Below are 72,089 nucleotides of genomic sequence, written 5' to 3'. Positions count from 1 at the left end.
GTTACAGGACTGCAGGTTTACTGGAATTTTAAGAGTACTTTTGCTTTCTTTTTAATGGAAGAGAAATAAATTAATTTTATTGGGTTTTTTTTTTGCATATCAAAAGTACAGAGCAGGTCAGACCTTGTTCATTTGCAAGTAGGAGAAAAGGCCTTCTAAATACCATTATATTAACATAATAATTATTATGCCAATTTTAACTTCCTCTACTGGACAGAATAAAGTATTAAGAAAGACGTCTCTGAGGAAGAATTCCTTTTTCTGTCAGCAACTTCAAAGTGGCTTCCCCCCCCCAACTTTAATTGCCTCACAGTTATTACCTTGCATACATTGATCAAAAGGCCACTAGAAACAGTCCTCAACATTAAGCAACACAATGATGACAAACTACCGTTCATCCTTAATGCAGAGCAGAGGAAAGAGTTCATCCAAATGCAGTGAAACCACTGGGGGAAAAAGAACTTCACATCTTCGCCTTTTGATCGGAAGGAAATTTACATACAACCATGAGGTAACACACCGCATTTAAAGAGTGGCTCTGTAGCTGTCACACTGTGGCCATAGAGGCCCTTCCTGGAAGCATGTCGGAAGGCAAGATGTATACCTCACTATAAGTAAGACACTCCCTGGGTCAATGCTGAGGTCCCGAGTTTCTTCCAACACAGCCTTCAGAGTGGCAAAGCAGAGATGTGCTGTGGGAGAAGAATGAGCAGCAATTCCCATCTTCTTTGCTAATACCAGCTGAAGTCGCTTGCTTGATGTGACAAGCAATTAGCTGTTTAATTGCTTATTTCCTTCATGGCATTGAACTATTAATATTGCAAGCTTGCTGGCTTTGGTAAATGTACTGCAGTGTAATGCAGTGCAGAGTTTTGGTTTAGGCTTGTTTGGGTTTTTCCCCCCTCCCTTCCCTAGAGTGGATTCATGATTTCAGCACACATGAATCCCACCAAACTACTATTTCACAAGAACAGTTTAGGAAGAGTACATAAACCTATGGAAGCTGCCCCAGAATTAGTCTGCAACCTCTACTTGGCCAGAGGAGAAAACAAAAATAAAGAAGGAAGGACAAATATAAAGGATGAGGAGCTAGGCGAGTGACACTGAAATGGGTCACAGTACCACCAATCATTCCAAGGTCCTCACTACATCCTAATTAAAGAGGCACAATTTACAGCAGATTCACTGCTACTGAGCCGTGATTATTATTTTTAAAGTTTGACTGGAATGGGAGAGGAGGAGGTGAGACCACAAAGATTTTTCAACCATGCATGTGAGGGGGAACAGCCATAGCATCATTAATATTTCACTCTTCCACGAGGAAATACTACAATGACATTCTATTGGTAATTCACAAAACTGCTTGAGATCTTCAGGAGAAAAATACACCTATGAATAATTCTGCTAAAGTGAGGAAAGCATTATGGGAACATTTCTTTTGCCATTTTTATGTGCTAGCTAAAAATAGAGAATTCTATTTTGATGTCTGTACCATAATAAAAACCATTAAGATTTACAGAATGGAAGAAACAAAGGGTTGCCATTTCAGATTTATTGAACCCTCTGTAATTTCTACAAATAGGCCAGCAGCCTACCTCAAAAATTCTCTCCCAATTCCCTGAAAACATTCTCTTTCCTGAACTTCTTTAATCCTGCACTGTTACTTGAAAATAAATGATGTACCAAAATATTCAGGCTTAAGAAGCTTGGATTTTGCATAGTTTATTACAAAGGCATTAGCAGAATTTGAATTAAAAGTCACTGCTGCTTTGTCCCCAACAGAAAACTTGTTCAAGCCTGAAGACCTCTGAAACATTTCATAGCCACTATAAATCTTTCTCCTTTGGTCTGCAATAAAAGATGATACTGGTGAACATGGCAGACACAAGCAAAAGAGTATATATATGCTGCCAGTGATTAAGCAAAGTGTTTTCAAACTAGAATGCATGAGGGGGGCCTATTTCATATTGGGACTGCTTTCTGACAAACTTAATTTACACATCAAAAGAGAAATACACTCTTAAGATTTTGTCACCGTAATGGTTTTGCTACTACATTAACTAGCAATTACTACACAATGCAATGCAAGCTAACTAGGCTTTAAATGCCAACTCCCAATTTCCAAACCTGCTTAGGCTGTTATTTCACTGTCTTCACACTTTGAAGGGAGAAAATTATGAAAGTTACAATTGCATAGATTAATAATGGCTAAAAATGCCTACATTTTTATGTAGGCATTAAAAATGCCTCAGTGTTTTCTAGCTCCTGTGCAGAAAACAGAAAAATATCACAGAATGGTTAGGGCTGGAAAAGACCTTAAGATCATGTAGTTCCAACCCCCCTGCCATGGGGAGAGATGCCTCACCCTAGAACATGTCAGCTGTGGTTTGCCTTTTGATCTGTTCTACCCAGTAAGAGTCAAGCGCTAGAAGCCTGTAGACATGTTCTCTTCTCCTCCCAGGAAAGTGCTAGGCTACCCTGGGACAGCTATTTTTTGCATCTGAGCACCTTCACAATAGCACATTGCATTGGATGAGTGCCTTTGGTTGGGAGAAATATGGCCACATAACGTATCTTCTGTGCAACTGGCAAACCTGAGAAACAGCAATTCCTCCAAAGAGCCCCCATGATTCCAAATACCTCATCTACAAGGCAGGAAACAAAGGAGAAAATTAGGGAATACACAGGAGATTTCTGCGTGCTCCTCCTTATGTGGAATGTTGCTGATATTACTGCAGAGTCCAAGAATATTCAGTGTCCCTTCTTTAAAATGCAAAGTTTAGTATTTCCCTTAGTGATTTTGTTATAAGGCTCAAAGACCTTGCAATCTTCACTTCTGTAAGTAGCTAAGAATGTCTTCTTTCATGAGCTACTGCAACAGTTTTGTTTCAACTATAAATACAGGGTTTATTAGGAAGTGTGGAGAGCTACAAAAAAATGCTGCAATTCTCTGCTTCCTAGAAAATACAGTTGTTACTTCTCTTATGGGGGGGATATATCTACTTTCCTTTCTGGCTGCAGAGAAAAAGTCAGTGGTATCTTTCCTGAATTATTCCAAGTCAATTTGTATAATCCTACAACCAAAGTTGTAAAGGCCAAGAATTCTGCAATGAAAGCACTTTGTCTCCATTTGCATTTTCCACAGGACCTAAACCAAAGCAAAGCATGTTCTTACCTATCACATCCAGTGACTCCTGTACAGTGGAGTCCTCAGTGTCAGATCCTTTTACCTGTGCACCCACAGTAGCATGCAGAACTCTTGTGGAAAAAAATTACAAAAAGGAGTCTCAGGTGTTTACGCCTGACACTTAGGCTATTTTCCCTCCTCCCCATTCTTTTAACTCTGCAGTGTCTGTTGAGTCAGGCCTACGAATTCAGCAGGAACACAGATGTTACTCAAGACCCTGCACACTTGAGGATCCAAACTCAAAGTTAAAAGAGCAGAGGAAAGCCGCTGAAAAACAACAAAAAACGGAACAGTTAAAAAAAAACAACAAAAAACCACAACAAACATACCCCAAAGAAAAACAAACACACACACAAAAAAAAACATAAAAAAAACCGTAAAAAACCCCAAAACCTCAAACAAACCAACCCAAACAACCTCAAAAACATAAAACAAAACCCATAAAAACACACACACAAAAACCCCCTCAAAATTCCACAGAAACTACCTCATGACTTCTAGGCTTTCACTCACTTGTTTCAAGCTATTTCCAAATGTGAACCTTTTGTGGCAGGAGATCATGTATTTTCCCCATTTTTTATTTTAGTTTTGCTTTTCAGAGTTAAGAAACATTAAGAGGTATATATGCCCAAACCCAGTAACTATTTATCTGTTTTGCCTGCATTCCACAGAAGCCACAGTTATGAACCGGCCAAGTGCAAATATTCAGCTTTGATTTGCTGACTGTTTCATGCAAAGGTTCAACACAGTTCTGGCACAACTGGATTTTCCTTCATATACTTTGGTTTGTTCCTCTATATCCTGGCTCAGCTCTGCCACTGAATGACTCCAGAGCAATTAATACAATGCTATAAATAGACTCACCTGACACAAGTCAATACAAGTCAGAGTTTAACTGTAATTGGCTTTAATAGAATTATGTCTATTTATGGAAATAAACAGATAATTTCTCTGTTAAGGAATGCCTCTGTTAAGGCATTTGGGCATGGCTTTCACTCCAACAACATTCTTGCAAACATTGCATTTTCTCTTCTGTGGTTGTTGAAGTTTTTTAACATGAACCAGTGTCACCTGCTAATAGTTCAGTACAGAGACAAACATCCTAAAATTGAGAGAGGCACTTAGTTATGCAGGCTGGTCACACAGCTTCATTATTAATCCTTTAAACAGAATTTCAAAGGGTTGACACTGATCATCAGCGAACATATTTTCCAAGCTACTTGATGAAATAAAGCTGGCTTGTAATAAGTTGGAAACAGAAAAGAGTAAGGTGATCAGATAACACAGTCTCAAGGACTCTACACACTCCTTAGTCACTGCAGTAGTTGATTCCTAAACCAATATAACTTCACATTCAGTAGAAATTTTCATGTGTTCTCTATAATAACTGCTTATACAATGCAGTTCCCACTCAAAAAAAAAGAAATCACCCTTAGGTTCCCACCACTGCTATCGTTTACCATCATTAGCAAGATTTTCCTACTCATCTCATAGAAATAGGTCAATTTATCAAAGGCCAAATTTAGAGCCATTGGGAAGACTGACACTGGTAAACAGGCATTGGATCAAGACCCCTGAGATTTCAGTAGTTACCATTATGCAGGGATGTTAGCAGTTTGCACTCGCAAATGCCACTTCTCATTGCCACCTAGTATTCAAATTCAGTGTGCTGAAAATAGGACCTGTAAGTAGGTATAAATTTAAGCAAGCGAAATACATGTGATACGGTTTTCTGTCTAGTATAAGATTGTGGGAGAACAAAAATAGTAAAATATTTTCCTTCCCCATTAATCCTAGAAAAGGAATCTGTTTATCCTAATGAGGCTACTCAGCTGGGCTTCAATTTTCTTTAATTATTCAATTCCTGTAAACAAAAGTTCCATACTCAGCATCTATCCTGTCCACAAAGTATGGAGCAGATAAGAGTTCACTACTTCATTTTATACCAGCTGAAAGTTTCTTCTGCTCTTCTTCTAGTGTTTCCATGCCACCAGAATCTGATGTTCAAAGAGCAAACCAGCTGCCAAATTTAGTACAAAGAACAAAAACCCCAACACCTTACCAAAGTAAAGTTATATAAATGAGCAGCTCTCATTAAAGCTACTCAGAGGTACAAAGCACATGTGAGTTGTGGTCCTCCTCCTTGGAGTGCCTCAGGGTACCTCTGCATTGAGCCTGCTGTGCAGGCAGGCAATCATTTTATGCCCTGACTTGTTGACCAGGGCTGGAATCACAGCTGCAAAACACCAACCACTTATTAAATCTGATAGAGCTGGAGGTAGCAAGTACTTCATGAAATACAATGGTGTGGTATCTGCAAGCATGGATCATGAGCAGACCAGATTTAGAAATTCAGTTATCTGCATTTATTCACTTCATTAAAAAAAAAATCCCATATTTATCATTTCATTGTGCTTTAATTCAATTATGCTTTAATAAATGAAAAGAGATTTGGGGGCTGGGAGTAGGGGAATAGGTTGCAGTTATGGGTTTTAAATAATTTATTTTTCAGTTAAATCCAAGCTTTTTTCATGATTAAACATTCCACAGCAATTGTATTAAACAGAGTCCAGGAGAAATTAATGATTAGGTAGCAATAGTTGGAGATCCCATCACTGCTACTCAGCTAACTTGATTTTCTTAGAATAGCTAAATAAAAAATTAAAAGTTACATGGCAACTTGTGAAATTTCATCATTAAGCACACTACATCCTGCTACATCATAAAGGAAAAAACAAAGGAAAATATTTTCTAATTTAAAAAAAAAACACAGAACAAATCGCTTTGGTTTTATTAAACTCTTCTAGAAGAGATGGTTCTGCTTTTTAGGGTGATTTATTTTTTTGTATTTTTTTAAGAAAATCCCAAGTCTGTCTGATATAGTAACACTATTCAGTATTTATTAGTGTGGAACTTCCATGTTCATTGTCCTATCCCTAGGGCATCCCACTGCACCTACAGCTGAATATCTGAAAGTTTTTCCCCTCTCCAATAAACTCCACCTTACGGTACAGTCTTCTTAAGTTTCTTTCCCTGTGAGGACAAGTGACGTAACATCATTAGGACTTTAATAGGACTATCAAAAGCAGGATTGGTGCAAGTCTACAAGCGAGTGCTGAAGGCAGCTGAATCTAAGCAGTAGCAAAGCCTGGCACTGATGCTCCTGAGTTGAAATCGGCTGAGCAAGTTGGAACTATATCCAACTGCTCACTCAAGGCTCCTCCTAAAGTTGTTCTCCCTGAAGTGAGGGCAGAGAAGCAGAACAGATGCCTTAGCCATGCTACTTTGCAACTCTTTCTTTTAGTCTACCTCAGGACACTTCTGGCTTGCCCATCATCACTCCTTCTACTTTCCCCAACATATCGGGCAGCAGCTAGTAAAGGCTGCCCGCTCCTCTTAAATGCTTCTGACCCCTTTTCTAAAGGTGCCACTTCCCACTAACAACATACCAAGTTGGTTAAAAACACTGGTTTTGATCAAACAGTCATCTGACAACTGTATGTTGTACCAAGGGTCCTAAAACTGTGATGCTGTTTTCTAACTCTTTCCACCATGATAGTACAAGCGCAATCCAATCAACCTTAAAACAACTATTACTTCATCTATAGCCCACCAGCTCTGATGTCGTCACCTGTTTTTCTTGATATGTCTTTGGAGAAGTACCCCAATTCTAAAGTCTGACAAGTTAGCTTTGCTATAGCTGCTCCAAAAACAAACTAATCTGGGGAGTTACTTCTTTTAGAAAAGAACCTGAAAACCCCCAATTTAAGCTAAAAAATAATAAAATTAAATAATGTGTGTTCATTTACCAGTCTAGGCATCAAGTCAGAAGTTGTTCTCTGAATAATTACTGTCAAAAGAATGTCTTAACTCTCAATTTAAAAGAATCTGTCAGAAGGTATTACCCAGATGCAGAATAGTATGTAGAAAAAGAAAGATAAAACAAAAAGGACTGAAAAAACCCCCACCCCATCCATTATGCTTTCTTCACACAGAAGATGTGGCTATTAATAACTTCCCCAGTTCAACAGACTATGGAAATTACTTTTCTTATAAAAATTTCATTTCAGAAAACAAACTCCTCAAATTTATTATAGCCTCTTTATTATAGATATTCAAAACTTCAAAGTTCTGAAACCCCATCTGCATTAAATTAGCAGATAAGCAATTTGCTAAAACTTCACACAGCCGTTGCATCTTAGCATGGGTAGTGGCAATCAGGTGCATGTCTCAGATCCAGTAAGTGTCCACACAGACCTGATAAATAATAGACTAGTCCAATACCATAAAGCGCTTGAAATAGCTCACAAAGTAATAAATCATGTTACGAAAATAATTCTCAGAACAACTATGTCTAAGTGCAACCAACGTATGCCATCAGAAATGCCACACAAAATTTTAAGACTTATCTGAATTTTTAGCATAGTCTGATCAAATGCAGCACAGGTTGCTGTGCTGAACACTTTGACTGACACACTAGTGGAATATCTATTGTGTTTAACAATTCTGATTGGTCTTGCAGTCATTCAGAACATCTCCAAAGCAAACTACTGTGATAAAAATCCAATCATATTCTACTGGGAAGTTACCATTTTGCTATAGTCTGTAAAGTAATGAGCAACACTGACTGAAGGCCACTTTACCAAGGCAGACGATGCCATGTATTCTCAGAACATTCAGGGTTTGTTGTTTTGTGTTTTTTTGGTGTTTTTTTTTTGGTGGTTTTTTTTTTTGCCCTACAGCAATGCATTAAAAAACAAACAAACAAAAAAAAAAAAAAACCACTTTCTGGTTTCTGCCTGGAGACTTGTCGATTAAAAGTGCTTTTTTATCTGCAGAGATTTTATTACCACCATTCTGGCCAGACAAACAGTTCAAGTGCTAAGATAGCATGTGCAGGAAATAGATTTCTCTAGAAACTTTCTCAGTGCAACTATTCCACTGGAAGAGGCTATAAGAGTCTAAATTAGATTTCAGATGAAAACAGATGTGACTCAGGGCTATTAAACAGAGTAAACAACAACAGTGGATATATTTATTAGGGTTGCTGGAAAGGGATCCTACAGGATCCATTTAGAAATTACACCATGTGGTCCATTTTGACAAGTCTCATTTGCAACTCTTGAAACAGACACTCCATTAACATACCAATCTGGTATATTAACCAGATTCCTTGATGTTTTCCCCTATATACTGTTTTAATAACTAATATAATTTTCCCCTCTTTTGATAATGAGTCTAAGGACTACATCCTGGCAAAACCTACTTAATTTTATTACCAATCAATTTGCATTCAAGACAAAGTCAAAGTGTACACTCTTGAACTTATTTAATCTATTGAGTCAGCCTATTCAATGTCCAAAATCATTACTTGCCTCAGCATACCTGCTTATCCCTATATCTATGGGGATGGTGCTGAAGCCATTTAAGAAAGATGCTTGGAACAAGTTATACCTGTCATTAGCCACACACCGATATTTCATTATTAAATAAGTCGATGAACACATTCAGCAGTGGTGGCATCACAACAACCAAAAAAAAAGAAAAGATCACTCAAAGTACCTTAAAAGCTGTAATTCTGACAGAAAAGGAATACACCTCTGCCATTTTTACAGAGGTCAAAAAAATTACAGGTATCCCTACATTTTATGCAGCATAAAACAGACTGAGAATAGCTGAGGACCTAATACTTTTTGTATATAGCTCAAGTCTGTAGCCCTGAGTTTTATTTTTTTTTTGCTTTCATTACAGTAACTTCTCTATAATGACTTTATCTAAACTTTATAAGGAAGACCAGAATCAAGACTTAAACACTATTATTAAATAAGAAAAGCTATAACAGTCTGAAGAAACCTGGTCTGTGTTTTAGGTTGAATTCTGTAATAAAGTGTTCTAAATGTATTCACACATTGGACTGATTGTAATAATAAACCCTATCCTTCTTCAAATAAGTTATATCAATAATTCACTGTAATTCTCAAGGGAGTGATTTGATAGAAGTATTATACAATTTAAGAGTAATCCAAGCTATAAAATATCCCTTAATATTTATGTAATCCACGTTTAATGTTCATATTACATAGTATATTATCTCATACATAGCTTTAAACACCAAGAAATTTTCTTTGTCCTGTACACCAGAACCTGGGTAGCAATATTTTCCTCAGGACTTTAGTCTAGGCCATTCAACACCCTTGGCATTTTGAATCCTAGAAAAGTATTATGATGCACAAAGCAGCATTACTAGGGAAAAGAATCATAATGAGTAAAGCCCATATCTCAAGCATTCCTATTTGAATAAATTGCAGTTAAACATGGCCTGTTCTTGTAACTGCCTAGTTAAATGTATCCCATCTGTAGTGTTTTGTTTAGGAGATAGGAGGGTGGAAAAATCAATTTATAGTTGTGGACTTGGAAGGAAGAAGTAATTCAAACTCACTTGACTGATTTGCAGTCATTTATTTGCTTGGGGTTTTTTTTGTTTGGTTTGTTTTGCTTGTTATTAAGTTAAGTGGTTGCCTAGAGGAAGTATTATACTTTTATGTAAAAATGGTCTTAGGACAGACAAATATTTTAAGTCCCCTCCCTGAAAATATGTCTGTGACACAGTACAGATACCTCCCTGGAACAAATGCATACTTATAGCTGTAGATAATCCTTACCCTCCCTTACTACCTTTAAGCTATTCATCATATCAAGTAATGGAGTGTTGTCATAACTCAGATATACCTAACCTACAAAAATTGGTATCTTCTTTATATATACACTTTAGGCATTCAATAAAATCTGACTATTTTCAAGGTTAAATTAAACAATTTATATTGAGGATCTCTCCATAAACATTGTATTCAAACAGGGTTACCTAGACTGTATCAATAGCGGTAACTTTGACAGATTTATAAATCTTCCCTACTCTTTGGGGAAGTGTAGGGAGACCTCTTCAGTTATGGTATAATAGCTCTCTGACAAAGTTTTGTGAGGTTTTTTGTTGTTTTGTTCTGTTTTTTTTTATTTTATTTTTTTTTTAAGTGTGTGTGTGTGTCTTTCCCCCTCCTCTTCTCCAGCTGAAACCTAAACGAATAATATAACATTATTCATGTCTGCTTGGTATTTCCCACCTAGGCTGTATCTGTCTGCTGAGAACAAGAGCAAAATTCTGGAAAAAAATTAATTTTTCTGCTAAATATATCAGTAATTGTGCTCTAAAAAGGTCACACTGCAGTGCTGCAGGCTGCTTCCGTGAATAAGATTATTACACATGTATGATTAATTTACTATTTCACAGATTGTGGGTTTTTTTGAGCTGAAATATGAAAATGCCACACAACTTTGAGAAAACGAAATGGCTGTCACTTCACTGAACTATGAACAAATTTTAACAGAAAAAGTGACATAAGGATTATCAAAATAATTGCTAATAAATCTCTATGATCAGAAATGATTCCCATAGCTTCCTATCAAAGGAAAAACATATGACAGGCAAATTAACCAGTTCATCTAATATTAAAGAGATTTAAGGAGCAATAGTTGCAAAACTCACAGAATCATTAAAAGGGATTATATGGTCTTAATTTCAAGATGCATACATTCAGAACAATTTGGGTTTTAGGTAATATGTACACAAAGAAGTTTAAATTATTTTCTCTTTTTATTTCAAAAACTGCATTGCTGCATGAATCCAGAGCACCACATCATCACTATATAAACAACCCTGTAACCTATGCCACTTGATCTTGTGCTTCTCCAGGCAATATTAAAAAGCTTCAGTCTGGTACAAGACTTAAGCTAAATCCTGACCCAAGTGAGACAGAGAGCACATTGACACCTTTCCTAATAGTTTAACCTAGTTTTTTTAGTTTACTTTTATTTTCAGTTAGGACCCACCATAGGATTAGCTGGGAGAAGCAATAGGAAAATGGAACAAATGAACAGACATTAAATGCTACAGGTATAACCTTTAGGGAAGCCCGCTTCTGTCATCTTCTAGTACAAGAGAATCCACTCAGTCAACAGTAACAATCTTCAGATCAGATCCTAAGCCTATCCATGAAATTAAGACCTTAACAACTTTCCAGGAGGATGAGGAGGCGAGACACAGCTCATAGGTACAAAATATTTCATGAGCTCAAAAATATACACATCTCTGGAAGCTATATTACATACAACACACCTCCCCTTGCTGTCAGACTGTACCATACATTGTCTTGAAAATGTTCAATGTGCTGATGTTCACTGCACAAGGGCCACCTGAACAGGAAACTGATGCAAACCATTAATGCTTCACACTTTCATCTAGCTTTTTACTCACACTACCACCACCTCTTGACAAAAACCTTCTAGCTGATCAACCCTTCTAGTAAGGCCAAAACCCTTTACAATGCAGGTCTAACATGTCAGTGGCCCCCATTTATATGCAAAATAACAGGAGACTACTACAGGCATAATCTTAAATGCAGTCAATACAATGATCACCTGGTACTGGAAGTATGTTTAGAAAACTTTTGTTTCAGAAAACTCAATTTTCATTTCATAAACTAATAGGGATCCAGTTCATAAGCAGCCACGGCTTACTTTTGCATTTAAGACTATCATTGCATCTAAAACTTGCATTTTAAACTATGTTTTGTTTATGGCCTACCACTCTATCCAGATTTTGCATAGTAACTGACAGACATTGCTATACAATTACCTAGGCATTTTTCATTCATATCTTTCAGAAGCTGATACCGTAATGGAAATCTAACATCAAAGATAAAGCAGCTTTACACGGTAAATTTCTTGCAATTAAAAGAAAATTGGACACATCCATAATATTAGCTTTCGCTTAATTGCTAAGCATTCTTTTTTATCCATGGAAAAGAGGCTCATCTAGATGCAAAGGATCCTCCAGAGAACCTGAAAAATTATTTTTATGACTGGTTTCGTAATTAATGTATTACTAGTTGTGGAGTTTTTTCTTTGTTTTGTCTTTTGTTTTGTTTGTTATTTCTCAGAGATTAAGAGCAAAAGCAGCACTGCAATCTTAATTGCTCATGAAAAAGGAAGCATCTACAAAAGATCTTTTTCTCTGTGGACTATGGAGTTGTTTTTTTAAACCTGTGCTGATGACTGACAAATATATCTTCACCTCACTTAACTTTTCAGTTTGGTATCAGACTATGAAACATTCTAGTCAGCCTACCATTGCTTCCTGACATGTTACAGCTACAGTGTGTCAGATTTTGTTAAAACCCTGAAGTGACAGTGTTAATATAAGGTCATTCTTGGTAGGAACAAGGGTTGCTCTACACAGCTTTAACATGTTGACTGTGTAGTTTCTACATTAGCTTGATACAAACGTGCTGAGTGACCTACTTTACTTATTTAATGAGATTTTGAAGAGAATGCACTTCATTTCTGACAAAGATTTTTTTGTTGCCAAAGCAGAAAAAAAAATGACAATTCAAAATGCTAAGGTTTATTTTAATGAGAGTAACACAGCATGCATTATAATAAAGACCGACTACATGTGGCATGGTTGGGTGCTATAAAGCAGGCAGTATGTATAAAGGCAAATATTTGTGAAGATAAAAGATAAGCTTGAGTCTATCTGCTTTTACTTTCAAGAACTTATACTCTTCGAGCCATACAAACTCTATACATGTTACCTTCAACCTATATACAGCAAGGGTTACCAAAATAATTATTCCACTTCTTTCCTTTCAGAAAACTTAAATACTTCGTTTACTAAAAAAATGTTTCCAGGCAATATAATTTAAAAAAAAAAAAAAAATCAACTGGTATCAGTACTATTTGGTTCTTTGCCCTTCTCATTAGAGATTTACTTGGCAGTTAAGTACAACTTAACTTCATAAGAGAAGGGCAAAAGCTATTGAGAGGAAAAACAAAACCACAGACTTATGGTTGCTCTGGCTGTTGGAAGTACAACAATATAGGCCCTGTTGTACCTTTTTAAATGCAACAGAGATCAGATCTAAATCATCCCAGGAGATGCACTGTGGAATCCATTACTGCTTCATAGCAGGAGACGAACTACAGATGGTTTCAGAAACCACTTCCCTTAGGTGTGTATGAGGATATTTGCCTTCATTCTTCAGTCTCAGCATCAGAAGTTACCTAACTGCCATCAACTCTAACATCTGGGTTTGAGGACCAAGTTCATATAAAAAGCCAACAGAGCACTGCTTCAGGAATACTATATCCAGCAGTGGGGCAACACCGATGTCTTCAAGCTCTCCCAACCATTATCCCTCAAAGTGAAACAGGACTCACCAGCTGATTCACATTTCCAGAGATCCCTACATGTAAAACACAGGACTGAGTTGCAAAATATGTAAAGAACCACCCCAATATAACAAACAAATAATAGAAAAAAAAAACACCTAGATTTGTGACAATGAAAAGTCGTCTCTAGGATGAGAACTGTAATTAACTTTAGTATGAACCTATGAAGAGAGGAAGAACAACTGTTAGACCAGCTTCTATAATCACAACACTGTCATCTGTTCAACAAGTAGAAATTAATTCATCATATATGAATCTAGGAAGTTTTTTTGAAAACAAATTAGACTTTACCTATTAGAGTAAATTCTGCTATTTTCCTAAAATTTCATATTGAAATGGAATCATGAGTCCAGTGCCAGAATACTTCCTACTACCTTCAATTCAGATCAGAGGCTCAAACTGACATACTAAACTTAAAATAGTCCTATATTGCTGTTATTTGCATATTTTAATATTCCTGTATGACACCAAAACAGTTAAACTGACCATATTAGCATAACAAAAATTCCATATTAGTTATTAGACCTGGCTAATCAAATTTATGTACAACCTAATCTTTCCTTACTGAAGAGTTTAGAAGATACTATCATATTTGACACAGTTATTATGAAAGGGCTCTGAAAAGATCACAGATGATATACCTCAAGAACTGAGAAGACAGTCATAATTCAAGCATGATTTGTGACAGCATTCCCTAAGACTACTGCAAAAGCTCCGGGAGAGAGCTGCAAATAAAAAAAAAAAAAACAAACCACACGATCTCCAGCCATAATAGACCAGACAGTATTTAAGATTAGTAGAATTCCATAGCATCAGAAAGGCTGATGAGGTTACAAGTTGCAATATTACTCTGCAAACTAAAACCGCCACTAGTTGCCAATAGATCATTTGGACCCTTTGGAGAATTCTGGCACTCCTACATGTCATGTTGATATATCACAACATATCAACATAAAAATAGTATTGTTCACAAGCACAGTACAAATTGATATTACCAGGAACTGGAGATCATTCAGTGCTATAAATGAAAACATTCAAAATTGCCCACTAGGGTTCTCCACATAAGTTGCACTGTACACAGAGATAAACCACTATGTCAGTCATTTAGGCAATGCAAATTCTAGGCAAGATATGGTTTCTTTAACTATATAAAATATTTATTACTTACAGGACAAGCATATAAGCAGAATATTTATTTTAACACAAATGTAAAACAGCCACTGATCACTGTTTTAGACATAAGTGTGATACCTTTTATGGTATCACCTCAGCTTACATTTCTGAAACAGATGGTACAAATTGGTCCTTTCTTAGAAGTTCCTCCCACTCATTTCTTGTCATTGTCTGGTAGCAATCATATGAAAAATTCTGAATAAAGCCTTTATTGGTGCTTTATTGAAAGACTAAGACTACTCATCAGACCAAACACTACAAATAAATTGCTTGTAGCTTGCCTTTTTTTTTTGCATTTATAAGCAAGAAAATTACTGTAATTCACAGTAAGCTCTGTATCAGGTTGACATTTCATTGATGTCATTTTCAGTTTTTCTTATCTGAAAAAATACTGTATTTCAAAATTTCTCAACATACCTATATTGAAAATAAAACATTGCCTAAGAAAGTTCATAATTTTCATGGTATGCTGAAGAGACCTAAGTCAGAGCTCCAGTGAAAACTAGCTCACATGAAGGCTTCAGAACCAACTGGGTTTGCTGCCAGCTTGCCTACCTGCCCAGCAGCCAGCTTCAGTGGCTTCTGCAGAGCCTGAGCTGTCCTAGCTCTGCTCTTAGGCAGTCCTTCTGCAGCATGAAGAGCTTGCCAATAAAACATATTCCAAGGCCTGAGCTGTGCTGCAGACCAAAGACTTTTTGGCTCCAACTTTGTGCCATCCTGAAGATGCTAGCACATGAGTTTCATCACTTCCTGTCCTGCTGTTTTTCAGAGAGACCATCTCAAGCCAAAAATATTTCAAAGTGCTCAATTCCCATTCCGGACCAGAAAGAATGAATGAACTGGAGAATGAAATGGAGAATTCCAATGAAATGGAATTATATTTCTCCACCCATCTATAACAGAATGGCACACATTTTTTTTCTATCTTTATGGAAGTAAATAACAATGAATTGAAATTCCCCACTCTGTCTCAAGCAGGGATTCAGGGCTACAGAACAATAGCACCTTACTGGTGTTTTGTACATTTTGATTAATATCAGGCACCCTTAAGAGTCACAGAGATTAAGACAAAAAGGAATTAAGTTTTCTTGAATTTCTTGTAGTCTAGCAAATCACCAAAAGCTAGACGGAGCAGCAACCCCATCAAATGATAAAAAGTTCCTTTCTCCCAATCCCCTCGAGTTCATTCCCTGCTGGTTCCCTAGATCTTATGGAGAAGTTGATGCAGGACATTTACATTGTCAGATTCAAAGCTGATGTAAATCTTTATCTGGAAGTACGAGTAGGGTACAGATTACACAAACATTGCATGTAAAAAAAAAAAACCCACCTACGTACCTGGTGCCACCAGTTCACACATTCAAATGTAGTCACACAGCATAATAAATGCATTTGAGTCTGGAAAGATCCATCTTTCCCCTTTTAAATAGGAATGAATAAGTTAACACAAAAACCCCATCTTGAATTACAGGCATTAGTTGCAATAGCAATTAGCTGAATGAATACAGCATTGTTCCAATCCATTTATCTAACTTGACCAAGGTATCATTAACTAATTAAGTATCAGTGTTATAACGTACAACTTATTAAACCACAAGGTAATACAAAGGCCACTCTACCAGTTTCCTTGAAACAGAAAACATGGACACGGAAGGCTATCTTTAGAAGGGTTTAAATAAAAGTCAAGAAAGTGCGCATTTACTGAATGCTTTTAGAATCGACCAGTCTGATAAAAAGATGCCAATCCTTATTTAGAGGCATGAAACTGCATAACAACGCTATTATATCCTCTAACTAGCTTTTCTCATAAAATGCTTCTTTTCAATGCAGCACCGGTGATTTGGCACCTTTATTCCTATATTTCAAACATAGCACCCGAGGAGAAGGAAGGCTATATAACTTGCCTATAAGCTAAAAGCAACACAGAGACAAGAGCTGACGGAAGTTAATTCAGAATATTTCCACAGACCTCTACACCAGGAAAGGTGAGGGAGGCTGGGGCATTACAAGTATTTTCATTTCAGACAAGATGGCTGTGAAAAGCTACACCTTTATGTAGTTATTACTCAAATGAACAATTGCCTGAAACACCTGATAATTGTATTACCGAATATTACAATAGGCTTTTCACAGAGTAACCTACTAAACAGAAATTCAGTTGTACAAACAGCACAGATTACAATGATTTGCCACAAAACACAAATCTGGAAACACTCCCTCCAACTTCCGGGCTGTTATTTAGCCAGCAAGTGGACTCCACATTCACCCCACTAGAATTCCTCTCTGCCCCAGCCCATCACAGACAGCAGATGGAATTGACTCAAGATCAAGAAGGATTTCAAAAGTGCTGTTTTTCACTAGTGTGAACTAACACACCACTAATGTGTAAGGTAAACCACAAACGCAGGTAAATGATGTCCAGATGCAACTGGCTTAAGAGATCCAAGTTCCATTGTGAACACAGTCAAAACAATTTCACACACACCCCTTAAAAAAAAGTTAAAGTACACAGGAAAACCTTACTATTTCATAAGAGATTACTGATGCAGTATCCCAACTTCTCAACACTGATTTATCTTCTCATCTTCCTATTTTTCATTATTTTGGGATTTTGGTTTTGGGGTGTTTTGTTGTTTTTTTTTTTTTTGAGGAAGACATGTTTGTGGGTTTTCTTTCTGGTGTCTTTTTTTTTGTTTGCTCGAGTTTTTTGTTCGTTTGTATAGGGCTTTTTGTTTGATTTTTTGTTCTGCTTTTTTTGGGGGTGTTGCTTGTTTTTTGGGTTTTTTGTTTGTTTTTAAGTGCTATGTTGAAAAGTAGGTCTCAGTGAATGACACAGTTCCTGTAAAACATACATTCTAAAAGCAACTCCAGGAAATCTAAGCTTAAAGAATGAAAGTAGTATAGGCCTATGACAAGTAAATTGCATGACTGTGGGATATAGTTCAATTTCACATCAAGAAAACTCCCGTTATACAGCTGAAAAATTAATTTCATTCCCCCTTGCCTGCAAATGCTTTTTTTGATGTTTGAGAGAATTGTAACTGCAAAAGTATAAAACCATATCTCTTTTGTCATTTACTTGGTTCTGGTGCGTGCAGGATTTCATCATGTAAAGCCCTGCTATACCCTGAATAGCTTCCTGGGAGATCCAGGATTTTCACATTCCTGGTGCTATGATAGTTTTCTGTCATACATTTTTCAGTGAGGCTATTTGAGAAAGAAGATCCTTCTCTTTGTTTATGTAAGTGGCAAACAACATCTTATGCGTTTGTTATTCATACCCCTTTTTACATACAGGTAATTAACCTATGAGAGCTTTAAAGCTAGAGAGACCATCACTGAGTACAGGCCAACTTTGTTGAGAAGTGAGATAATCTGCTGGACTAGGCGAGATGATTACCTTCCTCCATTCTGTTCCCAGATCTATAGCAACATTCTTAGGAGCCTCCCATTATGCCTAGAAGAATACAAACTGAAGATAGATAAAAAGAGGATGTTGGAGAATCAACAGTCAAATCTATACTCAACTCCATGCAAAATGGAGTTAAGCAATTTATCACAGTATCACTACTTCCCTTAGCCTTGCAGTTAGCTTTTTTTTGTTGTTGCCGTTATAAAATGAAAAAAGTAAGAAATGATGAACCATCTCAGGGGTCAGGGGAAGAAGTGAGTAGAAAATCCAGATCCAAAGATAAATTTTAACAGAATCTTAGTCGAAAACCAGCCACTGCAACTAGTAAATAAAAAGCTGTATAAATGGCATGTCAGATAAGAGAAACCATAGTGAAGTTACAGCAACTACTTTTTATATAAAGCAGTGGATATGGAATGAAAACAGGAATTGCCTCATTTTAGAGGCAGATATAAATGCAGATGATTACTAGTAACAGTGAAACCTGGAGATAACAAGTAATTGCCCTGGTCCAGAAAAGCACCAACTACCTAGCAGACATTTCTTCACCTCTAGGCAAGTAGTTATATTTTAAAATGTTATTGCAATCATTAAACCAAAAAAATAGAGAAATCCAGGAACTCTGAAAGATTTAATATTCAAATCAAAACATTTTTTTCTTCCATTATCAGTAACTAAAGCCATGAAAGCAGTTATTTGGTGTTTCTGCTCTTAATACAAAGTATTTCCAGCCCAACAAAATTAGTGTTCTGTCTTTCTGAGTCACCACAAACACAAAGTAAAATAAATGATCCAAATTTCCCCAGAATAATTAAATAAGAGGAAAACAACCAACTTGGTACAACTTTAAACAATGATCTATTTCACCTCTGACTCTGCTCTTTATGTTAGCATCCCACCTTGAATACAAATCACTCAGATTTTAATTGTGAAATTAACTAGGAAGAAATGAGAAAATGAATGAAAGACAAAAAAACATCATATTGTGCATTAGGCTTCTTAAACCTGACAATTACACTTTACGATTTCATTTCCATGGCAATACAGAATTTCCACGGCAATACAGAATTTCCACTTAGCTGACTGAACCATTTGGCAGAAACGGATTTAATTCCTTAACAAAAATAACTCCAGTGCAGTGATGTATAAGATGTTTAACAAAGGGTTTTTATTTTTTATCTTCAGCCAGGTAAGGTTTTTTTGTTGTTGGGGGTTTTTTGGTTTTCGTTTTTAATGAAGACATGAACACTTGATTATATTTTCACATTTTATACCAGAAAACAAGCCGTGAGCTCATTTAGAATGTTGCTTCAGAATCTGTATAAATGCACATTCATTCCAATTGAAATAGCCACGTTTCTAGTCCCCACAAAAGCATTTCCCCCCCCTTCTTTTGCTCTTGTTTGGAGCAGGATTTATTTTTTTTTTTATTTTTTTTAGCAACTTGCTGAAAATTACTGCCTTATTTCCAGCTTTTCTTATTCTCACTTCGCAATCTTTTCAGTCAACTCACTTTTTAAAAAAAAAAATTCTTAGATTTTCATAAGGAAGTTCAATGAATAACAAATTACACGGATCACATTTTTCCCTGTCTTTCATGGGCAATCAGATCTTCCCCCCCAAGAGAGGGACTGGTGATACCACTACTGTGTCCCATGATACAGGTTTTTTTCAGTACATGATTTTGATCATGGGTCACTCTCAGCCCTACATTTACTGCCATAATCAGGAACAGAAATTAATCTTTAATTTACATTTTTACTTCTTGAAAATAAATTAAATTATCCTTCTATTCAAAGGGCCAGTTCATGGCTTGTGGCCCTCAGGAGGTAAAAAGCTTAAGCAAGAGGTCAATGAAGCATAACGTTTGTGCCTTTCCTTTGCATAAACATGATTTTCATTCCATTTATGAGCATTTAACTGTGTGACTGGATTTTGTTTGCACAATAATTCATGGATAGATTTTTCCCTACTGTGAATATTTGCTCAATGACAGATAAACACTTTCATGCTGAAGCATTCAGTTTAAGAGTAGAACTGATATCACAGAGATTACACAGGCTGCCACAAGGTTAAACAGAAAAGTTAAAAATATTCTGCCAGTATTCAAGTTAAGCGTCAAAAAGTAATTGAAAATTTTACAGTAATAAAATTTGACCTTCATGGATAATTTGAAAAGCCAGCTTGATGTTCATTGGAGTGGCAGCATTCTTCACCACAATGAAGAAGCCAAACCCCCTATATCAGTATCTTAGGTATAAAATGTGCCACAGTTTGCACAAAACAGAAAAGCTTTTTCTCTTCTAGTAGACAAACATGATAGCATTTAGGCTTTGGCAAGGCCTAAACAACTTAATTTCTGTAGACTGTATTCACATCTGAACTGGGAACACTGCCACTGATTGGTTACATTCAGCAAAACACTTATGAAGCTTACATTTTAATTAGTAAAGTTTCATAACAAGAATCAGTCATTTTTCTGGATGGCTTGGCTCAATTTTACCGAATTCTCTTTTTTATTAGTCTGCTCTTCTCATTCTTCATTAATAAAACAGTAAATAAATACCATAGATACTGAATAGAACAGCTGAAATGTAGATTTGTGATAATTCATCATTATTGCCTCCAATGGATAACATCGATATGATGTATCTATTGTTTTCAGTGTTTCTATGCCCATTTTCCTGAAGAAAAATCAAACTTGTTACTTGAAATAATGTATTTTTTCTTGCAGCTTTGTTCTTTAGAGCAATTTTTACAGAAAAATAGTATCAAATTGTGGAACTGAAGTTTGATTATTAAAAAAGTGGAAATTTTATTTCAAATTTGACTGAAACATTTGTCCCACAAAAGTACATAAACATCTAAAGCAGCCCCTTAAGATAAGTTGACAGGACTCAGTAAATGTACATTTGATTACTTAAGCATTTTTTATTAATCTTGACCAATTTCCCGCTTCCTACTTACATTTGGGACTCCAGATGATCCCAATTGTCCTCACACCAATGTCAAATACAGAAACTACTGCTGCTACTAAACAGTCCTTTTTTAAATCCAAGAATAGAATAAGGGCTTTAAGTGCAATTACACCCTGAAAGATCATAAGCAATAAACAATTAGCCATCATAATCATCCTTTTTTCAAAACTATTTCCCAGAACTCTGTTTGGGTCCTCAAATGCTTAACTTCTACTGAAGCATAACCGAGCTAAAAGCCTGCAAACAACAAATGTGTGTGGTTGACTGAACAAAGCTACCCAAATGATACAGAATGGCTAGGACCTGTGTTGGTTATTTAGAATTTCTGGAAAAATTAGAGAATAATCTGTAAATACAAGTAATGATTAAATATTATTTTTACTATTGCTCAAAAAATCTGATACCAGTATCTTCAGGTATCTAGAACTATTCAAGTACAGTCGTTTTCTACAGTTGTTTTCTACAGTCGTTCGAAATTCTACAGTCATTTACACTTCTAGATTATCATAAACTACTAATCTACATAATGCAAGCCTGGTTAATGTCGCATTATTTATTCTTCTTTTAAATTGTCTTACAGTCTGTGTTAAAAAATTCCTTATGTTGAGGCTCTTAATACTATTTTTTAATCACTTAGCCAAACTTGGAATCGAGTGAGAATATCTCATAAACACTACTGTCTGTCACAAAGTCATACTAATCATCTTGCATTTGTATCTTTCCTCTGTTCATCAAGGACCACATTAGATAGCTCATTATTTCCACAGCTGTATTGGCTGTTTCCAAGATTCAGGTAAATCATCCTGTTTACGCTTGTAAAGTATTAGAGGAACATCATTCTTCCAGAACTCTGAAGCTTTACTGCCTCAGGAGCTCTGGAGGAAAGAGATATACACACACAAATCCAAACCAAAAAGTGACCTATGCCACCATGAACATTCGGTTCCAGAAGACTCCTTTAGTGATTCACTAAATCCATTGGATACCTGCATCTGCTAATATGAGAAGATATTGGCTTTAGCTCCTACAGTTCAGTATCATGAAATCAGTAATTCACCCGACCTGAGTGAACTTTGTTACTGCCATATGCTAAGGATACATAATTACGTATCATGTGCTTCCCTCCTCCTTCAGATCAGTAATGCTTATGTTATAAACTGTCTCCTATACCGAGATAAACAGCTTCATCATATTTGACAGCAAAATAGCAATTAGGATTTCATTTTTCCCCCAATATACTTAGAAACTACATTTTACAGTAACTGCTCATTCCGGATTCTTCATAGTACATATTGCTTATTTAATTGCTATGAAAAATTGACAGAGGAACAAGAAAGCAAAATGTGAGTTTACAATAAGGTTAAAATAAAATCAGATGTATTACAGGTAGATGCGAGTGAATGGATCGGAATTATCAGTATGACATCCAGAACAAGAAAAACTGGGTACCATTTTTGCCTTAACAAGCCAGTAATTGGATCCCTGCTGTTAAGCTCAGAGGTCTTCAAAACATTGAAAAGGCTTCCAAAAGTCTAAATAATGTTAAAATGCATGTTAAAGGAAAAAAAAAAAAAAATAAAACCGCACCAACCCCCCCTACAAAAAAAAAAAAACACACACAAAAACCAAAACCAGAAAAAACAAAAAAACAAACCAGCCTTGTACCATCCTTGTTCTATTTTTTACTCACATATGCAAAAAAAAAAATTATGACTTAGCTAATAAAGATGGTTTTCAAACCAATAGCCTTTCACTTAAAATTTAAAGCTAACCTGGGTCTTCTTTCCCTGCCTTTCAAACACAATGAAATCCATTACACATACCATGCTTGGCACCTTTGAGCACAGCTAACAGTAGGGAAGAGCAGGGAAGAATCAGACTGCATTATAATCATCTATAGACAAACACCTTCATCCTCCTTTATAATTGATGAAGGCAGACCAGACAAGCACCTTCAGAGTGTGCTTCAGTTACAAGATCCGAATAGCCTCTCAAAGCCCCTACCATTCTCTACTCATTTAATAAATGCTCCTAATTTAGGTGCCACGGTTAGGTGCCAAAGTTTTGGTGGTTACTGACGTAAACAAGTTATTATAAGCCCTGGGCAGAAAGATTCTGATGCCTCTGTTAAATGCTCTAGTAGAGTGATTGCAATATATTTTTTTTCCCTGAATTGCACCAACATCTCTTGACCATGACTTCTGAAATATACTTTCCAGTTTCCTCAAATACAATGATTAAGGATATACATTAAATGGAAGTTCAGCTTCTAGTAATGAGAATATCAAATGCTGAAATGAACTCTTGTTTTCTGAACACAAGTCACTTTTTTGTTTTGGTTTTCTGTTTGGGGTTGTTGGGGTTTTTTAAGTCTTTTTGTTTCAGAAAAGTGAAAAGCAGGCACCCAAAGTAGCTCCTTTTTTCAATACACAACTGCAGATCTATGAAAGATCTTTGGCCACAAGACTGTTTGTATTAGATTAATGGTTCTGGGCTCAGAATCCAATCACTCTGAAGGCTGCATATCTGCACAGTCATATGTAAAATTCAGCTGTATCTGTGAAAATGGAAAGCATCCAGGACTGGCATTAGAAAATCTTCTGCCATGATCTGCCTTCCAAGCAGGAGGCAAATTTGGATGCATTTAGCAAGGAAATTACACTCTGAAATAATTAAACTTACCCCTCCCTCTCCTAGCAGCTTGAAGACAGTACAGAGATTACAGAAACCCATATTTTATAAATTTCATTACAGCATTTATGAAAAATGTTGTAGTCTGACATTAACAACTGTTTTTAGGTGATTAGCCTCAAAGCATAAAATAAACTCTCCTGCACCCACCCCCAACTTATACTACACTCAATCTGTTCTGCTCATGCCTTAAATGACACTTTCTGACTCAGTTGTGGAACAAAGACCAGCTGATGCCAATGCAGGTAGGATGAACATTACTGTGTAACTCCTGATTTATAGACAAAGCCTGTTGAGCTGAAAGGGACCTGTGTTCTAGCACATGCTCCATCCAACCACATCACACTGCACATAGTTATGTATAAACCTTAAACTATAAACACTTTGCAAAAAGGGGGAAAGGCAACACAAGAAAGAGAAGTTTGACTAGCTCTCAACCTTCTCTTTTTCTGCCACAGCTTTAAAGAGTTCCCTAGCAATCTGCCAAAGCTCAAAGCAAGTAGGACAGGGAGACAGATACCTGGAAAGAGTACTGGGTATGATATATCCAGGAGGTAGAGGAATAACAGAAACCCTGCAAGGAGAGCTAACAGTTCTCTTCATAATCAGCTTGGTTTGAGAAAGATGAAAATACTCAGATACTGTGATAACAGTATATGAGTTACCATCACAAAGTTTGTAATATTCTATCAACATTTTGCCCTCATCCTCTCTCCATCAGTGTATTTAACTCATCTTTGTGTGCATTGTTTTGTCCTTCTTTATTTTCTTTTAATTCTTGGAACCATTTTCAACATGAGAACCACATCTTAATAATGTTAAAAATGTTCCAATTTCTCAGCACTTAGATGTGAAATAGTAGATTTCTTAGATTTTTCAAAATGTCATGTAAAGTATTCAAAAATTACTATTTCAGCCATTTCTCTGGCAATTCACACACAGGACAAACGATTGCTATTTATAAGCACATGAAAGCAATGCTGTACACACAAAGTTTACACAAAGAACCTTACCTTATTTGAAGAAATCAATAAGCCCACTATTCATTCTTCCACAAAACGTACTATGGTACCTCATAGCAGGTAGAATTAAGTCTCTATTCACCCCTGTCAGTGCAAGCAGCTCTTGCACATAAAGCTGCCCCAAACCTCTTAGTTTAGTCCAACAGCTTGAAACTTAGTACTAAAAAAGTCAAACTGAAATTGTAAGAAAGTCTACTGCAGGCCCACTGCACATGTACAGGAGTACCATAAGGCATAAATAAGCTGTCTTCAACCTAGAAAAATTAGTTTATCTCTTCATATAGACCCTAATACTAGCTGTACAAGATTTCACACAAAAACATACCCAATATTTCAGTTCTCCTTGAGAGTGAGCAACCACCCTCCCCTCCCTTCATTTCACATTAATACCCACAGAACCTGCTGCTGAGAAGGGCCACCACTGCTCTAAGACAAACAGCAGGGAAGCAAGCCCTGTACAAGACACTAAGCTACTTCAGAAAGATAATGCTGGTACCAGACCAGCGGAAACATTTATCTGGATTAGAATACTTGCATTGAATGCATTTATTACTGGGCACAGTGAGAACAACAGTTGATCCTAGAGACTACCTTTGCCAAAATACAATGAACCCTCCACCCCATGCTCCCCCAGAAATTCCTTTACCGTTCTAGTCTATGGCAACAAAAGCCTGAGCCAAGAGAACTGTACTGAGCAAGAGCATATGGTCTATCAGTTCCCACCTCCACGAGGAGCACAGACCAAAGCTGTTTTATGCTGTATCGCTGTCCTGGGCTGGCTGGGCTAAGTCATCACAGCCCAGATCAATATGCGGCCTAAGGAGGTCATTGCTTTGCTCATGTACATGCCTAGGAATAATGAGCTTCTATGCAATATTCCAAATGATACTACACCTTTCATTCGCTGCAATTACCATGTTACCTGCAGGCTTACTGCACTGCTTGCAGTGGCACTGGAGTTCCCAGCGCCTTGGACAGCAACTCAGAAAAAGCTACAGAATCATAGAATCAAAGAATAGTTAGGGTTGGAAAGGACCTTAAGATCATCAAGTTCCAACCCCCCTGCCATGGGCAGGGACACCTCACGCTAAATCATATCACCCAAGGCCTCGTCCAACCTGGTCTTGAACACTGCCAGGGATGGAGCATTCACAACTTCCTTGGGCAACCCATTCCAGTGCTTCACCACCCTCACAGTAAAGAACTTCTTCCTTATATCCAATCTAAACTTCTCCTGTTTAAGTTTTAACCCGTTACCCCTTGTCCTATCACTACAGTCCCTAATGAGGAGTCCCTCCCCAGCATCCCTATAGGCCCCCTTCAGATACTGGAAGGCTGCTATGAGGTCTCCACGCAGCCTTCTCTTCTCCAGGCTCAACAGCCACAACTTTCTCAGCCTGTCTTCATAAAGGAGGTGCTCCAGTCCCCTGATCATCCTCGTGGCCCTCCTCTGGACTTGTTCCAACAGTTCCATGTCCTTTTTATGTTGGGGGTTGTCTTCCACATATTTTTGCACCTATTTGGTACAAAAGTATGAGGCCCAGCAATTGTTTGCCTTTTCTAACACTGGTGATTTCATGCTTTTAGTTTTGGTAGTTCTCCTGTGGACTTCCTCAGTTCACAGCATCTCGCTATAGTACACCAAAAGCGGAGAAGTAACAAAGGGTCCTGCTTTTATTAGAAACCAGATTTTATGAGAAACATCAGCAACTTATTCTAGACATCTATGTTTTGAAATCACAAAGAATTTGTTAGGGAAGCCAAGCATCCTGTCAGGATATGTCAGTTTCCTGCATTCTAGTAGGAGCGTAGAGACATTAGCAGTCTTTCTGCTTTAACACATTGCTACAGGGGCACAAAGCAGCGCATAGTACAGAGCAGTAACAAATTTCTCAACACCACATATATGCCCAATATATCTAGCCCACAGCTTGAAAGAGACATCATGTAGCAGCTTCTCTTCAGAGTTTAAGACACTTTCTAGCTGACTCATCTTTCTCAGAGCATAAAAACACTACTCCCCCCTAGCTCTGCAACAAAGACCATAAAACATAAAGGACAAAAGTAGAGAGATAGGAATGGAGGAAAATATCTCTTCTCAGCAGCACCAAGTCAGGCGTCCAAAACTGCAGCTCACTGGTAGTAAAGCAATGCAATAACCAGGCAGAAATGCAGCATGAACTTTATGAACTATGATGAAATACCAATGTCAAAAAAAGACAAAGTTTGTGTTTAGGGGAAGCCTATCATGTTCCCTTTTTCTTATAAAGATAATAAAAGAATTGCCTATTTGAAAGGACCAAAGCCATCTGTGTAGCTGATCTATACTGCAAAATTTACACCAAACAATTAGCTGTAGAGGGAAGATCAGTAAGTGCATGGGTATGGCTAATGACTGAATAAATAATGCTGAAAAGCTTGTAGGAAAATTTGGAATAGGGCTCAGAATTTCTGTTCTATTGATTATGCATCTAGAAGATTATGATACGCATCTCAGCAGCAGACGCAGAGTTTTTTTCCCCACAAAAACTAAATACCAAGATGTTTTTTAGACACAGAAAAGAGTCCATTTAATGAGCTCAGATCACAGCCATTTAAAAACAATTAGAAATAATTTTTGAAGACTAGAGCAAGTGTAAATTCAATTTAGACAGCATGGCATTTCAACCAGTTCACTTACAATTAATGAATACAACCGAATAGCCACTGAAGGCCAACTTTTAAGAGTAAAAAAATAGTACAGTAGGTAACAGTGGATTAGGCAGCATTAGAAACATGTTCCCAGGAATAAACATTTTGATAGTGGTTCAACCTCTGAACTTTTAAAATTTATTTTTTTTTTAAATTTGCCCATTAGAGAGGGACCTTGCTTACTACATCTCAGTCAACAAGGGCCACACACAAAAAGAACCACACATTACTTGTATTGCCCAACTACTCATATTCAGCCCTACTACTCATGCAGATACCCCATCTCTAAAACTAGATACTCAAAACCTTGCTCAGGCCCAGGCTCCTGGATTCCTAAGCCCACAGCTCTCACTTCAATTCTGCTCCTCACTGTGACCAGCCTTGAGGCCTTCAAATAGTTCAGAGTTCCTGGCCCAGCTGTCACCAATTACACTTACAGATGAGGTTTTCCATGGCCAACCATGCTTTTCAGGATGACTTGCTGAGCATGTGGGCATGCCCACAGGATCAGGATTTACACAGAACGAGGGTATGGGGGAAGAAGCACCAAATAAACTGCTTGCACCCACACTCGGTTCCACATTTCCTGCTCTGAAAATGCCTGGTAACTTAAGGAAATAAAGACCAGGATCATGAGAATATCCAAGTAAAAAGCACTGGCAACCACCATCTCATTCTTTTCAAGAGTGGATCTATAATACATAAGAAGTACAATTCAGCTTTATAAGTGTTGCTGCTGAATGAGACTAGAACAATTTCTAACACACACACCCCCCTGATTCAGACAGGATGGAGAAATTTGCATTTGTGTACTTCTAGTCTGACTTTAGGGACAAAAATATTTCACTCTGCAGTAGGTGTCAAGAAAAAATGTGGTGAAGAGAGCACAGAGCTTTGACATCACAAATTTTCAATACAGAATTAAAAATGTCATAATTGGAAAAGGGAATACAGTTAAATTATCAAAGTAAGATTCATATGGAAGCTTTCATTCAACAATTGGATTAGCAAACCCAGAGTAAACTGCAATTGTAATTTATATGTTCTATGGTACCCAATGATGTGGCCAAATATTAGCTGCCAGACTCTTGGAAAACAAGGCTTTCCTGACAAGCTTTCCTTTTGTTTTACAAATCTATGAATAAATATTGTTGAAGGATATACAGAATGGCTGTTTGATAATATTGTTTTTTTCTGATAGGCCTAAGTATCAACAGACTTCTTTAAATGGCATAGCTGGTTATGTAAGAAAAAAAAAATGCAATTCTGAACAAAAAGGTCAGACAAAAATCAAATACTTACTCTTGCTTTTTCCATTGAACTTTGTTGTATAACCTTTTTAAAAAGAGATGCAATTTATTTATTTTCTTCCAGTTATTTTTCTAGTCATAATATTCAACTAATTACATGAATGTATTTTTATATTGAAAAGGTTTAAAGTTATAGAAACAGACTAATTTGTCAGAAAAATATATATCGTTAGAGACCTAAAAAGAAACCATGGGAACATTTCCATTCTTGTTATGCTGAGCGGCAGGAAGATAGAGAAGACCAGGAAGAAAAGGTGTGCAACTATACAAGTTATTACACTGTGACAAGTGTGATTGCAAGAAGCGCGATGAAAGAAGACAAAAACTAATTTAGTCTGCTAGAAGATAAATCACAGATGAGATAACATGGTTCAGACCCTGGTTAGCATAGCATAGTTTTGTTTTTTTTTCATTTGCAGATATTTGCTTGTTGATAATATAGCTGCAACTATAATAAAACAGAGCAGCTAAGAGTTATTACCCTCTGTATCCATCTTCATTTTGTCACGAAGGCTCATATATTCACACAATCTAGAGCTAAAGACATTGCTCCAATAAAAACAGATCTCCTCCTTAAATATGAGAGCCAATTAATTTTTCTTGCATACATCTCTGTACTGAGACTATATCTTGATTTGCCCAGAGGGAATATAAGAGATCGATAAAGCAGCCTTCCCTTGAATGAAATGGTATAGGATGGAAGGCTCTTCACCAGCTCCTCCATAACCATGCAGCAATACACAGCTTCTGACGAGAAACAATGAATAAGCATTACCAAGGCTTTAATAATGCTAAGCCAGAAGGTGGTAACTACAGAAGCAACAAACTGACTACAGAGTTAAGCAATGATTAATTATTCTATTTTTCCCTGTTGAACCTTTTTGTACAATCTTCATTAAGTTAAATATCAAAACTTTGATTCCATTTACAATGCTGAGAAAATTAGGATGAGGAAGACCATTCCAGACTCGTAGGTCCATGATCAGCCTCCAGTCCACAAGTCCCAGACAGTACTGACACAGAAGGATCACTAGTCTTCCTAGGGAGAACAGACACCACTTGGATTTAATCAGGGCCAATGAAAGGAATGCCTGATCCTTTTCCCATTAACTGCTAGTTACATCCCAAAAGCCTGGTGAAGCATCTATACAAGTTCATATCTGAGATTTTATAAAATAACACCAATACATTAAGCTTGCTTTCAAAGCAAGGACTAAATGACAAGTGAGCTACCTCATATCCTCTGTTCTACTCTAAGTTAGAGAAGCCAAAGAGACATTTAATAGCTGCATGTATAGGACCAGAATTGAAATATTATAGATTAAGTCATGCAATATCCCATACGAGGCAGAGGAAGGAAGCTCAGATCTAGGTGGAGCGTAAGCTCTCAAAACAGGCTTGAGCCATCAGCTGCCTTATGCAGCTTCCAACAGGGAGCTACAACCAGCCGTTTTCAGATGCCACTTCACCAGAACCGAGCTATTTTCAGACACTGTAGAGGATCAGGTCAGCAATGTTTTACACTATTAAAAACTTTAAAAAGAACAATCTAGCCAAATAACTCAAAATAAAGGAACAAGGAAGTTAAACCCCAGATCCCTTGTAAGCTAATATTAAAAAATACATTTTAGAGAAGAATCCTGGTCTTTATGCAAGTAGTAAATATGACAAGTTAATTTCATTTATAATTTAATAACTGAAGAAATTGGTCTGTGCTGTAATGTAACTGTATTAAGTGGGTAGATTCATATTCTAAAAAGGGCATTTACGGCATAGTAGCTTCAGAGACGATGAAAAAAAAAATGTAAGAGGGAAGTTCCTCCGTCTCTGCATACATACAATTTATCAATAGCTTTTCTTATTGGCTGTCTTTACAGCATGACAATATTTTCCACCAGAATTCCTAAGAATCCCACTACAATTCTAACACCTGCTAGTTTTTTCATGAACTCCTAATTGCTAATTTTATTATTAACACAAATTGAACAAAAAAATCCTTATTTGTTGAACAATTGCAGGCAACTGATAAAACAGAACAAGCTAATATATATGCATAAACAGAGCATTTTTAAGGACATTTAAGGACACTGTTAGAGCAGAGCCTTTCACTCCAGCCTTAAAAAAAAAGTGCTTATGGACAGAGTATTCCTGAGCTATCACTTCATCTCTAGCACTGACTGTTTAGCATGTGTCACTTGCACAGTTTCCTGATGCACTCCCTCACTGCAACACAGCTGAGGAGGGAAGACAGAAAAAGTGCTGGAAAGCACAAAAAAGGATGGGTTAGCCCCTGGGAGGGAGGGGAAAGCAGCAGGGGTACAGATTCTGGACTGCAGCAATCACTAGGCTCCCTAACCAATACTGATAGACACAAAACACACTCACAAAAACTCCCTTTTTCTTCACCGATAATAGGAAAACTACGTATTAAACAGTTTTGATAGATCTCCAATTGACTGAAACAACTTTCTGCCCTGCTCTGTATACAGTCTTTCATATCAATTTAAAAATTGTGTAAAATGGGCAAAAAAATTTTACATTTGTTGCACAGTACACCTAAATTAAACTGTCACAGTGCCTTGACAAGTGCAACCAAACAGGTATTGAGGCTCATGTGACTTATATAAAGCTTTATTTTAACTGCTCACCTCTACCAATTTATTTCTACCCATAAGCTACTCAGCTCATATACAAAATATAATAAATACCTGCATTAGAACAGCCTCCTATGAAAAAAACTTGCTGAAAACTGAGAACTCTGAGATAACTCGAGGACAGACAACCTCAGGACATTTTTCTTTCCATCAAAGAACGCAATTTTGGGCAGGTACTTTGAAAGAACACTCCCACCACTACCTTTTTATTTATTTATTTCTGTATAACCCCAGAGCCACCAAATTGTTTAGCTAGTGGCTCATGTCACTCATAAGCAATATCTGTACAAAAGAATCGGGTTTTTTCCTCTTATGGAGCCTTAGAATGGGTACTGCCTAGCCTACTCTAGCCTATGTACATATGCACACCTACACTGAGGAAAAAAGGTATTTGCTAAAGATCAACAAGATTCTAGTCTTGGGTATTTAACAACCAAACAGGAGAACACACACTGTAGTACCAAAGAGAAATCAGCATTCTCCTAGCATGATACATGCTTAGATATGACCAATAGTAGAGCTGGCAAGACAGTAATGAATTTGGTTACCTAAATTCTATTAATATTTAGAGAAAGCTGAGCACCTGCCAGTCAGGAAAGCACAAGAGATGTTCAAAGCACCACCCCATAAGACTTTGTAACAAACTGCACTGGAGTATTGGGCAATAAAAAAATTGGTAAATTTTGCTGAATAACATGCATGCAGAGATATCTTAATAATAAATGCACCAGCTGTTTCCTATCTTAGGACCTAATAGAGAAACAGTGAGAAATTATCTGTTATCATTCTGTTACCAAATTAGTAAGACTCAAGGCAAAAACAATAATAATGGCACAATTTATGACACAGCTTACAAACAGAATAATGTATTTCAGAGCTTTAGATTAAAAAAATCTGGGGAGGTATAAATCCACTGAGATAGCATCATTAAATAATCAAAGTCTAGCAACAAATTAAAATCCACTTTTAAATATATATTTTTAAAATGCCTTAATTCAAGAGCTGTTAGATTGTTTTACATTCATGATCAGATTAAGTCCCCATAGATATAAGTGTTATGGACAACACAACCCATCCTGGTTATCCTTAATGTACATGCCATGCCTCCACTAGCATGTTCAGTGCAGTCAGTTCTCTCAAAAAAAGTACAGTTCATATTTCTAGAAACAGATTTAAAGAAATAATTCTAGCTTCATCTACCACTCATAATGGAAACTATGTCTGAAAGCTTGCTTCATTTCCCTTTTCTCAGGTCACATAAATCAATGACAGCAGCCAGCAAAGGCAGAGCAAGGTATTTACCAAACTTACGACTCCTTTCAGATGCTGCAGAAACAGTAGCTACAGTTTCCAGAGAGTTTATATTTGAAAATATCTCACAGAAAGATAAAGCTGAAGTTATTGTTAAAGTGACATTGTCGAGAATGGTAGACCTAAATCAGACTTGCTTGACATGATGTGAACTATTGATTCATGCCCATACAGCACATTTTAGCAATGCAATACACAACTCCTCTAGTATTTCAGAAAACTACATTCTCTACAATCTCAGCATCTTCCTGCCTGTTTGAAAGACAAAAGTCCTGTATAAATGGCAATAAATATATTCAGATCCACAGTCCTAAATAAGAAAGTATCACCTCATCAGATTTGTCCACTTCATAATAGCAGAGTTCACAGACTGTGCAAGTTAAGGTGTTGCTATCTTGAATAGAGTTCAGTTTAAAGCATGGAACAGTACTTTTTCCTTTCTTTGTTGCATATCTGGGTGGCAGTTCAGTTTGCCCATGTGAAGGGGACACTTGGGTCACTGACTGTGACTACACTGTAGCTTTTAAGTAAAGAGCAAGGATGTTAAACCATTTGAACAGATTAACAGATTCTTTTGTGGGAGAGGGGAGGTGTGGGGGTTCTTCCCTCCCATTTCTTTACATGGGAAGTGCATTTTAAATATAATCTAAAAACAACAGCATTTTCCTCCTATACAAAGATACAACAGAGAGAAATCCACTTACAGCCACACTAACAATAGCCAACAGTTCTCATGATTCAGAAATGCTAAAAGGAACTTTTTTTTTTGCACAGAAGTTGTAAGATTAAGTTTCAAATAGTTGTGTAAAATTGAAGTAGTATTTAGGCAGCCATGGGATCAATACACAAACATTTATGGGAAGAAAAAAAATGCTAAGATACAACCTTACTTTGAAATCACACAGTTCATATGAAAACACTGTTACAAAAACCAGAGTTTTTGTAATCTGTCTCTAGGCAGAGATAATGTTATGCATGCTTCTGCAAAGTTCTATGAATGATGTTCAGTATAAGAAAAACAGTACATCCAAGAGGTCTTTAGAAGCCATCAGCTTTGAAACAGAAGATACTACCCATTTTATATGCCTTCCTCCAAAAGAGGAAACAGGCAAACAGCGTGACATATGTTGCAAGTCAAATTCACCACATGAAATGACAATTTACATAAAACCATCATTATAATGTTTTAATTATCTTTAATGATCGTTACACCCACAGAAAATTCCAAAATATATTAGAAATTGAGGAAATGCACATAGGGAAAGTGTAATATGCACTGCAATATGGTCTTTGCTCATTTGACAAGCATAGTCAGATTTTTACTATATTCCACACCATGATCTGAAGTTTGGATTTTTTTTAAAGGGTAATCAACTTCTAGTACCATTATTACAGTAATCTGTATGCTGCAGGAGTTTCCATTAAATTTCCACTGGTAAGCATTTAAGACCACCATATTTTGTTTACACAATTCTAGATAAATCCATCAGTTTCAGCCCAAGTAGTGTTTTAAGACTTCATTCCCCTTGCTCCAAAGCAGCTCAAGTTTGTGGCTGTTCAGTCATTTCAAAGTAATCACTTTGAGTTGCTAAAGGAGGCTGCAACTCAGGCCTGAAGTAAGCAAGTGTACAGTAGAATGTGATCCTGTATTCTCCAACTGGGAAGCAAGGTTCAGCTGTAGATGTTCCCCACTCCATCATACCCACCTTTAATACACACTTTATTACAAATCTATAGATCTCAAAGGCACTACCTGGATGTTTCTTTCTCTGATCAACTGAGGGTTAGAGCTGAAAAGTGCTAGATTAGGTTATCTTGATTCTTTTGGTAAACAACATACAAAGAAAAGACACCCCAGCAAACACTAATTAATGATTTTCTGCAAATGCCAAAAAATAAGTTAACTTGTACCCCGAAATGCCAGAAATCTGGTTCTTAATAAGTACTATTGAGTAAAAGCTGCAGAAGTGTTTTGGCCCAAGCAGACTCAAGTCCTCTTACAATTCAGTAAAACAACCCTGTGGCCCAGATGAAGAGGCAGGCCAGAACTTTCCAGTCTTGGACTTCAAAAATGACTAGAGTCAAACTAAATACTGTAAGGCAAGCCAACACACCGAGATACAGTTTTGTAATAGTCTCTTCTTTTGCCACACTACCCTAACTACTGCTGTATTTTCGCTTGTGCCTACTCATCAGCCTAGGAAGGCTTTGAAAAGCAAGGCTGAACATGGCCAGTGCCCTTAGACAGTGTGACTAATGTCCTCCCAGCCTTTGCAGGGACAGTGCAGCACACACCATTCAAGGACATGCTACTCTTCCTGGAGCTCCAGAGCCACATGCTGTCTTGAGACTGCCAGAACAACCTCACAGTAGAGCAACCCTGTGTTGGTAAGCCTAAGCCTCAACTGTTTGCATTAATTCAGCAATTAGTCTTAATTAGAAAGATCACCTTTCACACATTAAGGCCACCTCAATGACAATACAAGAAATTAGTATACCTGAATATGGAATACTCAAAATACAAGCCAATGCACTTAAAAATTTAAAATGCATTTTTCAAGCTGGGAACTTGTTTGAAGTTTCTACTGGAAGAAAAAAAAATTCTCACATAACCCTTTTTAATTACTTATTCCTGTTCCTCAAAGCTAGGTTTGGACATAATTTGATTTTTACAGAATTCTATTTTGAATTCAACACTGAAGAGTAACATTGTGAAGAACCCAAGTGGTCACTGAAGTAATAAACTGATTCAAAATTAATTCACAAGATCACCTGCAGTCCAAGCATTACCTGTGGGAGAAATAATTACTTGGGAGAAAAGAAAGCAGTTTGGTATGAAAGGGAACATAAAAAAAATGGTTTCTGATATAATCAATTTCTATAGTAGAAAGGGACAAGTAGATTAATGCAATTCTAGCCTTTAGCTGTGCAATGCGAATAAAAATACCTGTTGTTTGCAAGAAGCTCAAGGACATGAAGTCAGCCACAGAAAATGGTTCTTGAAAATAAGTATTTTATTCCTGCATCTCCAATATTGTCTTGCCAGATATGCAGACTTGGCCAAGCAGGTGTCTTGCCTATTGTGCCACTTTGGTAACCTAGTTACATTATTAGAGATCTACTTGAAAGACAAAAGGGAATTATTGCATTTTCTGGTTAAAAAAAAAATGCAAACAACAACAAAACAAAACAAAAAACCAACTGATCTTGTTATTAAAAACAGCAGTATTGAAGTAACCAGTAATGGCTTTTGTCGAGCACATATCAGAGTAGACAAAGCATCGACACAGTATGGTTTATGCTTTCTCAATGTAGAAGACAGTTCTGAAAAAGCTGCTTCATTAATATGTCAGGGGGTTGAATTTTATTTGGAGCTGTAACAGTGTTTAAGTATCAGGAGTCAACAACTGTGTTGCTGACTGACATGTCAGCATGTAACAAACAGGCTGTCCCCATATTCTGGTGATAATCTATATCAATCATGAACCACAAATCTGATCTACCAGACTGAACTTGATATAATTCATCATTCCTCGCTTGAGCCCACACCAGACAGTTAACAGTTAACTCCTAGCACCAAGGACTAGGTAGAAAATTGTATGTTAATAAAAAAAAAAGTTACTTTCACTATTTACAGCTTTTGTGCTAATGCATTACTTATGCAGTAGAACCACTTGAGTGGACTAAACTCCAAATGAGCAGGTTTGCACCAAAGATAACTGTAATCAAGTGGAAGCACAGGAGACAAGGCAGTGATTCTTCACCTTAACAAAAACCCTTTTGCAGTGAACTACTACAGCCCTGCTATAGTTCTATGGAACATCATGTTGGAAGAAGATTTCAGTCCTGGTAACACTTCACCCTGAGGGTGAACACAACTGTAGAAAAGCACTGAAGTTTGAGGAAGGAGGAGAAACTCCCACCCTGTGTAGCTTAAAATATCCTTCCACCCAGGTAAAAATTCTCTGAAGAACAAACTTCACATAGCACATAAAAAAATTTCTGGGTTTATAGAAACCTTTAAAAAGTTGAGAGTTCTCATCTTTATCCTGCTTGAATTCACATTCAGAACAACTCTTAAGTTTCCTTTCCACTGTTGAAAGTGCCTCTACTCAGCCAACACCATCAAAGAAATCCATCCACCAGTTATCAAATAGTGGTGAAAGTAACACAAATTGCTTTTATTAATAAATAGCCAGATTATTAGAGCTCAGAAAAAAAACAGTCATTTGATCACTGTTTAGGAATAACTAATTTTCAGTGACTGATAGAACAAAGCAAGACAAAAGGTTCACAATTACTTTGGTAAGAGTTCTGTTTTGTTGAAAGGTTTACTCAAAAACAAGAATAAAGAAGTTGTTTACATTGTAAACATATTTGATTTACATATTAGAAATATGACCACTAATCTGGTTTCTCAGGTCTAGTGTATTAAATCAATGCTGCCTTTATAAGCTATCTTCCAGGCAGACTGGTTGTTTCAGAACTGACACAAACCTTAATGAATTACTGAAATCTCAATAAATTTAGGCAACAATTGGTCAGTTAGGACCATGCATTTTCAGTTTTCAAGATGGTTTTAGTTTCTGCTGCTCCTTATGCAAGTTCCTATTCCAAATATTAATATCTGCTTTGCTGACATTAAAACGATGAGGTTGCTCTTCTGTATTCTCAATATTTCATTCACGAGCCCTTTTTATGCAGTGATTCCGCACCTGACAGCAGGCCCTAAAGCAGTCATACACACTAAACAATTACTACAACTCATAAAAATAAGCAGTGCATAAAACGTAACAGAAGAACATTACCTTACAATACTTGACACCCTCAGGGGATCCATTTTCTTTTTGCAAACACATAGTTCCCTTTGACATTTATGGGAGCTACATGAATACAGAAAAAAAGCAATAGATCCTCTGCCTTGAAAACATATTTGTGCAGAGTGGATATTGGCAGCCTGTTTAGCCCAAGTGATTGGTGGTGGGCCTACCTAGAGATACTTGCCTGCAGGCTGGCGGTTCATATTCCATAAAGCTGAAAAGCACAACTGTCATTACTGCCCTGAAGACTGCCTGCTGATTTATCATTTTGGTTCATTTTTCAACATTCCCTTTTAAGGAAGAGTTCTAATTGGAGTATCTTCTGTAAAGCTGTCCTTCCACACCACTGTTTAAATACACTGGTACACTCAGGAGCTAATTATAACATCACAATTTGTACAGTGTTGATACAATTCTCTGCCATTGGAAAATAAACAGTAAAGTCAGAGATAAGCTTTCAAGTTTCCAGACCTGAAAGCAGTTAGGTATAGTTCAGCATAGTTAGGTGCAGCTCACAAAAAGGAAAAAAATAATAATTCAAAATTACTTCATATTCTCCATTTTCTTCACATTCTATAAACAAAAGTAATACCATTGAGAGAAACTGTTAAAAAAATAAAAAGCAGATATATATCTACATCTGGTCACAGAACTATAGAGACAAACAAGCACATAATATGATCTAGCTGAGATAGTTATGCACCAAAATACTTTGGGCACATCTGTTAAAGGTCAGCTTGAACTTCTGGAACCAAATGTACTGACTTTGTGAAGGTAAGCAAAGAAACAAAGAAAACAAACCCAAAAATTCCCACAAAACAAAACAAGAGGAGGGTCATGAGGAACAACAAATGTGAGCTTTGGGAGGCTTTTAGAGCAGCACACGCTTCCTCAATTTTATTTTTCTTCCTCTGCCCTATTCATTCATCCTCCACCTTTCTGTTACCTTCCCTTTTCTGACTTTTCTCCCATACCCAAATTCATGTTCTCCCTTCCTTAAGTGATGCCTGAAAATCTAAGCTCCCTTTCAGCCACCTCTGTATATGCCATTAACCTGACTAATTAGCACAGAAATTATTGTCTAGCTCTTTCCAGACTGTTAATTTCTTCCAAAATCCATCCAAATCTAGATATGGGTCTAGATCATGTTTTCTTATTAACAACTGATGATTAATCAGTAACACTTGTCACACACATGATGCAACTTCTGTAGGCCTTTACAGCAGGAAAGGCAGAAGCTGCTTAAGATTTCCATGGTACTAAATTAAGTGCTATTTCAACCAACACAACTGCCTAATGATACTTTGGATTGTGTTCCTCTGACTAGGAGACTTATTCAACCCACATCATATGACTTGTTCTGTTTTGTCATTAATCTTATGACCAAGATACTCAGATGAAGCCATTCTACCACATCGGTACATTTGTCTTTCAGGAGACACACAACCACCTTTCCACTATCTGCGACTCAATTTCTTAACACAACAAAAAGCAACTACAGATGTCTTCATAAAAACAAGACAATGTTTATGACAGAAAGAAAGAAAAAAGTTTTTACCATCCTGCACCTACTACTAGGGACAGCAAAGAAACCTAAATCACAGGCACATATAACAGATGATGATTAACCCTCTAATTTCACTAGCTGCACTCCAATTTATTCCTTGTCAAGGCACTAGCAGACATGCAATACCCCTCTGTGTCATGCATTACATCATACAGTTAAAGGGCCACAGCCATTTCAGCGAGCTTCAGGAAGCACACTTTTGGGGACTGGTGCTCCATCCTATTAGCTCATGACAAGTGGCAAAGGCAATGTCTCTCCATCAGGTTTAAACCGAAGTGACTGTTCTCAAAGAATGAAAATAAAGGTACACCTCTGACATTTAAAGCAACAGTAGTAACCCACTTTTAAGCTCAGCTTTTTCAGAGGAGCTTCTGCCAAAGAAATACTCTTCTACACACTTTTCCTGCCTTCTGCTCTGAGCCAGCACAGTAGTAGAGCAATGGGACCATGATGGCTGTTCCCAGTTATTAACAAGATATAATCATATGACATAGCAAAGCAGAATTTCCTCTTTTTCTGGCTTTAAGTATTTTTTTTTCCCCAAAAAGAGGAAAAATATTACAGAATATCTGAAAATCTTCTCATTTTAGTGGTCCACAAGATTCTTCAGCTTTATTTAACCAAGCAGATTTCAAACACAAGCAATTGAGTTTTGTACCTGTCATACTGCAAGTTCCTGTTTGGCTTCATCTGAACAATATACCACTAGGATGAGAAACAGTTGCAGTCATTTTGGATAGCACAATCTGCCTGCACAATATTATGCTGTGTGACAGAAAGAAATCAAAGCTACATTTATTGATACAGAGGAGACTGAGAAACCTCACCAAGAGAAAGAAGGGGAGGTGGGTAGAAGACCCTGGACATGAAGGAAGCGAAAATGGGTCCCTAAATGAGAAGGGAGCAATAGCGCATGGTGCCAAGGCACAACAGTTTTCTGGTATAATTGTAAGAATGTAAAGCCTCCAAACATAACCTACACTGACACAACAACGCTTTTGCCACTGTAACAAACCTGTGAACTAAAGTTACTGGGCTAAGCAATAATTGGTTTTGCTAATACAATACTGTACTAGTGTTTCTGCAATAGAGATATGGCAACAAAAGAGGCAAAGCTTAATATACCTGCAGGGAAGAAAAGGCTTTAAGAGAAAATGAACAGCAAGTCATTTGAAATGAACAGCAAATCATTATGTGCCCACAGATATTTATCAAACAGAAATCAAAGCGGTAGAGTTAATTCATCATTAATTGTCTGCCAGGTTCTTACAACCACAGAGTAGCCATTGTTAAGAGATGTTTTTTAGATATAGGTTATCTTTACAAATTCAAAACTGGAAATAAATCCATTGCCTCTACTCACAGTGAGGTAACTGTGGACCTCCTGAAAGGTAACTCTGCTTATGTCTGGGTGCACACTATAATGTAAACGATTCTCTGATGTTTTGAAATAAATTAAAAAAAACAGCAAAAACAAATCTCAGAACACAAAGGAATTTAGTTGGCAAACAGCTTCTGAACTATACATTTTTATATCATCACCTTGACCTACTCACCCGCTGTCTGCCTACCAAGCCACTTCAGTAAGAATTATTTCTATTATGCCCCTCTAAACAGATACTGCTTTAGCAGTCAGAGGAAAACAGACAACCAACAAACCACAAAACAAAACACCACACAGAAGGACTTGCACTTCCTTTCATCAATATAAGATATGAGGCTAAAAGGATTTGTGATATCAAGGTAAAAACAGTTACACATTTGAAGTCAAGTTTCTGAAAGACACAAACTAGAATGTTAATTAACATTTGCAGATACAAACACAGCCTTAAAATGCAGAGAAAGGGCAATCTTTTAAATGAATGGAGATAGACAAGCTTCAAAGTGCAACACAGTAACAAGACTTACTATTTTTATCCACTCCTCACACAAATAGCTGCATGAAACATGTCAAAATACTAGCAGATTTAAGAGTAGCATGAACCATCTTGATAATTGCACTTGGCTGTGCATAAATGTTTTGTGGATCTGTAAATAATTTCATGCAATCACATACCCCTGTCTGGATGCGCAGCCCCTCTGAGAAGAGCTCACAATTCAGTTTTTGAAACGTACCATCTCAAGTCAAGAAAGACAATGGATGTCACACCTATTAGTGCTTTCCACTGACTTTAATTATGGCCCAGAATTCCTAATGCCTCTGAGCACTGCCTAGTGAAATGAAGATGATCTATTCATTACAGCCACCAACGACCTTGCAATTATGGGATTTTTTCCTAGAATAAAAAAAGAAAGAAGGGAGAAACAAAATCAAAGGATGAGTCACTGGGTCACAAAGAATCATGTTTTCCCCTCTCTCCTTGTGAAAGGGAATGACAAATAAAACCATTACTCTGTATTTCAGTGCCTGCGTTACACACCTTCAGAGTAATCCCTTGTGCTCAGAGACATTTTATCAGGCAAGAAACATTCTAGAAGAAAGGGAGAAAAACCAGTGAAACTACAGGGTCACAGTGGGGTAAATTTTATTGGGTGCATTCTTTACATCCTTAAGGTACTGAAACAGTTAATGTTCTTAAAACCTTTCAGTCCTATCGTTATTTACAAGGACTCATTCCCCTGGCACTGCAAACCCCTGACCAGCAACTATCAAGTCCATCACCCTCTAAGATAAGAAAGTACACATCTGATATCTCCCAGATGCAGACAGTCTTTGGTAAATATTCAGGGAGTGTCCTTTGATTCTCATGCTGGACTACAGTAGGACACTATAAGGAATCATGTGCTCAGAGATATATTAAACCATTTCTTTCACACATGAATGGGGTCTGATCCCTTCATGCCACCACTGAGGGAGAGCAGAATTCAGAGAGAGAAATTAAGAACATCAGAAGATAAGCTTTTTCCTTGATGTAAACCTAAAATCTAGCTTCAGGTGCTTTCACCTTCAGTGCTGCTTATGTCTCCGAAACACAATCTGCAAATTTTATAAGTAATTCTTTCTCCAGATCAGTTTTATGTTAGAGGTTGTTTTTTGTCTGTTGGTTGTTTCTTTTTTGGTTGTTTTTTTTTTTTTTAAAAGGCAACAAAGTTTTGTGCTGGAAGTAAATAGGAAGGTCACTGCTGATGAAATTGTACATGGCTGAGCAATTGGAGTAGTGCTATGTATTGAGAGGGGTAGGACAGCCATAAAAGCAAGCTATCTTGACTTGCTAGTCAAAGCTATTCACAGTCAAACACAAGGTCAGACATTTAGTAAAGGGATTAGGAATAAGGGACTGTACTGAAAAGCAGTATTTAAAACAAGATGTAAGCAACAGATCGGGCAAACATCTGCACTGAAGGGTTCTGGCCCCATGCAGAGAGAGACTGGAATGGGTAAAAGCATCTCATAAACAGAGCCAAAATCTGGTTTTGTCAGGGTATGCCCTATTATTTTCTCTAACTGAGAATGTTTCCAAGAAGTCCTTTGAAAAATGAACAGAAAAAAACACAAGCCTGAAAAATAATTCATTCGGCAGTATTTAAACATACATCAATAAACTAAACTGTGAGAGGCAGCTAACCACTTTCCTGTTCTAGAGTCTTTGGGCATAATTTTGGGTATTATCATTTTTAAAGCAAGCCATTTTCTCTATCACTGAAGCTGGGCATGCTTCTTTTAGACAAAACAAAACCGCTGCTCATGATCTCTAAAGGCACATTGAGCCTAGCATAAATAGCCTGCAGCTCCAAAATAAGGTCACACCAGTGCAGACAATGGCAATACCAAGAGGCCAACATACTTTTCCTGAAAAGTATATCACATTCACCGATTTTATTTTTTTTTTGTCTCCCATGAGAAGCAGAAACAGTATTTGGCTACAAACATGTGATGTTGTTAACATCCTTAAGCAGAATTCTGTATGAAAAGAATTGCTGCTTGTATGCACCCCTCAGCACATTCTTTAAAAATAAGAGGGTTTTTTTTTTACCTTTTTAAATTACATATAAACTTATCAGGCTACATTTTTTTGGTTTTCTAATAAATGTTCAATTTCCTTAAATTCACATTAAAGACCACATCACAGCAAAGGAAAATGAGCAGTAAACCCCTACAGAGTTACGGACAAGGGAGGGGGAAATGCATTTTTCCCCTCTGTATCTTCATCAAAATGAAACAACCAACTCATCCTATTCAGGCTGCACAAGTACTCAGATTAGCCTATTAGAAAGCATTAACAAATAAAATTCCAATGTCATCGTCAAGGTTAACTTCTGCATGTCCCCATGCAGGCTGTGGTGGGTTGACCCTGGCTAGACATCAGGTGCCCTGCAAAGCTGCTGTCACTCCCCTCCTCAGCTGGACAGGGGAGAAAAAATACAATGGAAGTCTCATGGGTCAAGATTAGGACAGGGAGAGATCATTCACCAGATACTGTCACAAGCCAAACAGACTCAACTTGGAGAATAATAATCTAATTTACTGCCGATCACATCAGAATAGGATAATGAGAAATAAAACCAAAGCTTAAAAACACCTTTCTCCCACCCCTCCCTTCTTCTTGGGCTTAACTTTACTCCCAAGCTCTCTACCTCCTCCCTGCCAGTGGTGCAGGGGGACACGGAATGGGGGCTGTGGTCAGTTCATCATCATCTCTGCTGCTGCTTCCCTCCTCTGGGGAGGACGCCTCACACCCTTCCCCTACTCCAGTGTGGGGTCCCTCTCACAGCAGACAGTCCTCCGTGACATTCTGCAACCTGAGTCCTTCCCACAGGCCACAGTTCTTCATGAACTGCTCCAGTGTGGGTCCCCTCCATGGGCTGCATCCTTCAGGAACAGACTGCTCCACCATGGGCCCCTGTGGGGTCACAAGTTCTGCAGCAAACCTGCTCCAGCGTGGGCTCCTCTTTCCATGGGGCCACAGGTCCTGCCAGGACTCTGCTCCAACACAGGCTTCCCATGGAGTCACAGCCTCTTTGGGCATCCCTCTGCTCCAGTGTGGTGTTCCCCCTGGGCTGCAGGTGAATATCTGCTCCACCATAGACCTCCATGTGCTGCAGGGGGACAGCCTGGCTCAAACCATGGGTTGCACCACAGGCTGCAGGGGAAGCTCTGCCCCAACTCCTGGAGCACCTCCTACCTTCCTTCTGCATTGACCTTGGTACCTGCAGAGCTGTTTCTGTCACATATTCTCACTCCTCTCCACAGCTGCAATTGCTGTCGCACAGGATTTATTTCCCTGCCGCCATCTTTAATGCATTATCTGAGACATCACTATCACTGCTGGGCTTAGCCTTGGCCAGTGGCGGGTCCATCTTGGAGCTGGATGGCACTGACTCTATCTGACACAGGGGAAGCTTCTAGCACCCTCACAGAAGCCTCCCTTGTACTGTGTGTCTCCCCCCACCCCCCCTGAAGAACCTTGCCATGCAAACCCAATACACAGGTCTAAATTCTAAACATACACAGCCAACAGTTAAGAATAGTGCCTTTGTGATGTCTTAGACAACTAGTTACAAAATAAGCCATTCAGCCAGAGAGTGCTTCCCAGAATTTTATTACAAGGTGCAGAACAGGATAAAAGCAGCAAGTTCCTTAAAATTTCATGCCCCAATTACAGTCACTATTTTTCTAGTTGAGGTATTACGAACATGTGCACTGCCCTAAAATATTCATGGTTTTGTAACTAAAGAACTTATTTTCAGGATTTATAACAAACCAATAAAATCTTTATACTTTCTGAGGTTTTTCACTTATGTAAGTGTATTTTTACCTTGAAAATATTTTAGATATTTAAACAAGATAAAAAACAGCACATTTCATTCTTTTACATGCTGCTGAAAAGTAGAAAGGGTATGTTTATCTCCAATTGATGGGTCAAACCTTTGGTTTTTATAAAAACACAAGGGAGAAAAACTCGGAACATGGCCAGACAAGCCCACATTACTTGTACCAAAAGCATGCCTAAGGCAGCCACATCCAAGGTTGAATGTTTGTGACATTAGCTGTGTCATTTTACTACTTCTTTGCACTGTACAGCTTATCACTATATACTGACCATTCAAAGATCTATAAATATGAGTATTTATATGCTTAAGTCAGGGAAAACAGCAAATTAATGAAATTTTAAGAAAGCAGACCTTTCTTTGAGCAGTTCAGAAGTCACACACTCAGCGATTTGAGGTTACCCATCTAGTACAAAGGTTTTATGGATACAATACCAGAGCTCAGTGATTTCATTCACCTACTTTCACAGCAGGCAGAAGGATAATAAATATTTCTCTTAGGAATCACAAGAGGTCTGCTTCATATAAGATGACCACAACTAAACATTAAAATACAGTGTAGGACAGACACAGACTTCTTCTAAAGTGAGTCAGAAAATCTTTGCTGAAAATAAAAATCCCAACAAAAATACAGACAGCATTTATTTTATTTTTTTTTTATAACCTGCCTGTATCAGTCTTATAACAAAGTAAAGCTTAGGATATCTTGAAACATACAGTTAAACTTTCCAGTATATTTCATTTTTCTGCAGTGATCTTAATTTTATATAAAGCTTCTTTAAAAAATGACAACTGGTCTCAGAAGGCTTGTATAGTTCTCTGTACCAGTATAGTAGACAACTCTGAAAGACCAGTTTACTAGGTGCTTGGGCCTTCAATCTATGAACCAGAAAAGGCAGACCTGAAAGATCTGTGTATGCTTACATCTGAAGTTACAGACAAGCATTACACTAAGGGAAAACCAAGTGATTAATATGCTTCACAGCCTGTTCCCAGAGGATCTCATTTGCCAACGACAATACCAAAGAGTTATCTACAAGCTCAGTGAACTATTCTAGTGGCATCTACATCATCACCATTATCTCCTGCACCTTCTCCCCAAAGATCTCATGAGTACCCATGAAGTCACACAACAGAAACGGAGCCCCAACATTTGAGGAGGTTTGTGAAACAGGAAAAAGCTCTATCAGCCACCATCAGCTCCAGCCTGCTTCCTTGTTTGATATGCAGCAGGATGTAAGACCTTTACAACTCCATGAGCTGTAAACTCTGCGGTTAAGTCCAGACCTATGGCACAAGTCAGAGTTGGCCCTACTGTGGGCTCTTAAGTTTTTCAGACAGAATTTAATACAGAAACCCAGACCACGCAACTCTTATTTGCATGCAAAATTGTTTGTCCAGATTATTTAGCAAGGCACGCATTACTCATGAGGCATACACACCATGCAACTACCAACACAGGCACTGTCGTACAACCTTCCTTCCCCATTTGTTTCTCTCTATATATACAGTCTGGCAGCACATTCTACAGCAATTCCCCCATCACATCACTACCAGCATTTTATTGAAAACACATCTCTGCACTGTGCAACAAGTTGCATTACCCTTGGAGACACTTCACTTTTATGGATAAGAAAAAGAAAGGAAGATGACAAGGAATAACAACTGCCCATCAGGGCAACCTTACAAGTATGTAAAGTTTTTTGACAACATGATTGTCATTAATGTGCTACAAATCCTAATTAAAGTGGATATGCATGCCTTGTTTCTTCTTGCTTCCTCTAAAAGCAGTCACTATTTTCAAGTGCTGTCAAAAGTGGCACCATTTAAAGGTCAGAAAGTTGACAAAGATGTGAGCAATTACCTGCTGTCAAGTAAAAATGATGGTCTAAGGGATTATACTACTAGAAGCTTGCCACATTTGCAGAAAAATGAAACTAGATCAAATGAGAAAGCCTTGATCTTTCCTTATTCCTTTTCTCAGATGTGATGGTTCACAAGAAACCAGGTCCTCTGTTATTGTACTAGCTATGGAATCAAACTACCCTTTTTCTGCATGCTGAATCACTACTAATGTTTTAATTCAAAAGCAGATTGGCAGATTGCATTTGTACAGGTATGCTTGCATACCAGACAAGCTGAGAAACAAAAAGTAAATGGAAATGATGCAAGTTGCTTGGCACTGCCTATCACTGACGAACTTGGATAAAAGACAGTCGGATAGTCATCTGGTGCTTAGAGGGAGCTTCATGTGCACAACTTCGGCAGAGAAGTGGAGAGGGTCTCCTTTCTGAATAATTTCCATACATTAGATTTGCCTGTATACATGGTTTTACACGTCATGTGTTTCATAAAGCTCCCAACACAATACCAAAAGTACATAACAAACAACACATTTCCAACATAATTTTGAGCTCTTCAGGTAAAACGCAGTGCAATCAGAAGTTATTACTTGTGTAATACATTATCAAACTCAACCTGAGCTTTAATTTTCAGAAGCAATTTAGGAGCAAACCATTAACCACATCTAAGACTGTATCTCACTTAAATATTTACTGAGAAACATCTATATATGGAATAAGAAGGGAAGGACACAATAACTACCACATTTTTTAATGTTACTTGCAGGAGCCTAAAGAAGTCATAAAGAATACATGATTTATATAACCACCTCATTAATAATTCAAGATGACAAAGAAGAAAGGGTCTCATCCAGATTAATTTAAATAGAGGTGACGTGTAATAAAGGTTACAATCCCACTTCGACTGTGCTTACTTTCAAACATATGAATTAACTTTTTAAAAAAAACAAAACAAAAACCAAAACCCAACAACAAGGAAACACACACACAAAAAAGAGTAAACCACCTTGACTGGTAAGATCATTTGCCACACTGAGAACATGCCCCCGCACAGGAGGGAAAGAATAATCACCCCAGAGAGCTGGCATTATAGATTTTCAACACTTTAGAACAAATTAAATATTCTGCCCTGCTTTTCCACTAGATAACATGCAAAATAGGTTATTTGCTATATTACATTTATTTTTGTTTACCAAAAGTAAGTCTCCAGATATCAGCATTGATCCTGTTACACTTGAGGCTATTTACTCTAAAGAAAACAGTTGCACAGAAAATGCTTTAAAACCCCCAACAATAGCAGCAAAGGGCATCTTGGGGAGATTTAATGAGATTTTTCTGCTCAGTGCAAGTTTAGCTTTCCCACAGAAGAAATCAATACTACTTGTTTCTCCCAGATATCCTGGGGAACATCCTGCACTTGAACCCATCCAAAAAAGATCAATCTCCCCTGGTCCTTTCGGCCTTCTTCCCACTGCCACGCAGCAGGAGGTTGGCTGTTGGTTATGCAGCTGGCACAAGGGCCAAAGACAAGACGGGTATCTACAGCACCACATTCATTTCCAGTAGAAAAGGAATTTTTTTCCTGATAAGGAAATACTATGTAGTCCAAGTTGGAAAGCAAGTTTTCGTTACTTTGTTTCCACATATGCAAAAATCTTGGACAAATTAAAATCTTGTTTTTTGATGGTGGCAGTAGTTCTCCCATCGAGTAGGGCAGAGCTTTGATAGGGCTTTTAAGTCTTTGCAAAGTTAAATTACTAATTTATTAAAGGTAGCAGGAGAGCAAAATCCAACACTATTCAATGATGAAATTGTGTTGTTCTCAACGCATTCACTGAACGTCTCCTGGCTACTTTTAAATTTACTCTGAAGTTTTTCATTCTCATTTTTCCCGTTTCATTTTATCCTTCTACCACAAATACATTTTTAGGAAACGACTGAGGAATGAATGAGTATTTCTTTGCCCCTTTCTTTAACTGTAAACATAAGGCTTCTTGAGTTTATAGTCAAAGCTGGCCAAAATTATAGGAGACCAGCTATTTGGTGTCTCCTCTTGCTTCTTAAAATAAAGCATCTCATATCTCTGCATTGCATAATATGACACAGCCATGAAAGCAACAGGTAAGGAGGACTAAGGTTAAATGCACCTGCAAATGTATATTCCTGTTTGAGTGCAGAGTTGAGGATTTGGTACACAGCGGAAAATCCTTTTTACTTTTTTTTAAACCAGATAAATTATTCTGAAGTGGACTGACTGTCTTTGAGGCCTTCCACCCAAACACTCCACTTCCTCTTTTTTTATCTAATTCTTGGTTCTCATTTTCATAACATACTAATACAAAGTCTGTGAAACTTTCTCTTTCCCATACATACCACCACTGTATCTCCAAAGGAAAAAAGAAAAAAAAAACAAAAAACACAACCAAAAAAGAATCCTAAAATGCAACTAAACAAACACCACCAAAACAAGACAGACACAAGCTTAAATCAGAACAGTAAACATGACAAAAAAAAAAAAAAATCAAAAGCCTCTGATGATGCTGGGGGCCTCCATTTTCCAGCTGCCCAAAAGGCTGTATTTTAATGAGCACATTTGCTACCTGTTGAAGAAAAAGATTCCCTTATCATGACTCAGAAGTACCAGGCCACTTAACATTTGATGTAAGTGGTCACACAAGATGTGAAAAAAATAGCCAAGAGGTAGGTGTTCAAAGGCCATCATGCTGCCAGGTGGAACCTACTTCTGAAGCATGCATGCAGGCAGGGAACAATTTTGTTCTGGCTCCACTACCAGGGCCCACAAACAGCACTATGCTGTTAATCCAGTCTGCACACTGTCTTGTGAGATCTCCTTGAGCTAAATACCATTTTTTCAGCCAGACCACACATCAAGAGCAGCAAGAGAAGGCAAGCAAGAACAAATACCAACTGACTTCACAGGTGGTTTTTAATGAAGAGAGCTTATACTCACTGCTAAGAGGTTCCGTACTGTCAAGAACACAGAAAACCCCGCATGTAACAGATTTTAACCTATCCACATCCTCATAGCATTCTCCACACATCTTTATTCCAAATTCTGTAATATTTTCAGAGACAACCAAGATAGTATAAAATACTGGTAGATTAAAACATCTTCCTGCAACCACCACCCCCCCAATTTGTGGTGAAATGGCCACCCTCATTTCTTTCATATGCAATGTTAATTGCAGTTGTAATGGCAAAGGTCAATATTGATCCATTAACCCATATACCCTGCAAGACTTCACAAGCTTATTCCAAGCTTATTCTCATTCATACAGAATATTGAACAGCTTTAAGAGCTATAGATGAGTGAAAACAGGGTCAAGGACTATGCTTCTGATGCTTGCTGCAATATCATCTCACCACCAGTTGTTTCAATAAGCTTTTAGACTAGGCAGCAAAACAAGTCTAGAAGAGATCCAAAACTGCAGAACTTCTTAGATTTTGCTAATTAAACATTAATTGTGAAGCATTTGCAGTGTTTGGAAGTTATGTCAAGTGGTAGTAAAAAAAAAACAACCAAACCACCAACCAACCATTCTGTCTTCGGGGGGGGTTGGGGGGAAGGAGGGGGAGTGGGGAAGAGAGGGAGAGAACAAAAACAAGTCTGGGCTCAATGTTTCTTTTACTGCAAATTAAAGCTGAACAAAGAGAACATGCAGTTCTTGACACCTAAAGAGAAAAAGCTTTAATACTGTAACAGTAAGGAACCCACTGAGCCAAAGTCAGCAGGATTCTTTCTGAAAGAGGCAGCTATTTCTGGATCTAGCTCCCACCAACTTCTGAACAGGAAAAAAAAATACAAACCAACAAAACACAATAAAAACAAACAAAAAGAAAAAAACAAAACCAACAATAAACAATAAACCACACAACCAAAACCAAAAAAAAACCACCAAAACCAACAAATCCATGCTTCCAGAGGGTGCAAAAGCAGCAGCTCCAGCTCTGGATGCCACATCACATCATTTGGATCAGAACTCCGATCTAAACCTGAGAGACACACTAGAGCTCTCACAGTATTTTAAGTTTTCCACCTGTACTGTTCAGAACTTTTCTCAATCTGGAAAACGTAACCTGTTTGCGGCTAGAAGAGAGTCAAGGGCGACTGGGATGAGTTGGAGACACCTCATGCTACAACACATTCCCTTTGAGCACGCTGCTCAAGTGAATACTTTGCTTGGTGACCTGCAGCAAAGAACCTTTGTATTCTATTTTGTACCAAGAAGGAAACCAGCAGCAAATGCAGCACAAAGTTTAAAAGCCAAAGTCATAATGCAAATACAATTGATATAATCCAAGATTCCAGACACATTATTAGGAAGATAATGATGCTGAATCATTCATTACTAAACAATGACAACATTCCTATTCCAGTTAAGCATGTTCTCCTGCTATCAGCAGCAGTCCAAACATATGTGCAGTGGTCATAGAAGGAAAAATACAATATTGGAGCAGATTCAACATATTGAGCAAATCCCCAGAGTTTTTAAATCCCCATCATGCTCTTCCCTCCAAATGCTACTCAAGATTTACAAAATTAAGTTACATAAAAATGCTTTCATTCCTATGAATAGGAATTTCATTTTATCCCATTCAGCCAAACTAATAGCTATACAGATTACTGTACCCCATATCACATAGGAAACCCCTTTAAAAAAAATGAAGTTGTCTTCACTAAAAGAAAAAACATTCCAGCAGATTTACATTTGCTGCAGATTTGCATCTGCTGCTGGAGCAAAGTGAAGTGTCACATGTAGAAGCAGAATTTAGGTAAAATGCCCTGTTATAAAATGTGCATCATACCGATTTACAACAGGAAAAATTTAATAAAACCAAGACTGAAAAATATTATTATTCATTGAAAAGAAGCCACATGATCAGATGTGTAAAGATAATCTTAATATGAATTCAGTCATCTTCTACAGGATAATTTAAACTGAATTCCTTTCACATAAGACCCATTAACCAGGTATAACAAAAGCCATAATTAATCTGAAAACAAGAATGCAACATTAAGTTTCCTAGCACCTTAAGCTTTCTAATGAAGGAAATATTTCCTGCTGTCTTTCATCAGAGGAAAAATCTAATAAAGTTTTATTAAAATGTACAGTAACAGAACAGATAGGTTTAAAGCATAGCCTCTGTACAATGTAACGAGGTTCTGGCTCATAAAAATGCTTTGACTTTCATTAAAGAGATCAATGAACCCAAAAGAAAATCAGTTTAGCAAAAATATATGTGCAAGTCTTGCAGAATACCATTTAACTGAAAATGCAGTGTGTAAGCTTCAATATGAACCAGGGCATCTTTCACAAAGGAATATAAATGAAGGAAACACCACCGTAGCAGAGTAATTAGACTAAAAAACCCAAAGTTTTTGACACGGACCAACAAGAAACCCTGAAGTTCACAATAAACTCCAAGTCAACCAGATTTGAGCAAGCTCAGCAGAGAAACATGAAGCGTGATGAAGGGCAGAGCATTGCACACCCTGGGCATCACCAGAAGGGGCAGTGGCGAGTGATGGAGAGAGGGTATTATTTCCACATAGGGATGTCCTGCAGAGAACCAAGAATTACATCTGAATTCTTCTAAATACCCAGTTTTCCAACAGATGCATCCATTTTAAACTTGCTATATACCACTGCACTGCTCCAAAACCAAATATATAGCTCATATCATAAGGAGACATACAAAAAAAAAAAAAGTATCGAGTCTAGGACTTGGTGATGTCTGTATTTTCCTTCCAGTTGCTATGATATATAAAAATTACCTTTAAAGTTTACTAGGCTATAAACATAAACGTGCAGTAATAAATATTATTAAGCAAGTCATAACAGTCATGTTTTAACAGCTAGGAGTCCATCGTAGCTCCAAAACATTCTTTCATCTTGAGACCCACTGCAAATTTCTGAGGTTGCCAAGTAATCCTCTTACTCTTCCCACTAAAAGAACCTCAGCTGCCCTCAGACCATTTTCCACACTCCAGAAGCATCTAGCAATAACACTGAGAGTTATTGTTTATATTCTATGACACTCTTTGCAACTAAGGAGCACAATATATATTCATACACATACACACAGAGAAATGCAGTTATCAGATTCCTTCAGGTTTTCATTGAACTCACTTTACCTGTTCACTTGATTTTCATTTAATGGTCAAACTGATATAAATACACCTTTCCAAATATCCTGCTTGGGTGCCCATTGCTTCCCCAAGGTAAAATAAACATTATCAGTTAAAATTTAGGTCTGTCTTGTATCCGGTGCTTGTGTGAATATTGAGAATAGCCACTCTTAAATTATCAAACGTGATTAATAATCTCCCAAAGGAATAATAGTGCACAAAACCCACTCTGGAATGGCCAAAACAAATAATTTAATCTGATAAGTAAATACAATTTCTGAAAGCCAAACATTGCTGAGGAAACTAGCTAAACATGAGCCTTATGCACTCTGAGGCAGACAAGTTTAGGATATTACCAAGCAGCAGCATGAAAACAATGATCTTGCAGGTATATCCCACTCCTAATCTATCCACCATAGACCCTTTCTCAGAGGTACAGGCCACAGTTTTTAAAAGTCACAACATCAAAACAAAAGTTTTCATTTCAGAGGGTAGTTTCATATGCCGCAGTGTAATCAAATATTTGTTGATACTCCCAGTACTGGTACATGTTATCTAGACTAAGAAAGGCTGAGACAAATAGCTTTGAGCAGTCTTACAGCTATCAGTAAGACTTATGAATACAATTAGTTTCCTTCCAATCACAGCAAGATTTAACAGACATGTACCCATAGTCATGCAACACTAGAGGAGCTGGCATCCATGGCAGATAGCAGTACTTATAAGACTACTCCTATTCTAACTGCTCACAAAGTTTATATGGATGGCTTTAGGGATAAACAACACACTGACGAAAAGGTTTCCCACTAAAAGGGTGTGAGCATGAGGCTTTGCAACAGCTGTGTCTGGGGTTCCTGCCTAACTGGTGCACAACAAGCTCCTGTCTATCATTAGTCAGGCAGAGAGGAATTTGCATTCTTCCAAGATGAACCATATTCAAAGGACTGCATGAAGTCCCCGAGCTCTGCCAGGCCTGCATGACATACGACTCTTCAGCTGGATGTGTTCCACTAAGCCACTTCATTGGCCTACTGCACTCTGCGGATAAAATAAAGTGTTCAGCTGGCCCTGTTCCCTCAGTCATAAAAAACAGAAGCAGCAACCATAAAGTCACCTACTTCTGCCTCTCTGCTAACCAGGCAGCCATCTGGGATACTCCACTAGGAACCATCCACAGCCAAGTGGGGCAGGAGGCATAGCAGGGAAATAAAGGCCCTGGGGCAGAGTTGCTATAGGCACCAGCAGGCCCCTGTGAGGAAAGGAAGGGTGGTACAGAGAAGAAAAAGAGAAACCCAGAAGCACTACACTGTGGAAGATGTGGGAAACTACAGAAAAATGCAGGGAATGAAAGCGGTCATAGCCTGGGATAATAGCAGTGGCCTTTCCCCATGCATCCCTGATTCACCATCTGGTAAATTGCTAGTCAGTCATCCACTGCCTAGGAAGGAGAGCTTGTAGCAGTTGATTAGGGGTGACTACTTATCAGTCCTGAGAGGATGACTGTTGTCCATAAAGTTCCACGGAAAGAGGAGAACCAACAAAGGAGGAGAGTCAAAAACAGATTAAAATTACCAGGCCTAATCTGTAAGTGAATAATGATAGCCAGAGAAGCAAAGGAGGATTTCAACTGTCACAACAGTGAAGTTATGGAAAGATACATATGTGACCAAGTAACATCAACTTCTAAACAGCACTATGTGCAACAGCTGCTTAGAGGCAGGTGATAGTGTTTCACATCTTGTAAGATCCCTTCCAACACTCCTTTTCCTGCAAGAGAGGATGTCAGGACAAAGTCTGCCTTCCCCCATACCACTAGTACTCTCACTTCTGTAAGGAATATAGATTTCCCGGGGGATTTGCAAACCAGATGCTCAAAGCATCAGTTTTAAGAACATTTTTACTCACCAAAAATATTTTTTCAGAAAACCAGCTCAGCTTAAACCAAGACAACCCCATGATCAGAGAAACTGCTTGTTGCACAGACAGTAATTGATGTCTTCAGATGTCTTATGTTATGCTACAGTAAAGGTTAAGCTGCCTGCCAAAATACTAACCTTGAGATTACTCAATGAGCATAATAATTCCATGTTAAAGAGCATGGTTTAAAACATCAGTTAAGTAGTTTGTTAAAAAATTATTTTCCTTAGAGTTTTGAAAACTCTAAATTTATCCTTAATTCACAGAAATGAAAAAGTGTAAATCTTAGATTTCTAAGCACTAACAAAATTACTCAAATTTTATTACAGCTTGTACCTCTGCAGCAGTACAATCAAATAAAACACATTTCCATAGTTACAGTGCTTTTGCTACAGATTAATATGTCCAATTTAACACAATGTTCAACTAAGCACCCAAAGAAAAAGAAAAGGCTCAAGTTAGAAACTGAAATATCTAGTGTGCCTACAACAACATGATCAACTACATAGCAGACACTCTTCTTATTCTACTGATTAAGAAGAGCACAAGCAGCTGTAATCCAATTTTGAATCTAGATTCTAGTATTAGTTTTAAATCAGGAAAGGACATGAGAAAGGTGGAAATGACAAAGCAGTTATTACATATGCTTTGTGGGAAAATGGGGCTTGGGAGCAGAATTATACAGCTTTTCTACAGTGCAGTAAGATGCATTATTTCACTCTTTGATATTCAGAAAAGCAAGATAAAGCAGTCAGAGAAATGCTACAGTTTGAGCTATATCCCAAATATAACAATATGTACTCTATCACTTTTCAAAAATGAAAAAACAATCAGCCAAACCAAACAAACCCAGAGGGTTATGACTGCCTACTAACAAAGATTCAGAACTTCAGAAACTTCAACACCATGTTATTTTGCTCTCTAGTTCACTCAAATCTAATATCAAATACAGACTAACCCTAAAATACAGGCAGGAGAAATCCCTCTTCCCCCCCACCCCCTTAACCCTTCCTTCCCACTAAGTATTTTCCCATCGCACAACATAGAATCTCCCACTACAGCCATTAAGGCCCATCTAGGAACATACTTAGAGCTTTTTGAAACAACCAGAAAAGCATTTCACATTATGAAAGCTCAAATTTACTGCCCACACGCTCCTTAAAAGCCAAGTAAAACTGAGATGTGTCTGACCTAAACAGCACAGGACTCCCAGCGCAGCTGCCATGTGCGCAGGCTGCTGATACCCAAGGGAGAGCGGAGGCCGAAGGCACATCACAGCCACCCTCCAGCGAGGCCACACCGCAGCTCGGGCAGCGCTCGGGGTGTTGCTACACAGCAGGATGCGCACTTACCTCTCAGCACCCAGATGGGCTCCAGCACGGTCACAGCCCCCTGCCGGGGAGGAGCCATGCAGCGCAGTGCCCTCACCCTGCTCACGGGCCAGTCGCTCACGTTTCATAGCACTTTTCCCTTTGTGACGCTGCTCATTGGCAGCCAGGCAACACAACACACCAAAGTTCTCTCTTTCCGAGCGGGGGGGTGTGCTGCTGAGCCATATAAGGGACAATTAACTGTGCCCCACCCCACCTGAAGGGAACGAGGCCCCCTTCCCCCTGAACGCTACCATCACATCAGTGAGCAGCTGTGCTCTTCGGGCATCTCTTCAGGACGAGCCGAGAGCCACCCAGACCCAAGGGATTGCCTTAGTCTAAAACAGAGATGCAGGCTCATAACCAAGCTCAGCCACTCTCTTTACCTGGCAGGCAGGGCCCTGCTCCCACACCTGATTCCCATTACTCAAGAGCAGCCAGAGGCAATCCCAAGGATGGCTCCAAACCCAGCTTCACCTACCCCAGGCTACTCTCTGTACCTTGAGGCACCCAGCAGTGCCCTCTGCCAGCCCCCCTGAAAGGAATAAAGCCCCCCATAAGCCACCCTCCAACAGCTACACCGGCAGCAGTACAGAGTCCAAATGACTGAAGGAGAAGGGGGGGAAAGAGTGCTTTAACCTCAGCAAATTGATAAATGAATATTTTATATTGCATCTACATCTGCTGTAGATGGATGCACCAAGGTGAGAAAGCAGGCAACCAGGGAGAATGCAAAATCTTTCACAAAATCTGGTGAGCCAAATAACTTGCTCAAGGCAAATTTAGTTAATATTCATTAAAATAAATGCCCAAGAATGGGGGAGGGGGAAGAGGGCGAGAGACTGGCAGGATAGATTGTCACCTCTCAAGAGAACAGAAAACTATTGCTTGGTTCAACACACACAGCTGAAGAATTTTATTCAAATTGATTAACTGATATCTTCAAAGTAGCTTAAGGTTTGCATCTCTAACTGCTTAAGTCAATAGGATTTTTGACATTGATATAGCAACCACAGGAATCTTCTTTACAGACTTACTCACTGCACATCTGTAAAACACTCTAGTTCTCAGAATTCATTTATTTGACCAGACATTCCCCCTGTGAAGTTTTCCATTTAATCCTGGAGAAAAAAACATCTAAAAATTCTCAGAGAAAATAACAGAAGACTTTCTAGTAGAAACCCCTTGGGCTGAAAGGCTCCCTGTAAAATCTTAATACAGTCAATGCAAAATTATCACTGAAGGGGACTTTTAGACATGACCAAAACCAACATTCTCCTGTCCCAAGCAAGGATTAATGGCTCCTTGATAATGCTGGCAGATGCTCATTTCACTTGTTCTTCAAAAGTACCAATGGCAAAAATGCCATATTTCCACATGGAAATATGCAATCTGTGTGCTATCTTTCACTTTCCCAACTGTTGTTTTTTTATCCTATCTAAATGAAATCTTCTTTGCCAGCTTACTTTTTTCTTATCTATTGGATTATATAAGTTATTCCCTTCCTTTCCAGAGTGGCCTTCCATTTCTTTCCCTGGATCAAAGGAGATGTGGCTGTCTCTTTCTAGAATAAACAAACCCACACTCTTATACCTCATGTTTTCTACATCCTTGTTCTTTACTTTCCATCTGACCTGCTCCACATGGTCCAAATCCTACACGATATGAAGTCAATGAGAAAATAGTTTCTCAGATCTCATCTCTATCCTGAAGCAGTATGGCCCAGTCTCCCTTGACATACTTCTAGCACAAGCAAATGAACCCTGTTATGAAGTATCTTATCATTAGGGGAATGGAACCCAAAAAGGCAGTGGGAGTCAAGATGGATACAATTTTTTACAATTCTGTTACAAGGCAAAATTACTAAAGACATTTTTCTGAATACATCTAAGTAACAATGAGGCATAACACTAACATTACATTTCATATACCCTAGCAAGCACTTTTGTATTTAAATGCTGATATACAGCAATCTTGAATTCTAAGCACTCAGGCCTTATGCACAGTGAGTACCTTTGCCTGTCATTATTCTTCCAGCATGATTTGTATGGTGCATCCAAGCAGCGAAGCATGGTCAAGAATTGATTTGACTTCAGAATAAGAAATTAGAGAATAAATACATTAAGTATGAAATCTAAAAATAAAAAGTATCTTCTAGTCTAAGAAGAAAAAGAGGTTATACATGATCCATGCTGCAAGACCAAATGATGGAAAAAGAAATGCTTAGAACAACTGAATGACAGGATAGATGAGGTAACATAATATATGATAGTAAACAGAGCATGGTTTCAACTATTTTTTTCAGCCTAGGACAAGGAGGAAAACACAGGTATTACCCTCTGTGCCTTCTGTATTATGCATCCTACAAGGTTTATTATGACGTCTCATTATGGCCTACCCCACCACCACTGAATATAGCATACTTTTCTGAAAAAGGCATGTATATGTTCCTGTTAGCTACCAACTTCAAAGCTTCCAATTTCATTTCAAGAAAAAACAAATGAGATCCTGCAGAGTAAGAAGTATTAAAATTCTTTGTTACCTGTGTGCTTACATTGATCTCTCCTGGTTTCCCTTCACAGGTTTTAATAAATAGCATTTCACCAAGTAGACTTCCAAGCTCAGGCTGCATGCTAGTAGGAAGCTGTGCCTACCCTTAGGACCTCCTAGAGAATGAATTCTAAGATTGATATAGACACCTTCCAAAGCAGATACATAATAGTATAAATGATAAATGAAGGTTATTATATAACCACATCAACCCTTGCAATATAAATTATGGATTTGACTATGGATTGAATACAGCATCCCTTTTTTTTAATTTCTTCTCCAATGCAATACTGGTTTGTAATAATTTTTTTCAGACTGTAGCTTATAATTCAGGTGTAGTTCATACTGAAGGAGGGGGAAGCCAGATTCACAAGGAAAATATGTCATGTCAGCCATCTGGCAATAAAGCATTCCTCTTCCACAACAGTCTTTCCTACTTTGTAATACAGTATAAACCATGAAACCTCAGAATAAAGCCATGTCATCATCTTATTCTGTCTGTAGGTTCTGTAAGGAGTGATCAGCTCCAGCTATGCAAGGAGCAGGAATGAGCAGCGATTGCACATTCATAGGTCAATCAGTGCATGAGATCACTTTCATTCTCAACATGGCAACTATGCATGTTCATTTATGATGACTGCACATCCAGCCATGGTACAGCATGCATTATAGTATATTTCCAGTCAAGGCTCAGTGAACAATTAACAACCTTGCAATGATACTATAGTTCAGTAATTCATGCAGTTTCAAACACCTCAAACCATCTGTGTTCAGAAATATTAAAGCTCTGGTGTTAAAAGTGTTCTTATCAGCAGTTAGTTAATCCCATGATAAATCTGAGCAGTGAACTTAACAGTTTAGAAACAGAGTCAAAAGTAGCAATATACAATTTTTATTTCAACACATTTCTCTAATTGTTAATTGGACCTTCCTGGGCCATGAAGATAATTAGGTTATATTTTCCCTCAGTTTGTGGTATCTCCACTTTTGCATACATTGTGCCTGGGAGAACACAATGTGCCAGCTGAGGGAAAAAACACCAAAGGATGGTAATTAGAGAAAATAGCAATGCAGAGTTGTGACCCACATCACAATCATTAACATGTACTCAGTGAAGAGATCCCACTAGGAACAACCAATTAATGACTGTATGAGAAGTGCCTTAAGTTATTCTGCTTCTTGAAAAGATGCAAGCTACTGAGCAAAGTGCTCGCTGGCAAACTGAAAATGGAATTTGCAGACAGGTCCCCACCCAAACCTCACACCAAATTTGTGATTTAATATGCTTGTACACTGAGAGCATACAGAGGAGAAAAGCTGCTCCATGTGTAGACAGTATATCAGGTTTAGAAAGTGAAGAAGTTCTTATTTCTTGTTTCCTTAACGTCAGAAAATTAATTTCATTATATGACTGTTTGAGATAATAGCATCTATATATTTTTAAAAATAACCTGTATATATTTTAAGGTGTCTGTATATTCTTAAGAGATATAAAAGTGTTGCTTGCCACTTTACACAGTAACTGCAGAGTTACATGGAAGGAAAAAAAAAAGTTTTGAGTGTAAGAGTTTGAGAAAATATGCATAAAAGAGCCAGCAAGCAGAAACTGGCTTAATGCTAACATGTATCCCTGTCGATTCTCCACCTCCATAGTCACCTCCCTGGTTCTAGTGAATCTTTAAAAATTACTTGAGAAACCTGGGAACCATGGCATCCCATTAGTCCTTAAAAATGTAAGTTCACACTTCCGTCAGCAAGGAAATCCAACAGAAAATCTGTCTGTGGAAATTAATCCACTGGCATTTTACCTCTTTGCAAAGCTCTCAGTTACATATTAAAAAAAACACAGGTGCTAGGTCATTCCTTTACATGTGGTTTTTAGAGCTGGCTAATAAAGATGACAGCATAAGGTTCTGACTGAGAAATATCCTCAGTCAGTGGCAGACCTGAATTGAGTGGGAAAGAAAAGGACTACACAACATTGTAACGTTAACCCAGTGCTGTAACGGTACTATCTAGGTGAAACACACATGATTTTATCTTCTAAAACTTCTAACCTTTAAGGAGATTGAAAAATTCCTGAACGTATTTTATTCATGCCTTAGGGAAGGGCTAGACATACCTACTAAAAGAGAAAATGAACTGTAAAATAAATATTATTTTAAAAAGTATTTTTCAAACAAAATTTGGCTTTTGTAGTTTTAACAAAGAAAATGCAATTGTAGAAGCAACACTTTATGGAGCAAAAAATAAAGTAAAATTGTCATGTTATATAAGGCAAGCTTTAGATCAATTATACATAAATTAAAATTCTTTTATTGTAGCTATTACTGATGCAAGATAACTCATTCATCTAAATATAACCATTTCATTGGTCAATTATCCAAGTTGTACAGGCACTTGAGGGTGCCTCCAGATAGGACATAGAAGTTGCGGGATTTTTAGCTGTGCTTAAATACTTTTAGTGGGAGTTTTTTAAATGTGCTAAATTCCTCCTTTCATTTTCAGATACTTAAATACTTTTAAGAATTTCATATGGCTCCAGCTTCAGCTGACCTTCAGTTCAAACCAAATCCATCTCTAGTATTCAGTTTCATCCCTTCAGAGATGCTTCTTAACTAGTAGCAAAGTGTATTCAGTAAGGCTTTACAACTAGAACACAGGGTAAATAATTTCCAAAACCTACTGGAAGACACATGGGAGGTGACAGGGGAAGAGTTTAGTTTTATAGTGATGGGCCCTGTTGAAAATCCAGAGACTGATAGAAAGAGCAAGCCTAATTAGCAGGAATTAGGTGAAACTGATAGAACTGCTAGTTAGCAGGAATAAGTGATGACATAGGTCTACACAGCCACTAGAATTAGAACAATATATGCAATATATGCATAGTCAACTGCTTTATATTTACAAAGGTCATATCCATTCCATATAGTCTTGGATGAATTAAAACTTAAAGCATTTGAGGTTCACAAGTCAGAGCAATTAACATGAAATACTTGGTGCCATTTGGTTGCTCAACTCTTCAGTGAGAAATATCTCAAAATACTGAGAGACACATGTTTTGAAAAGATCATAAAGACTATTTGACAACTGATCTTGTTGATATTTTAGATACTGATCTTCATCAGCACTGTAATACACTATGTTCACCGTATCAAAATATGAAAACAAAAAATCTGCTTTTTTGTCAAATTATGATTCAGTTCTTGTCAACATATTAGCAATTAGGCCAGAGAAGCGTATTTATATTCGTATTTTGTGGACCTAAAATGCACTATATTTATCAGCTTCAATGCTTTAAATTAAATATTGACGAGAAAAGATGGTGAAAAGTTATTTGTTATACCATCTGCCACTCAAAATGTCAGGTCTGAGAAAAGCCATTTTCCAGTCTATCCTGATATATCATCAGATATTATTTTTGCTTTCTGATGCCATTAAGATGGAACAGTCAAAACCATAAGGGTCAAGTTGTTCCTTCTGGTTTGTCAAGCTGCTTAATCCTTTTCCAATGAGCTTGGATTTCAGGAGATATGTGGATGACAGCAGTTTTAAGAGAACTGAAAATCAGTACTGACATTGAAAAGTTGTTGGAGTAAACAAAATGTATTGATCATAGGACAACAAAGAAAGTGATGTTTTAAAACCTATTAAAGATTTATAAAATGCTACATTTGTCATCATATGTTACTAGCAGTTAACAAGGATGAGTATGGCAATAGGGACCTAATAGGCACATTACAAAATTGCTGGTTTCGGTTTGAACAAAGTGTCTATAAATTTGCGCTGCTTTGAGAAATGACCTTTTCACACCTCCACAGGAATGCAACTTTGCATTAGTTCCAGTGATAGCTAATAGTGGTTTGGAATCCAAGGTTTAAATTACAGTTCCATAATAATGACTGTGTGTGATTCATTCAACGATTATAATAGGATTACAGTACATATTTGGTGGACAATATTATACAGACTATGTAGATACTTGGTACTTGGATTTATTATGTATCATGCCCCACCTTTATTTTTGTATGAGCAAAACTCACTGAGCCCTTTACAGGCAGGAACTGCAAAGGAAAGTATTCTACATTTACTTTCAAACTAGATCATTTGGAAAAACATCGTTGAAAAACTATCTACCTGTGTGATATCTGATATAAAGCTTAACAGAGGTGCTTAACCTGAGAAGAATTTTCTCTTGAGGTTTGGTCATTATTAGTTTGGAGTAAGAAAATCCTGTCTCTCAGTGGTTGACAGATTTTTTTAAACTGAATTATACTTATTATGAACTTGCTTACAACTTACAACTGTTAAGACAGATGCCACGGAGTTGGGATAGTTAGCTATAGCTGTCCCACAATTCAGGACACATGTACTGATAACACACTCTGTCACTTATCCATATTGTATTTTGGGGGTAAATGCACATATATCTGCAAAACAGCATTAAGAGAGCCAGTTATTGCTAGCAGCAAATATGTTTAATGACAGAAGAGTATGACTACCGTGGCTTAGCCTTACATACTCATTTGCAGAAGTTAATGAGGTGGAAAATTAAAAAAGACAACTAAAAGAGACAACAGTATGTTGCTAATTCCAACCACTCAAATAACTTATTTTATTTGTCTATGTCTAAGATATTCTTGGCCAGAGATCACCTGAGCTAAATCACAGAAATGGTGAAAGTGTAAACTATCAAAGTTAGTTTTTACATGGGGCTCTTTGGTTCATCTGTGAATCATAAAATAGGGTTGTAAAGGACCTTAAGATCGTCTAGTTCCAAGCCCTCTACCATGGGCAGGGACACCTGTCGTGGTTTAAAGCCAGTCAGGCAACTCGTTCACTCACTCCCCCCTTTCCTCCCTCTTTCTTTCCTTCCCCCCCCCCCTTCCATGCTCCCAGAGGGATGGGGAGGAGAATCGAAAGAATGTAACTCCCACAGGCTGAGATAAGAACAGTTCAGTAACTAAGGTATAACAGAGATCACTACTGCTACCACCAATAATAATAATGATAAAGGAAGTAACAAGGGAAGAGAATACAAGAGAATACAACACCTCACTACCTGCTGACCGATAACTCGCCCCCCCAGGCCAACCAGGCACCGACCAATACCTCGTCCAAACCCGCAGTCCTCTACCCCTTCTGGGTAACTCCCAGTTACATCCTGGGCATGACGTGCTGTGGTATGGAATACCTCTTTAGTCAGTTTGGGGTAGGTGTCCTGTCTCTGCTTCCTCCCTGCTTCCCCTCCTTCCTGGCAGAGCATGAGGCTCAGAAAGTCGTTGGCCAGACTAAAACATTTGAGTGGTAACTAAAAACAACGGTGTTATCAGCTCTGTTCCCAGGCCAAAAGTCAAAACACAGTGCTGCACCAGCTACTAAGAAGGAGAAAAAAATGACTGCTACTGCTGAACCCAGGACAGACACCTCACACTAAACCATGCCACACAAGGCTCTGTCCAACCTGGCCTTGAAGATGTATAAGTTATTTATTTTCATTCTATTAGAACAATATCACTCATGAGATGTGAGCAGAAAGGAGAAGGGGCATGCAGCTGAACAGGAAGGGCTATTTCATGTGTTCTTGAGAATAAAATAACAAGTAGACCCACATAAGTCAAGAAGTCAAATTACAGTTTTTCTCAGCCCATTTCACATAATAAGTAACTTAGAATCATACAATCATAGAAGAGGGTTGGAAAGGACCTTAAGATCATCTAGTTCCAAGCAGGGACACCTCACACTAAACCATGTCACCCAAGGCTCTGTCCAGCCTGGCCTTGAACACTGCCAGGGATGGAGCATTCACAACCTCCCTGGGCAATCCATTCCAGTGCCTCACCACCCTAACAGTAAAGAATTTCCTTCTTATATCCAATCTAAGCTTCCCCTGTTTAAGTTTGAACCCATTACCCCTTGTCCTGCCACTACAGTCTCTGACTAAGAGTCCCTCTCCAGCATCCCTATAGGCCCCCTTCAGATACTGGAAGGCTGCTAGGAGGTCTCCACGCAGCCTTCTCTTCTCCAGGCTGAACAGCCCCAACTTTCTCAGCCTGTCTCCATACGGGAAGTGCTCCAGTCCCCTGATCATCCTTGTGGTCCTCCTCTGGACTTGTTCCAACAGTTCCGTGTTCTTTTTATGTTGAGGACACCAGAACTGCACACAATACTCCAGGTGAGGTCTCACAAGAGCAGAGTAGAGGGGCAGGATCACCTCCTTCGACCTGTTGGTCACGCTCCTTTTAATGCAGCCCAGGATACGGCTGGCTTTCTGGGCTGCAAGGGCACACTGCCTGCTCATGTTCATTTTCTCATTGACCAACACCCCCAAGTCCTTCTCCGCAGGGCTGCTCTCAATCTCTTCTTTGCCCAACCTGTAGCTTTGCCTGGGATTGCTCTGACCCAGGTGTAGGACCTTGCACTTGGCATGGTTAAACCTCATGAGGTTGGCATCAGCCCACCTCGCAAGCGTGTCAAGGTCCCTCTGGATGGCATTCATTCCCTCCAGCGTATCAACCATACCACACAGCTTGGTGTCATTGGCAAACTTGCTGAGGGCGCACTCAATCCTACTGTCCATGTCAGCGATGAAGATGAACAAGACCAGTCCCAACACCAACCCCTGAGGGACGCCACTCGTTACTGTTTTCCAACTGGACATTGAGCCATTGACCACAACTCTGCGTGCGGACATCCAGCCAGTTCTTTATCCACCGAGTCATCCACCTATCAAATTGATGTCTCTACAATTTAGAGACAAGGATGTCGTCTGGGACCTTGTTTTTTTTCATGTACCTTAAGGTACATTCCATCCAGGAGAATCTGCTCCAAGATTTTGCCAGGCACAGAGGTGAGACTGGTCTGTACTTCCCCGGGTCATCCATTTTCCCCTTCTTGAAAATGGGGGTTATATTTCCCTTTTTCCAGTCATTGGGAACTTCACCTCACTGCCATGATTTCTCAAATATGATGGCCAGTGGTTTAGCAACCTCATTCGCCAGCTCCTTCAGGACCTGTGGATGGATTTCATCAGTTCCTATGCACTTGTGCACGTTCAGGTTCTTAAGATGGTCTCAAACCAGTTCCTCTCCTACAGTGGGCCCAAGGTCTTCATTCTCACAGTCCCTGCATCTGCCTTCCAAGACTTGGGTGGTGTGGTCGGAGTACTTGCCGGTGAAGACTGAGGCAAAGAAGTCACTGAGAAGCACAGCCTTCTCCAAATCCTGTGTAGCCAGCTCTCCTGATAGCTTCCAGAGAGAGCCCACATTGTCCCTAGTCTGTTTTTTATTTGGTACATACCTGTAGAATCCCTTCCTGTTATCCTTAACTTCCCTAGCCAGGTTTAATTCTAACTGGGCCTTAGCTTCCCAGACAACATCCCTGTATTCTTGCCAGGCTGCCTGTCCTTCTTCCACCTTTTATAAGCCTCTTTTTTCCCTCTAAGTTTCCTCAGCATCTCCTTATCCATCCATGGAGGTCTCCCAACCCTCCTACTGCACTTACCGGAAAGTCCAAAACTACATATCAAAAAAAGGAACTGATTTGTGTTGACTAAGTCCCTGTAGCCACAGAAATTAGACATTAAAAAATTCATGTATGTATCTCAGCACTACAATCACTTCTCAGTTTATGGAATTGGGACCTTGGCTGAGCAGTTATTAACTCAATACAAAGAGAAGAATGTATTTTGTCACTTTTAGCCAAGTGGCTGGGTAGCAAGGCATCATTTCTTTCTTCAGATGGGTCTTAGAGGCTTATATGCCCTCTTTTCCATTTTCTGGGCAGTGACAGAAACAGTTGTTATCACCCTTCATAGATGTATGCATCACTGGAAGAGTCCTGCATGCCACAAGTACCATACATACCCCTGTGCTATAGCTCCTGAATTCCAGTCCTGAGCCCAACACAAAATCCAGTGAAGCTGAGGAAACAGTTTTTACCAACTCTCATGTGCTCAGATGCTTCATGGCTTAACTTCCAAGATTCACACTTGCATCTGACTGCTGGTACTAGGCTCATCTTTGTTAGTGACTGGCACAAGATAAATGCAGATTTTGTTCTTTTTAATTTGCATGTTTGCTTTCAAATGTGTACGTAAGTCTCAGTGTTTCAATGCTGCTCAATAGTTCCTATTGGTTTAGACACTGGGACATGAGAGCAGAACTGAAGGGACTAAAATTGAATCTACAATATTATGTTCATCTTTTAGATCCATATTTTTTTTCTTTTTTATTATTTTTCATTTAAAACCCTGTAAGTTAAGGAAGAAGTGCACGTGACATTTTCCATTGACACCACAGTCTTTCCAAGTCCTACAGATATGGTATGACTTTAATGACACAGTTACTATTTTTTGCCTTCCAAGTAATCATGATCTCAATGGAAGTGACAGCAAGAGATCCTCCCACTGAAACTGTGTCTTAGGAGATACAGCTTTAATGGATGAAATTCGATACATATTTGACACAATGAAAACACTATTAACAGCAACTAAAATGTGCTTGTAAAAGAAGTTTATTTTCAAAAGTAAACCACTTGGTATTTACAACTTTACAGAAAATGTCTCTGATGCTTCACAATGGCATTACGTTCCTCCTCCCTGAAGCCCTGCAGCTGCAATGTAATTCTAATGGCACAGCTATTTTTTTCTCTTCTAAGAAACTCTGATCTCTGTGGAAGTGACACTAAGAGATGCTCCCACTGAAATAACTCTGGGGATAGGGATTTCATGGAATTGGTTCAATTTACCTATGATACAGTGACAATACTAGAGTAACTCAGGCGCATTCATAGAAGTGGCTGCAAGTTGTAGGAGTAGCTATTTTTCAAATGCAAAATCCTCAGCAGCTGAGACTTCAGAGTAAGGATAGCAAACAGCACAGCTAGAACAGAGCCCTAACATATTTTGCAAAACTGAGGGTGAACAAACAGGCCTGCCATCACTAAGATCATGTCATATTTTGAAGAGAAATCTAATACAGTTTCCAAAATTCAATATAGTAGAACAAGAATTTTTCATTCCATTCCTAGTCTTTACCCATAACCTCTGTGGCAGAAAAGATCTCCATAAACTGTCTCTAATAAAAGGACAGTGTTTCTACTATAACTACAAAAAGAAGAGGGGCCAAAGTGACGGCAAAATGCAAACCTAAGTTATGAGGCATGGCCACAGGAAAAACCAAACAAACAACAAAAATCCCAGTCCCTGACTGCATCTACCACCAAGATCACACTTAATCATGCAACTTCACCTCACAGAAACAAGGGAGGAAGGGCAAGACAGGCAGTAGCATTAATTTTGTTGTGTCCTGTGCACAGGAGTTATGGATCATGTGTCGTGCAGATAAAGTTTTCAGCAATTACTAAAGTAAATCATTAGCAATCAGCTAATAATTTTTACTGCATAGATATTAATGGGGATTTGGTATGCAATATTATTTCCTCTGTCAAATCTCAAAATTCTGCTACAAACTCTTGACAGTAAACTATATTCCAGAAAACCAAACCAAACCAACCAACCAACCAAAACCACTTGAAAACCCCTGGGACAACTGTCAAACAGCTATTTTCTCCCTTAATAGAACTGAAACCAGTTGGAATTATTTGACAAAACTGCACTTCGGACCACTCAAAAAATATTGTCAATGGGAATAAGCTCAAACAATTTCAAAATGAACTTTTACAACTCAAAAACCTAGAACAACTGAAAAGCACACATTAAGCTGGAACTATTAGGCAAACTTACATTGCTATGGTCACCTTCCGTCCTCATTTTATGACGCAGCTTTGCTGAAAACTCAGTATTTCATGTTTCTTGAAAAAAAAGCAAAACAAAAAATAAGAAAAACCCCTAACAAATTAAAAAAAAAAAAACAAACCTCCTTCCTTTGGCACTAGCCTTCAGTCAGATTTACCAGGATTTGTTACGCAATTTACCCTTTGTGATTCCATGCTTTCTGGGGCAGTATGGTTTACAAGAAGAAACAGTGTAACAAAAATGAAATGCTGCATGTTAAACACAATTTGGTTTTTTAAATTAATGAACTGCAATAACAAAATAAAACAAAACTAGTAAAAGTGGAAAACTTGTAAATACTGTCATTGCTGATATACAGATGACTCAGAAAGTAAAATCTTAATCTCCTCAAATAAACGGGAGTTTAGCTGTTGACTTTTATGTGAATGGTATTTCATGCAAAAAGCAATAGATGTGTATTTTCTTGAGTGTTAGAGAATGACAGCAGTAACAAAGCTTCTCAGTGGCATTTCTTCTGGATAGTTACAAACAAAGTGAGCAAGAAAATAAACCACTAACAAGACTATAAGTATTGTTACCAATCTGCTATCTCTTGAAGAGGACTGGAGTTCTCATGTGTTCTAATATACAGTAATTCTTTCACATTATTTGTTTTCAGTTAAACAAATTGAAAAAATAAATAAATACAAATCCCAGGTGCCAATCAGGGAAAGAAAAAGAAAGAAACCACTTTTCTTTTTACTCTCCTTAGATGCAGATCTAAGAGGAACAAACATAAGGACTTTATGATCTTCTAAACTAAGGCCAGGAAGGCACTGGGGTGCTTGTGGATGTTGGCATCCAGTTGCTCTACCCTCAGCCTTACTGCCCACTGTGCCAGCATGTAATTCCTTTTAACAGGGTCTATTCACTACACTCACCCTCGACCCGTCAGCTCCCTTCTCACTTTCTGATGTGTTGATTGCTAGGATGATAATCGGAATCTTCATATCCTTCCATGTGTAAAATTCCTCAGGATCACATTTTCAAAGAGGCCTCAGACTGACTGCTAACATTTCAGCAGTAGCTGTCACATCTGAAACTCTCTACACACAAAATTCTTCCCATATTTGTACAGATTGAAAGAGCTTGCACCAGTCAAGCAGCAAAGGAGCTCTCTGAACTGTGTGCTCCAACAGCATCAGTTGTTTGAAGTCCACAAAAGAGCTATGTCATGTTCTTTGCTGTTGAGCACTGTGTGGGAATTCATTGTCTAGTTTTTCATGCAAGAGTTTGATAGTAAAAACTGTAAAAACGCTGCACAGAGTGCTAAAAAGGTAGATTGCCAGCAGCACTGGAACAAAGATGAGATCATTTTTGCATTTTTTTTTCTCAGTTTCCAATCCTTTCCCAACCTTCCTACTTATTTTCTTTAAACTTTTTTACATTCTTTTACACTGACTATAAAGCACTTTTACATTTAGATTTGAAAATTGTCCACTCTCTAACGATTGATTTTGTGAATCAAAACAAATAGAGTCCTTGGAAGGATCTCATTAATGAATACGGTCTTGGTAATAATTTTCAATGTGTTAACCTGATTTTATGACAAAGAATATATCTCTACACAACATAGATCTAAACTTCTATAATAAAATACATCTGTGTTTGGGGGGGAGGGGAAGATAAAAACACACTAAAATGTTAGCTGTGTTACTCTGAAGAAATGGCATTGTAAAGCACAGATAATATGAGACAGCCAACGAACGATATCTTTTCTACTGATCATCAGACACAAATCTCGAGATGCTTCTTTGTATTCAAGCCAAAATCACATGTTCTGAAAGAGACAAAACTAACAGTCTTTTGTGCTTCAAGGACCAGATGTACTGTACTGTTCAAATGCTGGGCTCCCTTCCAAGCCTACACAGGTGGCAAAACAGAACTGTAAGCAAGCAGTTGTCTATGGTAAAGCTTTTTTTTAGTCTGCACCCAAATATTTTCTTATTGTTATCGAGCTCAATTATTTAAGGTATTTTATACCATAAATTCTAATTAGGGTTGTTTGTGAGAAGTGACATTCCCTGAACAAGGACGAATGAGATTGCAAGTTGGAGTAGTACTGTTTCTCCTTGTATATAATACTACTTAATTTAACCGTACATCAGCAATGCTTTACAGGTAGGTCTTAAAGTATGCATCTCCACTGTGTGACTAATCAAACATAGAAGAGTTTACAGAATAGGCTCCCAGTTTGTGGTGGAATCTATATGCATTGCTTTGGTAACATCAATGAGGGATACTACCAGGAGTAATACATTATTGTATTAAACCTACAGAAAGCCTAAAAAGTCATATACAAGCATTACTGATTCAGCATTACTTCAGAAGAGAAACAGAATACCAATTATCAGTGCAGTGGACAGATACAACACGGCAAGTGCTTGAGACAAAAATGTCACAGAAAACCTCATGTTTTCTCTCTTTATAAAATGTTCTTTGTTCCTATCACAGGCTTCATCCCTCCCTCAGTGTTCTAAAATAGTGAATTGACACAGAAGGGAGAAGTGCATTAATTGACTTGGGGGGGAGGGGGTGAGAAAGGGGGAAAAGCTATGCATATATATAACAAGCATTTCTACCTCCAGAAATGGTTGCGGATATAAAGGAAAGTAATTATTTGTCAGGCTAATATGAAGGAATGAAACAGACAAAACATACTTTGGGTTGCCATAAGCTAAAGCTGTTGCTAACATAGCAAGGTGGCACTAAGAGTCAAAGTCTGCCATTAAAAAGTAGTACTAATACTTCACATTCTGGACCAGATCCAGCTGCTGTTTAACTTCAAATGTAATCTTCAATATTTATTGTACTGAAGCATCTGCAAATAGTCCTAACAAAATCAATGGAACTGACAGACAAGTAAGAAATTACTTGCTTGTCAGAAGTATCTGAAAATGGCTGAGAAAAATTCCATGTTAAATAAAGGTGTTTCTTTCACAAAGTCTTTAACGTAGTGTGGAAAAACACTTGTTCATTATTACTAGCAGAGAAGGCAGCCACTAAGACCTGGTAGAAATAACTAAAAAGTGTTTGGCTTCTCTCTTCTGACTTCCACACCAGCAACTTGCACCATCTACAAAGTTGTCCTTACAAAATTTCCAGCTATTTTTGCGACAGCATAGATGCACAGTGTGAAGCTTATCCACATTAAACAGCATCCTTTGGAGCTTATCAGTCACACATTCTAATGTGTTTCTGTCTTTCTAATCACCTTGGTTGATCTCTGTTTTTTTTGCATCTCACATGTACATGTTATACTGCTGGTGGTTTATTGAATTTATGAAATTTCTTTACTCTGCTGGACTAGCTGATGAATTTTCTACTGGCTATTTAACTGCGGTAAATAAGTTTCATTCATCATTTCCTTATTCATCTCTGGAATAGAAAGCAATGGTCACAGGGTCTTTGAAAAAAAGGTTGTGACCTGACCTAGACCTTCAATGAAAACTAATAATGAATTGATTAAAATAGACTTTTGTTTAGGAGCATGAGGCCTGTCATAATGTGGGCTGGAAAGAAAGTTCCCTTAACTAGCTTGCCAATGGTGAAACGTTGGTTGAACTGATTATTT

The sequence above is a fragment of the Pezoporus occidentalis genome, unplaced genomic scaffold (assembly GCF_034315485.1).
Source record: "Pezoporus occidentalis ecotype Australia unplaced genomic scaffold, CSIRO_AGI_Poc_V1 ctg8, whole genome shotgun sequence".
NCBI lineage: Eukaryota > Metazoa > Chordata > Aves > Psittaciformes > Psittacidae > Pezoporus > Pezoporus occidentalis.
This window is presented reverse-complemented; position numbering follows the sequence as displayed.